We start from the raw sequence: 72,089 nt of genomic DNA on the forward strand, positions 1-72,089 counted from the left end.
AAAATGACAAATCCTACAAAAAATGTTGTAGGAGTGGTTTTCACAAAATTAGTTAAATTTTCGAATAAAAATATTGAAAAAATTCTTCATTGACTCCTACACTGAAAAAAATCTATTTTAAAAATTTTAAAGTCGATTTATAAAAAAAACATTTTTGATTAGGATGAAATTTTGTTCCAAGATAGATAATTATGTTCCCTACCTACCACCAATAATTCAAGTTGGGCACTTTTAAAAATTGTTTGAAAAAAACTTTTTTGTCCACTCTTAATTTTTTTCTTCAGTGTATTTTTATCGAAAACTAAACCAATGAAAGTCATAATCATCTCACAAACCAATAAAACTCAGTTTGTGAGAAGATTTTGTCTAATTTAGCAACTAAGCATATTTTTATTAAGGGGTTAACTATTCATTTTTCATGAAATCGAAATTTTTTTTTATTACTTTATCTGAAAGTACAAATCCTTGAGAATGTTTTCCCAAATTTTTATAAAGATCCGAGAATTAGATCGAAAATTACAGCGCTTCCAAGCGCGCTTCGTCTACCAAGAGCAGTGGTAATTTGAAATTTTAAACTCGATTATCTCGAAATGTCGTTTTACTAAAAATGGTTTTTCCGTGATCACGATTGCCGAAAAACTACTCAATCAATTTTCTTAATTTTTTTTTCAATTGATCGTAATTAATTTTTCTCGTACTTTAATGTTTCCTTTTTATTCATAAATTTTTGTTTCATGGATAAGAATTTTTAATACAATTTTTAGAGCTTAAAACAGCGTTCTCGCATGCAGGAAAAATTATTATTTATTCCACTAATCGTTAAGGTACGAACAGTACTCATATACTAATGGAATTTTTTGAGTTTTGGGATTTTAGATGATCTATTGGTCTCCAATCGTGATCACCGCAAACCTCTTAAATAAAAAAGGGTTGCGGGGGAAAAGCTAATACTCCGCCAATTATCAATTTATTTTTATAAACTTATGCTTGTTTATTTTACTGAAAAATGTGCTATCAAAATATTATAAGTTTAATGCGATCAAATCATTGCTTTATTCCTTTACGTAAATTCAAACTTTCTTGACATTTTTATCATTAAAAGGTATATAACCCCTTAATCAAGAATCCCATTGAAAAGAGTTTATGTCGCTATTTTGTATTATTTCTATACAAGGAAAATATTTTTGGTTCATCTTCTGAATTAGAATACCCTTTCGTCTCTACTTTGCCCCCAGGAATAGGCACAAAACTGTGGAATTTTTGAGCTCCAGATATTGTTTTGGCGTCATTATACAGCTCTTAGAGTTCTTCTGACATTTTGTTGTACTGTTCAGTGAATATGTAGCAGAAAATTAATTTTGTGATATTTTTATCAGTTTGTTCAACTGCCCAGATATATAACTCTCGGTGACTTGTTATGCTATTCCCATAGTCGCGAGCAAGATGAGCTCTTTTTGCCATTTGCTTGAGAGTGCCACCAATAGCCAGTCTTCCCAAATGAACATCGAAGACCATGTTCGCTCTAGTTCTGTGCTCATCCTACATCATCATTTCGTGTGCAAACTCGAACGCGCTAATGCGTACCAAAACATGAGCACATGTTCGTCTGCACAAACGAACCCCATGTACGTACGCAGTGTTCGTACACACAAGTTCTTGATACTAGTTTTCTCTTTCTCACACCCATCATTACTAGTATTGACTCATTCTGTTTTGTGTGCGCCTTTCTTATGTACGCACACGGTGTACGTACACGATATTTAAACCTAAGTTTGCACATCGTTCGCTTGAGTTCGGTGTTGGATGCGAACCTGTACACAAAGGCAAAGCATGTTTGAGTTTGAACGCGTGCACGAAATTTTGTAAACGGGTGCAAACTTGTCGATGTTCATGGGAAGACCGCCAATAGCATCACAGGGTCCTTTTGTATTGTGCTGCTGCTCCATTAGACATGAAATAAATTTTAGAAAAGTTTGTCAATTGTTTCATAAAATTTATCAGTTTTGAGAGGAACAAATGAACTGCAGTCTTCAAGTCTTCCAGTCTTCAAGTCTTCCAATCTTCTTGTCTTCCAGTCTTACAGTCTTCCAGTCTTTTAGTCTTCCAATCTTCCAATCTTCCAGTCTTCATTCAAGTTTGTTATGAATATATACCAAATTCGCTACTGATACTTTTTGCATGCATCAGGTAACTAGCAGCAGGGAAAATGGATTCTTAGATTATTACAACTTCAATCGGTTTAGTTTTCGATAACAATACACTGAAAAAAAAATTGAGTTTGGACAAGGAAAAGTTTTTTTCAACCAACTTTTTTTACTTGAAACTGCCCAACTTGAATTTTCGACGGTAGGTAGGGAACATAATTACCTATCTTGCAACAAAATTTCATCCAAATCAAAAAGGTTTTTTTGTAAATCGACTTTAAATTTTTAAAATATATTTTTTTCAGTGCAGGAGTCAATGAAGAATTTTTTCAATATTTTTATTCAAACTAATTTCGTGAAAATCACTCCTACAACATTTTTTTGTAGGATTTGTCATTTTTAGACTATAGCCATTTGAAAAAATTGATAAAAAAAAGTTTGGCCATTTTCAAAAGACAGTCTAGATCATTTTTGGAAAAACAAAGTATGCAAAGTGGCTTATTGTGACAAAGTTCTCATGTACAGAAAGTTTCATTAAAATCTGAGAGGGTGCTGCCAATATTTGTTCGAGTTGGCGCGAGTCCGCTAAGAAGTCATACCCGATATTATGACTTTATGTAACTTTATATCGGAATCTCGAAACATAAATATAGACATATATATTTGTTTATTATCTCCTTGAGCCTCACACAAAACAGTGCGAATTATTGAAAAATTAGAGACTCATCGATTTTACATTCTTCTAGGGGGGCCTGACGAAAGCGAAATCGTAGTAATATTAATGAGTGCATGGAATATTTAAACCGTTAGATATTCGATTCCGCCAAAAGCTTTGTCCGGGCTCTGCCCCGGTACCGTAAACCTACCCCGTATCGCGTCCCATCACATGCGAAAAGTTTTATTTCTGAAAACATACGGGAAGTTGGGGTAAACGTGGTTTGCAGAGTTACTCTCAACAAAATTTATGGTTCTGAATTTTACCGTAACGAATCTATTTTTGTTTTGTTCCTAAGAATTTTCCACGTTCAACAAGGAACATTTTATGAAAATTAATTGAAGAATAATAGAGATATATGCACGAGAAAACGACGAAATTTAATATGAAGGACAAAAGTTCATATAACCCCAACTTCTCGTTTTCGGACAAAGGTCGAAAAGGCTCCGTTCAATTTCCGAGATTTTTTACATTAAAAAAACTACAAAATATGTATGATTGAGCTACAGCAGACAAATTATTAAAAATAGGGGATTTTAGAGACCCCACTTGTCCGTATTTTTCGAGAAACGGCAGTATCTTCATTCAAATACTAAGCTCCTTTTCCTTTAAAGAGAGTTATGAATTTTAATTTTCTAAGTGCTACTTAAAAAGTTATAGCATTTAATATATTTTTCCTCCATATTTTCCCATAGTACCAATTTCAAAAACTTCAAGCGAAGTGGGCGGAGATCTAAAATTGTCCAAATTATGTGAAATTTGGCATCTGAGCTAACTTTGATATTTGTCATAATATGAAAGGTGGGTACTTATCAGTCGTATGAGCTGCTCATTGTTCAATTTCTTTGAAAAAGTAAAAAAAAAATGTATAATTTTAGTTTTAATAGTGATACAGTGAAAACCCGTTTTTATCAGCCCCCAATTTTGTCAGCTTTTCGACACGATTTCTTCAGCCAGCCAGGGTTATGTGGCTACGTCTACGGAATAATGTTGAATATTTTAACAGCTTCGGTTTATTGAAGGAAATAAAGGGGCTGATAAAAACGGGTCTTTGGTGTATCACGCTAAATCACGATCACGTTTCATCTTTATTATTAAAAAAATGTCATTTAGACCATAAATTCGTGATTAAAGTTAAACCATAGATAGTCGGTTATCTCGAGCTCAAATTTCATATTCCACTCGTTGGAAAATAAAAGAAAGACGTGCGTAATGTAACATCAAACAATTCTCAACAAAGCCTTCTCTATTAACACTACTTTAACGCCATTCTTGTGGAGATACATGAGCACCGTTGGTCCATGGAAGTAACGAATATCGGACTATCATTCCCTATTTTCCTCAGGTGCATAGCACTGTTTGCAGCCGGCGATATTATACAATCGAGTTGAAACGAAATGACATAACAGTTTTCACATAACTTCAAATCACAAGCTGTGAAACATACTTTCAACGAGGAACACACACTAATTTCCAACGGTTGTAGGATTCTGGGAAAAACGGAAACTGAATATAATCAAAAGCTTGAACAATTTCGGGTGAATGACCATTAGGTTAAAACCCACAATAAACAAATTTAAAAAAAAATTGAACGATTTCAAACAAAACCCATAACCACAACCCACCCGAGGTTAACTTAATAGAAATCCGTGGATTTTCAAATTTTCCTATCAGACAGATTTAGGGGTACCATGTGCAAAGTCATACTTATTCTCCTCCTAGACCTGACACCCAATCGAATTTACATAATAAATAAATGTCTGTTGGTTTCGGTGAACTTCGAAGGAAGATACCAGCAAAAAAAACCGTTCGAGACATTCTGCTGATTAGCATGGGCCCTCTGCCTCCGGCTTGTTTGTACACCATACACCGTTGAGTGTCACACAGTCAGCATAAAACAGTAGACAGTATGTACCTAAACCGAGCAAGGATTAAAGCTGAAGAATTTCACCGAGAAGTTTGTTTACTGGAGCACTCATTGTGTATAACAAAATCAGCCATTGAAGAGCATGCGCATGGAATGAACTGAGTGGTTCGTCGTCCCATCTGTAACCCGTGACGAGAACAAGTTCACCATTCTGTCCACGTTTGCCGAACCTCGCGTGACGAGGCAACAAGTGTGCTACACATGAAAGACACCCTACAGTTCATCGAGAACGGTTTACCAGCGCAGACGATGTAGTCCTCGGGGAATCAAGCAGTAACCTTAATTTAGTGCTCACAGAAGGTTATTAATTTTTAATCGGTGTGCTGGACGTCCGGATGTCCTACGGCCATTGAACGAACGGCAAGTGATGTTCTGTTACAATTAAGTTCGCACACGGTATAAAAATGTCGGAAATGACGTTGCACCGGAATTAGATTGCATGTTGTTTGGTGGATGAAAATAAGTTGCGTGCGTGAGTGATGATCATAGCTTGGAAACAGCAGACAGTAGTCGCAAAGCTGAGAGGTAAGCCGCCCGTGTGGAAGCTAGCTACATGACACCATAAATTAGCAGCTGTAAATATAGACTGTTCACGAGGTGCCAACAGTTCGATTCGCAACTAGCAGCACGTTCCTTTGCTGATGTACATACTTAACATATTGCGGTGAATTGGAGTTCGTGTTTCAACGTACAACTGAAAAGCTCATCATGCCGGCTGTTATCTATAATGTGTGAGCGGGTACTTGGTACTGTGTTATTGTGCAACTTCAAAGCGAAACATTAAATTTCACAGAATATTGGGCTGGTCGTGTCGGGGATCGAAATATTTAGATTCATTGCGAGGGTGAAACCTGTCTTTCTAAGGAGATGCAAGAGACACGTTGTGATAGAAAAAGGTGTATATAAACAATTCATAAAAAGTGGCTTTAATTCCACTGGAATTAATTATTTCAAGCTCTGAAACAAAAAGGTGTGAAGAAGGTGTGTTCGTTCTGTGTGAATGCGTAAAAGCTACAAACAATCGCTCCCTGTTCTATTTAAGCGTGGATAAAAACGGTAAGAGAGTGGAAAGTTGAAACGTGAGGTACGATATCATGATTTCCAGGAAATTATACGATAATTATAACACCTAGTAGAAATATTAACATTTCCTCAACTTTCGCGAAAGTATATTTGTTGCTTCTCTGATCATTATTATCATTATCTGATTATGAATATCACCAATTTTTTATTGAACCATCAGGAACTGTAACTACCGCTTTGTTTGTGAATGAAAACATGGTTTTCGATCTCAGTTTAAAATCACCAAACATAAAATATTTTGCGTTATTAGCCAACGTGTCAAAACTGTCTGATTCCGGGATACCAAAAATTTCACAGTTTCGAAAAACACATTGTAGAAGAAATTTATTAGCTGCTATTACTAACATTTTCCTGTACAAGAAACCCGTTAAATTATTGAAATCATGCAAGAATAATTTATGTGCTGCAACAGACTTTATCCGCTAACCTTGCTAGATGTTACTACACCGGAAGATCCAGTGTCCAGTTTTTGAAAAACAATTCTAATTTAGAGATAATTTTCGTCATGCGACACGTCACATCTCCTTGATGATTACTTCGCATTAACAATACACCATCCGATTTGGACAGAATTTCTTATTGATTTCTTGTGGTGCCGACATTACCGATCTCAAATACATTTTACTAACAATTCAAAGTTTTTATAATGAAATTTTACCTTCTTTTCACTCGTCTTCATCGTGATTTCGCTTTCATGAGTAAGATTCATATCGTTGAAAACTTAATTGCATGTGATTTCGTATGCAGGTTAACAGAGCGGCCGAAGGAATGTTCAGGTCAAGGCCGAACTTAATTTTTCCTCAATGCAATACCGTGGCAGCACGACATTATTAGCGGCTACATCATAAGTAGCTAATTGCTTTGGGAGACGATAAATGTACTGCAGTAAAAGGGCACATACATTTGTAATTGTTAGGTCCATGTTCATTAGGCGTGTTGAACGATATCCCCACTGGAACTTTTTGTACCTTTTTAATTTATAGGGATAAGCGAGCGTGATTCCCTATGAATTGAACTTACTAAGAAGTTCAGTAAAGTGAACGGGTGTAATACACTCCACCCGTTTTGATTTCGAACATAAAAAAATTCAAAATGGCAGCTGTCGCAGTCCTTTCATTTGATGGACTTCCGTTAAATTATTCTTTAAGGTGATCACGCTACAGCCCAAAACAGTTATCTGTAACAAATGAAACATTTTTCTTTTTATAGGTGAGCATGCCTAAAATTCGCTAATAAGCATCGAAATTTATTAACAATTTCATGCAACAAAAAGAAATCGGATTTTCACCCTTTTTGCTATTAGCAACTGAAGAATTGTTAAAATAATTAGTTTTTATTGATATCAGAGTTTAAACGCAAGCGGTGAGCTTCATCTAAATTAAATTATTTCAGCTTTATACGTGTAGCGTTTCGTTCGCCATCGTGATTGCCGACTGAAAAAAGTGGTTTCGAGAAAACACGCTCCAAAGTTTTTTCCCGTCACCGCACGAGTGGTGCTACGAGAGGCACCGACGTCACCGCACGAGAGGCGCGGCTCAGCGCGTGCTAGTTCCTGGATGGATACGCCGAAATTATTCTCAGTGCGATTTTCAAACTTCAGGACTATTTTTTTTTTTTGAAATAGAATAGCTATCGAGGTAAAAAAAAGAAAAATCGAAAAAATTGTAAATAGAGTGCTCCCCTTAAGGGAAAAACGTTTGCACGCCCCACGCTGCTTTAGTAACTCGGCAAAATGTTGAATCTTCTAGTTACCCTTGAATTTCATCGTGAATCCTGCTTTATTTAAAAGTTCAGAGTATTGCTTCGTTGCAGATATGTACGAAACAATATGGCGTTTTTAGATTTTCAAACTATCATTTATTTAGTTTAAAATACATACAACTCTTGCCAGGGCCGCCGAGAGGGCAGGGGGAGGGGTGTTTTCCCCCGGGCCCGGAGTCGTAGAAAAGGCCCGGACTTTGAACAGAAAAAAATGATTCTGACAAATATTATTTCAATAAGAATTTATTTGAAATGTAATTAGAGTTTCAATATTGGTATAATTTAGGATAGCTTGCCTAAATTTTTAATTGCAGCATGTTGGAAAACAAATATATGATTTTCTCAATTATAAGATCAAACATTTCATGGTATAATCAATGTTGGTGATTTAGTGAAATATCATGAGATTTTTTTTGATTTCGTAAGAGTTGTGTAAATGTGATGAAAATGTTTTTCTTTAAAGGCACGTATTTTCCTCTGTAGAAAGCATGACGACGTCGTAAGTGGTTATATGGACGATAATAAAAAGAAGGTGTTGCAACTGAACTGTGGTCAAAGGTTCGTTCTGGCAAAATAAAATTAGTAAATATAGTCCAATTTCTATCAATTATAACATAATGTAAAGATGGATTTTTTTTGTATTTCATGCTTTACTATAATTACCTCATGAATTTTGACCGACTATTTAAATATTCTTAAGTGTTTTTAAGTTAGTGGCTCTCAAAAAATTGATTTTGATACGTATTTTTTTAAGTAATTCGAAACTTTGCAATCTGTAGATGGGTTTCAAAAACAGTAGTTTATTTTTTTGCTTAAGCTTACGGTTAAAATACAATTATTAATTTACTTGCGATTTCTTATTCTTTCAGGGAGATACGTTCTATTTCTACTTATATTAAACCGTTGTAACCGCTAAAAGTATCTATTAGAAAGAAGAAGAAAACTTAACAACCTTCTATTAGAGTGCTCAATTGGTCAAATAGGACTCGAGAAACGAATTCTGAATAACTTCACAAATCAAGAAAGGAGATGAAAATCTACGAAGAAAAATAGTAATTTTTCGTGTTAACTTAAAAAATATTATTTAACAGGTAACCACAGTAGAATTTTAAAAAAATGGAAATTTTTTATTGGTCAAAAATGTGTTTTAGAGTCTTGAAAATAATTTGCTAAAAAACCACAGAAGATGATAATTGCTAAATGTGCAAATTTTCAATTCTGCCACAACGCCTTTTATGTATACCCTGAGCGTACTAAAAGCTTTACCCACGTTTTTTTTCGAAACCACATTTTTTGAGCTGGCCGGAAAAGTAACTCGAATAAATGATTTTCGATTGTTTCGAAATTTTTACAGTATATTCAAAAATTATTTCTCCAGCGACGTACGTAAGATTTTATTTTTTATTGGCTATTTTTCTTAATTAGCAATTTTGTGTCGTTTTTATGACATTTTCAGCATTTCTTTTACTAAAAACAGTGCCATTTTACGAAAAATCAAGATTTCAAAAAAAACCTACGTATGACGCTTGCTTGCTATTATAAGGAATCAGTAAAATTATAGTTTTAAACTCTAAAAAAAATTACAGGAAATAGGTTTTCGGCCGTGGACCCTTTCCAAAAAGACGCGTCTACGGGAAAAGGCTGCACGGCCGCCATCTTGTGACAGAATTAGTTGACAAAAATATGTTTTGTGCTTCACAACTAGTCTTATAAATCCCATTTGACGAGATCTAGATTCACCTCTTTATTGCGTCTAGAAAAATTCTGAAATATGCTTATTTTTTCGTGCTTTATGATAATATTTTTCGTCTTCGTCTAAATTTCTCAATTACTCAATTTTTTCCATTTTTTAGCATCGAAGAAATTCTATTCTTCATACAATCCAGAGTTTCTATTCATTCCAATTTTTTCTCTTGTTCTATTGTTTCATGTTTTAATTGTGTTGCGTTTTTTATTGATTCTGGCTTGGATGAATATTTTTTAAGTATTCTTGCTCTACATTTTGTTTTGTATATTTTGCTACATATTTTCCTTTCTATATTTTTATCATTTCGCTGTTTTTTTAAATTCGTCCAATTTTTTATGCTTGCCCTATGTTTTTCGATTCATTTCATCTTTTCATGTTATTTTTTAAATTTTTGCATTTTATCTATCGTGCTATTTGTTTCATGTTTAATTCAATTGATTTCATTAAATTTATTTAATTTATTTCACTAAATTTCAATTCCCAAGATTTTTTTGTGCTTTTTCATATTTTCAAATAAACCTATTTTAGTATTTTCTCCATCTGCATTTTTGCCATATTTTTCCATATTAGGTCTCTTGTACCAAATTTTTTTTTCAGTTTTTTCGTTTTAGTTTTTTTATTTTATTGTGAATTTTAGTTTTCTCCGTTTATCAGTTTTGTCGTTGACCCGTTTTTCATTACTTTAATCATTTGGCAATATTTTTCTATTTCTATATTTTCGATCTAATTTTCTTGGTTTAATTTGGTTATTTCAATTATTCAATCCAAATTTTTTTGCATACTTTTAAACTTTAACTTTTCCATTGACCTAATTATGTTCATTTTCTGTTGTTGCTCCGCTTTGGATTTTTTTTATTTTGGACAGTTTCTGACTATTTGCATGTAACTAAACCTTTTTCATTATTTTATATGTCACTTTTCAGCTTACTCGTTTTGTTCTATTTTATCTATTTGTGATTTTTTCCTCGCTGGTTCTTATTTATTTTTTGATTATCTCTCCTTAAATTCTACCTCCATTAAATGTTCTTTTTACTTGTTTTAAAATTATTGCGTTTGTATTTGGCTACTATTTTTGGAATTTGCACAAGGTTGCAATTGTGAGTTTTTTAATACTATGGTACCAAATATATAAATGAAGGACTCGTAAAAATAAATTTTCCACGAAACCGGAAGAAAGTCAGCTACACTATCGAGCAAATGAGATGATGTATTTTCAGATGCTGTAGTGTTGTAGTGCACCGATTTGGTCTAATCTGTTTTTCTTTAGCGAACTCTAGATAAAGATCCAAACAAATATGAATTATCGGAAAATCTACTCCTTTCAAAACCATTAACAATTTCGTAGTGGTAGGTTTTGTGATTAAAATTTGATCGACTTATGTTTGGCGCATCTCTTTGCACGATGTTCAAAAAATCTGAAAAACATTAATTTTCCTACGTGCAGAAAGATATCTCTTTTTTGATTTTGATATTTGCTCTTCAATTATAAAAGTGTCGTCCAAGCAAGAGGAGCAACATACCGAAATTTAACTTGCGTATCGCCTAAATCTGAACTACTTGCACGCCAATCTAGTGAAACCTTTAAAAGTAACCAAATCAACTGCCTAATGCCAACCGGAAGGGAAAAGTGACCGATATTTTCAAGCATTTGAAGCTGCCGAAATTCACACAGAAATACTTGATTTGGCAGGCTTTCTGTACCTATTGTTTTAAAAGTAACATTTTCATTGAAGTCGAGATCTTCAACCAGGAAATTAACGTGAAAGAGTGCATGAAAAAACTTTGGATACCTTACATGAAGCAACCCGATCGTTCTACGTAATTTTGGCAGGATTTTGAATCCTGCCATGGCGGAAAAAGGACATGTAGTGGTATGCCGCCAACAACGTTCAGGTGGCGCTTAAGGACAAGAACCCTCCCTTACACTAGAGCACGGCCCAATAGAGGACTATTAGTCCATCGTTATTCAGAACCTGAAGAAGACCCAAAACTATTTAAGTAATCTGTCTGTGGAGAACAAAGTTGACGAGGTGGCTGTACAAAATGATGGCAGTAGTTAAAAGACGCTCAACCGAAGGCTGAATATTTTTTTGTATTTTATAATAATTGAATTTATGAAAAAATGCTTTTTCAACAATTTTTTTTTTTATCAATTTACATGCACTCTTGGTTGACCAAATTTTGATCATAGACTGCGCCGGTGGATAAGTGGTAAGCGTGATTGCCACTTAGCCCAGTGGGTCTGGGTTCAATCCCAGCCGAGGTAGGCCAAATCTTCAGAGGTGAAAACTCTGTGTCCTTCGCAAGGGAAGTAGAGCCGTTGGTCCCAGTCCATGTGTTGATGAACCAATATCTGTTTACCTCTCTGGCGTCGATGATAGGCACTCAGTGCGGACAGTGACGGACGGACAAAAAACAAAAAAAAAAGCTTTGGAATGAAAAAATCATTTGAATTTTCACCACTCGGTGTATTCTACTACAGTTCTGCCAGTTTATGTGCACTATACTTAATAGCAGAGAACTATTTTTTTCAATAGATTTCGAACTTAACTGTTTTTTTTTGTTCGAAAAATCTACAATGATGGAGGGAGCCCTTATGCTGGACCGCCAGGGCCCGTAATTGCTCTCTACAGCCCTTACTCTTGCCATTGCATTTGGAAACAACACAACAATGAACACAAACGGTAGCACAGTAAATGTTGTAATTTTTTTATTCAGATTGTTTATTTGATTTGACACGTTTACGTTAGCTTGACGGTGCCAACCAAACCACTGCTTCAAATGTTTTGAAATTTGATTTTTTTTATGTTAATTCAATGGGCACTAGAAATATTGATAATATAAAAAAAACTTATTAATTGCATTTGTTAAGACCCAAGATAATAATTGAGCTTTATTAAGGCTTAGGGAGGCAATTAGGGACATTTATAATGACTTTGAATACATTTTAGCATTGTTAACAAGAGAAATTATTAGATTTTACAATTGAAATTAGCAGAAACACTTTTCGACATTTTATAGGCGTGCAAAATATTCTTTGTAAAGACATTTACATGGAGGATCAATGCTTTGGAAATACATTCACAACGGAATCATTCACAAAGCCGACATTCACAAGGGGGGGGGGGGGGGGGTTAGTAGTAGAGAACGTATTAGGGGCAGAAAAGAGATAGCGGACAACGATGACATGGAGAAGATGAAACTTGCACCATTATGGTCCACGATTTCCAGGTCGTTATTAGCATTCGATATTCTGTTTTGAAGTATTAGATTTTCTGTCAGTCTCGTACTAGAGATCAGAGAATGATTGAAAACTTAACACAATTTTGAATATTCATCACCAGTACATCTCCAGAACCCATAAGAAATCGTTTAGCTGAGATATGGTACCACAATACACGTCGCATGACCAGACAAGATGTTCGATGTTGTGATAATCCATCGCCACAACCTCAAAGACCGCTCTCCACAAGCTTAATATGCCGGGAATTCGCATCCAACGTATAATGATTTGACTTAAGCCGGCGCATCAGCCTAAATAAATCTCAACCCATATCTATACCCTTTTTTATTCAATTCGTTTATTTGATAAGGCATATTTGCGTTAGCTTAAAGGTGTCATTTTTTCATTGTTTACATTTTTAATTTCTTAAAACTAGGGCGTTACACATTTAAATATTATTTTGTTTTTATACAATGAAACTAAAGAAATTTTACAGCTTATACATATACAATAGGGGATAATATAATATTCGCAAGATTAGGGGGGGGGGGTCATTTTGTGTGTTTTTTGTATAGTAATGCACTTTAGGATTTTTGGAGGGGAGATTATTGGAGCAATTAATTATCAACTAAGCGAAGCATTTTACAGATATATTAAAACTATAAATAACTAGAGGGGTGGTTCAATTTTGATTAATATTAGGGGGATTATTTAGGGCTATTTTTAAGTAGTGGTACTGTTGGGTATTTTTAACGAGATTATATATTGATCAACTAAAACTAGAAGACAGGGCGGGCACATAAGTTTTGAGAAGGTATTCAAGGGGAGTGGTGAAATCCTACATCTGTGTATCAGAGACAGAGGAGAGAGGCTTGACAAAGCTGACAAGGGGAGGGGGAAAGATTTTAACTTTCAGTTTCCGGCATCGGGAATCAACGGTAAGGATTACATATTCGGACGGATGCATTATGTATTGGAACGCCGGGCGGTCTTCTTCGAGCCGGCAGGGGTTCCTCCAAGCGTTAAGTTAAATTGTTATGGGAGGATTTTTTTTCGTTCCTTTTAAAAGGAAGGTATAGAAACTTTCAAACGTTGAAAAAAATTCCAATGCCTAGAGGGCTGAGTCTTGTGTCGACTTGACTCAAAAAATTGGGACAATGTCTGTTATCGTGAACAAACACCACCACCTGTTGGCTCATGGTAGTGTCGGATTCTTACAATAGTAGTTTGTAGTAATCCTACCGACTAAACCTAAACCTCTTGTACTTCCCAATCCTTATCTTTCTTGGGCTACCGTTATTTATTACTTCAGAAGGAAGTGTGGATTTGCTATTTTTATTTTGCATCAATAGTTCAAATTTTTTTTCATTGATGTTGTTTCTTGCTTGCTGTCCAACCCTCGTGGTTTAACTGACCTGCTCAGGCCAGCTGCAAACATCATCACCTGCCGAGACGCGAACCCATCCAGAGACGCCGAACATAACGACTTACATCTCTTTACAGCCATCTTCACAGGGTTTGTTATCCTTCCTGGCGATATTCGTTCCTATTTATCTAATAGCTGGTGTTGAGAGTTTCTCGGCGGCGGAATTTCTCCCGATACCGATGCCATTTAGTTCTCAGTCACTCTGGCGCAGAGATCACTTACGGTGAAATTCCTCTAGACAATGATACCAAAATTTTCTCCGAGTTCGTGTTGTTCGTTCGTTATTTTTCCTCAATTAGCTGCTGTTGCTAACTCAATCTACTCGTAACTGTTGTTAATATCGAAACTTGTCCAGACGTGAGCCGACCCAGCGATGCCATCCAACTTGACTTACATACATTTACAACCACCCTGGCAGGGTTTCTTAGATGACTTGTTTCTAGAATGACTGAACTTAAATGACATTGTGTGTGTCAAAACGCCTCGCAGTATATTTTTTTTCTTTATCAGAAAGTTAAGAAATTTTCGAAAGTAACTCAAAACCCTCATGGGAGAGGTTTGAACACACAAAACGGGCCTGGTGGTGTAAGACATTTTAATGCCAAAATGCAGGCATCTTCCGTTCTGACATTCATACAACCCGACACAGGCGATCACCATGGCAGATTCTTTTGTTCTTCGGACAATGTGCACTGCTATTTGTCGGGTTGCTTCGCTCCCTTATATCAATGGTTCCGTCAGCGTTATGTAAAGCAGACTGACAATCATGTACTTTGGCTTAGCAAAGATTACATTTACAGGCAGTATAGAACCATAAAGAGCCAAGCTTTAATGGTAGCAAATTCAAACATGGATATGTAGAGTGCTAAGATTTCTTTTGATCGAGTTGATATATAATTCGATAATCCGTCGCGTACCTCATTTTAGCAGAGGCTGCTATCATAATTGAGAAAAAATTGCAACATATTACAGTAAGATTCCGTTTTTGGTATGTTCCGATTTTGGCATGCTCCCTTTTTGTTCACCTCCGATTTTGGCAACAAATGGGTTCCGTTTTTTGGCAATATTCTTGTTGTACATAATAAGTCTTTTAAGAATGTGCAATTGATATTTTTTTTGTATCAATGGATATCATATTTGACTTTATTTCCAAACATGGGAATTATACTAACCCTCAAAGACACGAAACCTTTTTTTCAAATATTGGGAAAATTGTCTCATAGTTTCAATACATTACTGTGATAATTTTGAGATGTTTTTCGTAATGTTGTTTTAAAATAGAGTTATTCATTTAAGGGTTAACTATATTTTATACTATACGTGTTGTATTTAATGATTACAATAAATGTAGAAATGTATTATTTATGTATAATATAACTGGTTACACTGTAACTAGTGTCTGACGGAATCAATTTTTATAGTAAGACCCAGAGTATGTGCGTGTTAAGAGTCAAGCACAGAGTAACAGTAACATTGCGTGTCTTATGTGTTTGGCAAATTTGTTAGTTTTTTGACGATTTTTTTTCAAATGAATGGTATTAGGGTGATCCTTGTGGTTAGGGTGTTCAAAGTATCGACTGTTTAGATTTGTTAAGTTTACCTGCACAATGCCCTACAATATGTATAAGAACACAAATAAATTGAAGCAAGTTTTCTGAATAAACAAGGCTATCTATATTGGTTAATTTGTTATGATTCTGTTATGGTTTGAGGTAGGGATGCTCTTGAAAAATCGCATTGTTTATATTATCTTTTGATGTGTTAATTTCTTGCAAATGCATTGTTCTAGAGATTTTTGGAACTTTCATTGGAGCACATTTTTACCATAGCACTGATGTTTCTATCCCTTTTGTTGCAAGTGATTTTTACAACACAAATGGTTTTCTTCAAACATTACAATTCGATTTTCAATCTACCAATTCTATTTGAAAGATCAATGATTGGTTAGTTATGGAGAATATTTTTTCCTTTCATCTCATTACATTTCACAAACATTTGAAACATTTTGGAAGTCGTAAATTGAAAATCCGAACTTTAAAAATAAGGTTCCATTTTTGGTACGATACCGGGTTTGGCAACTGAAAAAATAAAAATGTTGCCAAAAATGGAATCCCATGCTTCACACATAGAAAAATCATGTGAATTTACGTCTCCTGACCCTGACATATACGAGCATCAAAAATGACTTAATTTTACGCTTGATTGTAATTTTACATGTGGTCGAATTTCGTAAATCACATAATTTTACTCCACAAATGGCGTTTGTTCTGACTACTATTCAGCGCTATGTAATTTTATGTCATTGCGCATGTAAAAAATATGTTTGATGTAAAATTAAACGGAACACGGTTATGTTTCGTCATTTCGTGAATTACGGTTTGTTAAATTTTGTCATGTTTACAATTACGTCAACTATGAAATTCAGATTTTTTTGGTGTGTTAGTATATGGTTAAAATTTGAATCCAATTTAGTATAAACAGGACCGCAGAGAGAAACGACGGGCCTGAGTACAAAAAAGTCAATGTTTGAAATCCATTGGAGTTCACAGATTTTATGTATAGTACACTGAAATTTTATATCAATGTACCATTTTTTTGCTCTTGTTGTTTGTAGTGCAAATGAAGAAAAAAAAACGTAGAGTTTTTTATACTTAGGGAGTTTTCGATACCACTTCGACAGTTTTGACTTTGAAAAGCGCCATTTTTGTTAATAGTATTTATAAAAGTAAGGAAATGGCAAGATTAAAAATGTAGTATTTACAAAAATTAAAAATATCTAAAGGGCGATCAACGGCAAAAGAAAAAAAAACTAAAAAACTAAATATTAAAAGAATGTACAATATTAACAAAATAACAATAACAACAAAATCAACCAAATAAACAAATTAATGTTAATTGTCAAAAAATGTTTAATCGAGAAAAACCAAAGCAGAACCTATAAAAAATTGACAAAGGAAAACAGGAAACTAGAAAAAACATATTGCGAATATTAAAAAAGTCGAACGTTATTCATGGGTGAAAATAATGAAAAATCGATGGGGAAGTAGGATAAAAATTTAGAATCAATGAAAATGAAAAAAAACTACTAAAAAAATACAAACATTTATATAAAAAATGCATAAAACTGAAAAACTCGATAAATCAAGAATAATAAAATTTATTTAACATTAAAAACAAGACATATTTAAAGCAATAGAAAAATTAAATAAAACGTTAAGAATGCATAAAACTAGAGGAGTATATATGAAAGGGTTGTACGTCATTTCCCGGGATACCATTCCCCGGAATACCACTTCCCGGAAAACTATTTCCCAGAATGTACCATATCCCGGAATATCGTTTCCCGGAATGTACCATTTCCCGGAAAACCAATTTCCGGAATTTATTATTTCCCGGAAAACTGGTTCCCGGAATGTATCATTTCCCGGAAAAACCATTTCGCGGAATGCCATTTCCCGAAAAAAACTCGTACCTCACCGACCAAATTTATTTTTAGAAGACCTGCTATGCAGCTAATTGTGTTGTAGGAGATTTCCCCTACTTTCGAATATGAAAAATTGCCTGAAAATATTTTTAATTTTTTTTATCTTGAGTGGTTATTGTGGTAAAAAACAGGATAGCGACAAAATTGCAAAACTGTCATTTTAAAGATTTAATCTTTTTGATTCTGCGATGTTATGAAAATTTGTTTAAATTGATCATTATATGAACAGCTTACGAACGAATTTTGGTTTTAAACCAAAAAGAAACTTGGGAGGGTTTGAATAAATCGAGTGGGGAATAAAAAGCACCCCAATGGATGGGATACCAATGAGTTAAATGGGTACCAAAATAGTGACAAATACTTTCCAATTTTCCCATCGCAGGTAGTTAGGGGGCAATTTCACAGCATATTCTAAATTATTTTCTCCAGCGACGTACGAAGGATTTAAGTTAATAAATGATGTCTGTATCGATTTTCTTGGCTATTTTCGGGAAATTTAAGACTAAGAGAAACGAAAGCAATGGAATTGAAAGACGGATAGATATTCTATAAATAATGGATGGGGTGTTGATTTTAATGATATTTTCAGCGTTTCGCGTAAAATTAAAATAGCGAAAAAAAATCCTACGTAAGTCACTTGCTATCGTTCTAAAGAATCGAAAAAAAACTTTAGTTTTCGACACTAGGTCAAACATTACAGGAGATAGATTTCGGGCTCGGATTAAAAAAACGTGCTGGCGGGAAAATGCTGAAATTAATAATTTTGTGCTGCATAAGTTGTATTATGAATCCCGTTTTTGGGATCATGATTCATCTAATTACTTCGCAAAGAAAAATATGCTGATACCGTACTCTAGAATGGTGTAAATTCGTAACGATCAATTTAGAACGCCTCGAAATGTGGCCATCTGTGAAATTGAAAAAGCAGTGTTTTCCACATCGTTGGCAACATTTTTATAATAACCAATCACTAGTACTCCAAAAAAGGCCCTGAATACGTTAATTGATTTTCATGAAGATTAGGTAAAAGGTAACGAAAAAATATAAACATTTCATAAAACATACATAGTCATAAATTTTCCTGGAACCTTTGAAATTTTATAGATTGTGAATGTATCTGTCTGAGATGCTGCCATCTTAAAAAATGCATTCTGCCTTGGAATTTTTTGTAGAATGTTATTTTAATCTATATAAAGTTTCTTTGAAAGTACTCTTGGACTTTTATTGATTTTTATTCTCACTACTATCTGTTTACAGTAACAGTGCATTGAAAACGCCTTCAGTTATTTTAAATTTCACGTCGTATTAAAAATTTCTATGTGAATCAGCCTTCTTTGGAACAAGAGCAAATCAATGGAAATAATTTTAGAATTTCGAAACGACATACAATAAATACAATGAAATGGATTTGCCTTCTTTAAAATGTTCGTAGTATATTCTTGAAATGCTATTAATTTTAAATTAAATTACGACCTTCTTTGGTATCGCCTTCTTTTTAGCATAAGATGTTTTCCGGAAATTCGATTGATTGATAATGATTTCAACTAAAATTACATATGCATGAGAATTAGTTTTTTTTAAATTCATTAACATGATCAGCGAGCAAAGATAAGCTGTGAAGGGAACCAAACTAATATTTAAGTAGCAACATAGTTCTAAATGCAAATGTACTCAAAGTAGACAGATTTCAATAGTATAACAAATTGCCAAGAAAGTTCCGGGAAATGGTACATTCCGGGAAACGATATTCCGGGAAATGGGACATTCCAGAAAATGATATTCTGGGAAATGGTACATTCAGGGCAATGGTTTTCCCGGAAATGGCATTCCGGGAAATGGTTTTCTGGGAAATGGTACTCCGGGAAACGACATACAATCATATAGTAAAGACAAGAATAAAATAACCATAGAGAAATTAAAAAAAATGGACGATCCAGACAATTTTGAAAAACTGAAAAATTGAAATGATGAAAAGACGAAAAAGTAATGAAAATTAGAAGTATTGATCAAAAACGTAGCATGCAGATAAAATGGGAAACAAAAAATAATAGGAAAAAGCCAACATGGTACACTATAGAATCACAAAAATGAAGATATTAACACGAAAAAAATGAATAAAATGAGCTATTGATATTATTTAAAGAACAGAAAAAGTACTAGAAATAAAATTTGAAATAAATTCAAACAACGAACTAAATGTAAAATTAAGAAAAAGTGCACATAGTGCCAAGAAAAGATAAATCAAATGTTTTTTTAGGAAAAAATAAAATTCAATGTTAACGTATAGGAAAATGGTCAACTGAAAAAGTTCTTTTAAAATAGGTTAAATGGAAAACATGAAGAAATAACAAATTAAATCTTAAGCAAAAGGTATAAAAAATAAATAAAATTATATTGAATGAACAATGGGAAAAAATAAAACTACGATAAACGGAAAGCTAAAAACTAGAAAATGAGGAAAAAATAGGAGAAAGGTAAAAAATTAAACAATAAGACAAATTGGAATGAACTTGAATAAGTAAAATAATAAGTGCTTTTGGAAATGCGAAAAATATAATAAAAATTGAAATAGAAAAAGGCTATGACAAGAATAAATGTAGTAAATAGACAAATTCTAAAAATTAGATGGAATGATAAAAGAAACAAATAAAAAGCAAGGCATTAAAATATGAAACAATAAGAAAAAACCTGTTTTAATCCACCTAGCGGTGCAATTGTGCCTTTCTCATTTCTCTAAACTATGGCACGGAGGCTTTTTATGTTCAACATAATTGTGGAAATGTCCATTACATTCTTAGTACACTTTGCACTTATACACAATGGCATGCCAGCCACGAACTTGATGAGCTACGTGTCGTCGGTGAAACACTTGAAACAAAAAAATATCATACTCCATTAGCCTAATCAGCATTAGATCAATGTTATCTGCTTGCTAACTGATTTTGTCATGCGGGGGTGGGTATGTGAGGAGGGCGAAAGTCCCATGAACGAACGACTCCCCAGCTTAAATTGGTATGCTTTGTGATATAGTGGTGGTTTAAAGATGATGGGGTTGAAAGGGAGGGGTATGAGGGGTCATTTAAGGAGATTTTTAAAGGAGGGGAGTGAACAGTAGAGGGGGGGGGGGGTGTAACCCCTCTCCGTAAACCATCAACTACGCCCCTGTTAAAATCCAGAAACCTTATGCGAGTCGAAAAAAAATTTGGCCGGGATTAGGTTGACGTTTTTCAGAGTGATTGCATAACCTTTCTATATGAGAAAGGCAAAAATGTGCCAAAATCCAAAAAAGTGAATCGTCGTCAAATTTTTTTTCGAGTTTGCATCAAATCTCGACGTTTCATGCACCTTGAACACATTTAGCATCAAAAATAAAAATTCTATTTTTAATTTTTCCTATAGTTTATATGAGAAATTTCTGTGTGGTCGCACTCTGGAACCCGTAATTCCGGAACCAGAATTCCGATCGATCCAAAATTCAATAGCAGCCGATGGGAAGGTTGCACCAGGTTCCACCAGCCATCTCTGAGAAAAATAAGTGACATTATTTGACACATGCGCACATACATACACACTTACATACACACACATACACACACATACACACACATACACACACATACATACACACATACACACATACATACACACATACACACACATACAGACTTTTTCCGATCTCGACGAACTGAGTCGAATGGGATATGACACTCGGCCCTCCGGGCCGGGATTAAGTTGACTTTTTCAGAGTGATTGCATAACCTTTCTATATGAGAAAGGCAAAAATTAGGAATGCAGAATTTTCTCGAAAAATTGCGAATAAAATTAAATAACAGAGAAAAAACTATAAATTAAAGTAAGTGATAATGTTAGCAATAGAAAAAAAACACGTAAAAAATGCGGATAAAATAAAAGTATGCAAATAGATAAAAAAAGGCAGAATCTTACAATTGTAGATATACAAATACAATACAAATCTATGTAGGAATAAAAAATGGAAAAAAATGAGAAACATGGATCAAATTTCAAATAAGGGTTTTGGTTGGATTTTACGCTATGCTGGTTTCGAAACCATTCATAATCCTATAAAAACATGGATTATTCTTTTATTTGTATTGGTGTGTTAGCACACCTTAAAATATTTTACAAGAAGTTGTAACTGATTTATAGTAAATAGTTCAAAAATAAAAATAAAATTGTTACGTTCAGGAAGCGACGTTCAAAATCTCACACTCACTCCTCCAAAACGAAAAGATTTTGTATGTGGAATTAACTTGCTACATTAGTTAGCTAATCTTGCAAACTAGTTGATTTAGTTTGATAGCAGAGTTAAATTTTCTCTTCGAAATCAATCAAACACAATTTAGCAATTTAGTTGAACGTATGCATCTTAGAATCATTGGCAGCTGCAGGATTGTGAACTGAGAGATCTTCTCTTCATGCTCCATGACATATAAAATTCAAAACAAAACTATTAAAATGTTGGTAGAATTTTCGCTATTCTAGTTACCTCATACACAAGATATTGAATTTTTAATTGTATTCTCAAATAATTTTTTGTCGAAAAAGTATTTGTCAAAATTTAGGTTTCTGTTAAAAATCCGGGCCCCCTTCAAAACTCCGGGCCCGGGGGAAACACCCCGGTCCCCCCCCCCCCCCTCTTGGCGGCCCTGAGTATAAGTCATACGGCCAGTGATATAATAATCTATGTTAAAGATTATTATAATTATTTAATAAATTGAATTATACATCTACTAGGCGGTGATGCATGTAACGCAGCCGAAAGGATGAGAACAAGAAATCTCCCGGCAAACTTCACTGCCGGTAGTACGACTCGTACTGCATTGACGTCATCCTTGTAACATTACCACTGACACAGCATATCTATTTTTGAATCTGCCACTTTCCTCCAGGCGGGTAAATTTTATGGGCACTCAGAACATAAGGAGAGCCACCAACACGAGCCCACTTCACTGTGACAAGAGTTAAAAATAAACTCACCTGTCTACCAAACCTGATAATTCAAAATTCCAGGGATCCCGGCAGCTGCGGGTATCTTTTGGTTCTGTGAACATGAACAACACACCGATATTGCTGTATCATCGACGCTTCAGAGGGGGATCTGTGCTGCAGGGCATATTCGATGTCAACGAAAAAATTAAAGTCTAATACGGGCTAAATATATCAGACTATTGCGTTCATTCCAGATTCTAGTCCGTTCCACAGAATCAAGCTACAATAGCACTAAAAATCCTAAAAGACCAGCCTATTACAGCGTGTGCCCGGACAGAGAAGCATATTTTCTCACTTCACCAAAGCGAATTCAGAAGGGACGCTCGTAGTATTTTTTTTTTTGCTTTGTGACGGGGTGTTGAAAGGGGTTGAAAAGGAAATCATCTAGATGTTTTCTCGCATTGTGACACGAACCTTCTCAACATCACCCTCATAAACATATAGGTCTTGGGAAAGTGAAGAAGAAAAGGTAAGATAATTCAAAACGAGCTCGAGCAAAAATGTTCTCTTCCGAGAATCCCAGTTACTGAAATGGATGCCATCTCGGAATTTCGGAAAAAAAGCGGGCTCATGATGATGAAGTTAGCATGGCAACTGCTGAGACAGAATGATATTCAAATTAAACATGATGTATGGTTGTAGATTAGGTTTGGAAATTTATGGGTATTTCTATGGAAGACGAAGTGAGTTCTTATGTGACTTCCGTGAATTTATCAACATGACTTCCAGCTATCAAATTTTCTTGAGAATTTAGAAAAAAGGACTATTTTAATGTATAAATCAGATTTAGAAAATATTAAATAGACATCATTGGGATTGTAACACTCTATCACGAGCATAATGGCAATACAGTAGACATTTGGTGTACTTTGGAGGATTCAAGCAACAGCATCTGGACACACTTTCGCTTGATGATAGGACCACTTATTTGATCACATCCATGCATCGCTAGTCAGATAAAATGTTTTTGAAGCTTACTTTTAATATATTATGGAATAGTAAACGGCATTCCGAACCATTAAATTGATCAATTAACCCACAATGATTAAAAAACCCAACACGAAAACTATGCGGAAGCAATTTGATTGCACCATAAACCCACTTCCGTACGCGATTCGAACCTTCGTAAGCGTTTATGTTTCACTGGGACCGGTCAGCGCTCGAATTCATGTTTTACGTCATACTTTCCCGCAAAATACCTCGCCTCCTTTATGAATCTCCTCTACCACACAATGGAACAATACGACGGGATGGTGTCAGGCAAACCGTCGAGATGATGAACAACTACATAAAAGTCACTTGAAATTTTTCGCTCCACAGCATGTAGCATTCCAAGGCTTTTCAAGCCACCCACAGGCGGAGCATGATGAGCGTTTCAGCACGGATAAAGTTAAAGTGTTTGCCGAAGTACATTACACCACTGCTGGTAGCAGAGGGTAGAAAAGGGATCAATTTCGGAGCTTGCTGCTATATTGTGGCATCCAAATGTAAGCTGGCTAGCTTAAGAGGGTTTCAGCCGAACATGCTATTGTCCCAAAATTCGCTGTCAGAGCTGCAAAAAAGTTTTATCAAAATGTTTTGAAATTACAGTATTTACTAAACTGCAGCTCTAAATTCGATTCAGTCCGTACACAGCAAATAGAAAATCGTCAGAATTTATTGAATAGCGACAGAATTCGTTTTTACCGCACTTATAATATTTTCTACCATCTTTATTATACTTCCTTTTTTACTGCTCCTCTGGAATGTTCAATTTACATGTATTATTCATGGCCCCCGCAGTGACAAGCTCACTATTATGGTCGCCTCGCTGGCACGGAAATTGTGAGAGCAGAAATTTGAAGAATAAATTTATCATACCATCACCTGAATTCGCATTTTAAAAATTAATCACTCTCAAAACCATTTGATAGTTGGACTCATAAAGCCGCACAATTACAGAGTAATTGATACCTACTGTGCTGGTTCAGCATTGTAGTACAATAGTAAACAAAGTCATTTGCAATATTTTCAATTGTGATCTTTCCGTGCAGCCAAACGAACCATTTGTGCCCATGCGGAGAAAATTCCAATTAGACGAGGAAAACATTTTCTCACATTCACATTTCATTTTCTTTCCATAATAAGCGTTCAGCCGGTAACCGAACTGTAGACTGTGACTAGCTACGTAGGAAGTTGTGTGGTACACGGGACACATTGAGCACGCGGATTGTGTGAATCCGAGATTTGACATGGCTGCTGTTAATGGTGCTTTGTCACATGTGTAATGCTACTGCCCGGTGGTTATAAAATAAAGAAAAGTGACGGATGGAGAATGTCTGAACATATCCGGAGAGACGTTGTTCTGAATGTTCAAAAGAATTATTCAAGAACTACTTCTTTAACATAGTTTAAAGGTTGCGGAAAGAGATATTTTTATTGTGTTCATCCATCCAAATTTGGTTTTGTCCGTTTTTAACGAGGTACAAGATCGATCCGCTTCAGAGCACAAAAAATTGAGATCCTCGTATGAGCCTGAAAGAGAAATAAAATTCAATTCATGCTCGCCGCGCTGAATGGAATGCTTTGTTTGTTTGCCTCGTCATTTATTCGTTCAGTGCAGCGAATTCATTGAGGTATTTTTGGTTTAAATTCAACTTTCGTAACAAACTTAATTTTGTTTCTATGATGGCTCGAAGAGGAATTATCGAGTAAAGATGTACCAGACATAGATAGGGCAGTTGGCTTATCCTCAAAAAAGAAAAAGATGCAATCTCCTGTCATCAATTTGTCTGCATGAATGTATTGGTTGACCTCTGCACTGAAGCATTCAATTCTGTGTGAAACATCAGCTAGTTTGGAAGTGAATGAATGAGGGAGGCGTTGAAACTGAATATATGGTACTAGCTAATACCCATCGCGCGTTGCTGCGACTTTCAACGAAATAGAAGAAAAACACAATTTGCTCCGAAGCGCCATCTGGTGGGCAGATAATCCCTGTCCAATAGCACACAAACACGCTCCAGAACATATGCCTACAATGTACAAATTTTTACGGCAATCGGTTAAGCCGTTTGGGACTCCATAGATCATATACATACAAACATTGACTTTTATATATATAGATAGATAGATAGATAGATAGACTAGCTAATACCAATCGCGCGTTGCTGCGACACTCTGCGAAATAGGAGGAAAACACAATTTGTTCCAAAGCGCCATTTGGCGAGCAGATAATCTCCAACTAATAGCACACAAACACGTTCCATACCAAATACCTACTGTGTGCAAATTTTTACGGAAATCGATTAAGCCGTTTGGGAGTCTATAAATCATATACATACAAACTTTGACTTTTATATATATAGATAGATAGATATAAAAATATAGGTAGATAGATAGATAGATAGATAATAGATATAGATAGATAGATAGATAGATAGAAGATAGATAGATAGATGTGCGCCGATGAAAAATATCGTTATCGGCGGCGTTGGTGCCAATTTGACCGGCGGCAGCGGCGCACATTGTCGCCTAGACGGACAAAACCTCAAAATTCTACTTTGAGCTTTCCATGATTTTACATTTTACTCTGTTTGTAAACAGGTTGAATAGAATATTAAATCTTGAGGACTTTTGTTTACAGAACTTCAAAGGTGAAATAGATCATCAGTTCTGGAAAAAATTGTATTCAAACCTATGTTATCCAAATGAATATATCTTTTTAGTTAAGATTCCGATTAGCGTCGAACTTGTTTCATTTGAAAGGTTACTCACTGAACTTATACTTGCCATACGATTTAATCGATACAAGCCTTTCTTCTCGCTCAGATATGAAGAAGAAATTGAGGTAAAATTATAATGGTCAAAGTGGCTGTACTTTTTTACATATCTTATGATTTTTTCCGAGGCCCGGAGGGCCGAGTCGTATATACCAATCGACTCAGTTCGACGATGTCTGTGTGTGCGTGTGTCTGTGTGTGTATGTAACGGACAAACTCTCATTCGTGTTTCTCAGCAATGGCTGAACCGATCTTTTCCAAACCAATTTTAAATGAAAGGCTTATCACCCAGACAGAACGCTATTAATTGGTTTTTGATTCTGATGTTTAATTTCCAAGATATGAATATTTGAAGGGGCAAAAATCGCGTTTATTGCAGTTTTTTAAATTTTCTGCCGAAATAAGACCCAAAACATTCAATGTATTATTAGCGCCAAAACGGATAATTTTAGGTCAATAGTATCTTCGGAGAATTAAAAGCATACAGTATGCCCTTTCTTCTGGTGTTGTAATTTTACTGATTAATTCCCCTAAGAGTTAGATATTTTCAAGAATTTTCTTGGAAGCGATTATATTGGAATAATGCCTTCAGTATATTTGCAGCTCTTACTTTTGCGAATAACTTTACTGACGACATCAAATACATATTTCGAATACTTTAAAAGTTATGGCTTGTTGTTTGTGGATTTCCCTTTGTCGCCTATTTATTGTTCAATATAGTAATAATCCATTTAAATGATCTAAATATTATTTCGGTAAAACTGATTTCGTATTTCATTTTTCTATCTACAACCGCTAGAAATAATCACCGAACATTATCGGCAAACTTCAGAATGCTATGTTGATGATGGATCATCGTCTTAACAGAATATGCTAACGGAACCATCGTTGCACAGTCTTACGTCCAGCTGCCCAATGCACCCCCCGCTACTACGCCACTGCCTTAATATTTCATTTCTCCCCAACATCAGCAGAGCCGGGTGCTCGATATGTCTTACTTCTCGTTAGAGCATTAACGATACCAGAATAGCAAATAAAATCGTGCCGACTATTCTCCACATTCATCTCCGTTCATGAAGTTTCTTTTTATTGGCGATGCTTCGCAATAATAGATATTTATGGCTTTTATGTGAACACATGCATCGCTACGCTGAAGCTAACACTCCACCCCGCATCAAAAATGTCTTTTCGAACTGCGCTAGAAACTGACTAACTTTTCAACTAATTCTAACCTAGTTTACCGCCAATGAATTGATACTCGTGTTGGGTTCGATGTTGAAAAACAGATCAAGTTCGCTGACGCTCACACTACCAGTATTTCCAACAACCTGCTCTCGATGGAGGGTTTTCCAACACTATCGGATGTTCCTTTTTCCATTCTTTGCAACGTCTCGTAAAAGTGCCATGAGAAAACCTCTTCACGGAGCATTAGGTGCATGATAACATCGCTCAGGCTATCGATGTGGAAGCGTAGCCAAACATTTGCACTAGGGGGTTTGGTTCAAATTTGTGGTGTGGAAAAAAAATATATCCATTAACATATCGCAGAAAAGTCACAAATTATTTGAATGTTTCGTGTTCCACTTGTCAGTAACTGACATCATCATGCTGTTAGTTAGACGATATATTTCTTAGAAAAAAATATAGGTTGCATACTCAGAGGCGTTTGGCTCTAATGCCAAATGACAAGAGTTCGTTTTCATATACTCGTCAGCGATCCAGAGCATCTGTGCTTACTTCACCGAGACATGCCCCGAAACCAGCCAGTTGCTTTAGGCGTCCACACATGTTGTGTGAGCTGTTTGGATTTAATGTCTATCTGGTGCCAATTTGGTGCTAGCTTGGATACATCGTCTATCTAGCAGTAAGTTGATGTCAGTTACTGACGAGTGGAACACGAAACATTCAAATTCAACTTCTCTGAGTTAGGTGTTGTGCCCTTTTGCGCAAAATTGATACATCCATTTTTTTAAGAAATAATAAAGGTTGCCTACATAAATTATTGCAAATTTTTTTTAAAAAAATGATTCTTATAACATTTTCAGTTCTTTTGACATCTCGACAAATTTCAATTATCTTTTACTCAAGATTCGTTGTATTTGGCAAATAAAATATGACATAATCTAGTGATGATTTGCAGGTACTTAGTGTTTATGTTTAACCATAAATTTCTACCGTTTTCTAGTGAACAGGAAGGCTTAACTCGCACCGGAAATGCTTCTCGTTCCCGTGCTTCATTATACCACCAAATATTTCCTCCTAGTAACGCCTCTGTGTCTATGACTATCGATATGGATTATCATGCATAGTTGATGTGATTATATTCAGCGTACTAAAAGGCACACCATTAAAAATGCACACCTTTGTTCCATTAAGCTTCCGTTTACCGATTTAACACATGTTTTCTTTATCTTACATTTCATCTCTTTCCAGATAAGAAATTATTCAGAGCAACCACGCTCATGGCGTCAAAAAATAAAGGAAATACAAATATATCTCCCCAGATAAAACCCACACTTTGATCAAAGGTTACTTGAATTTATCACCGAGACGACATTTCCCAGCTTCCTCAAGTTTCAAATAGTCGAAAAAAGAACATCAAACGGCCATAAATAAACATGAAATCATCGCTGGACAATATATTCGCCCATCAGGGCGAAGAGCCGGTAACGTCGGTGCAGGTTATCATTTATGCTGCCACATCGTTTCTGATAGTGTCACTGCTGGGACTGCTCATCTATATCACCTGCTCCAAGCGTTACCGACTGAACTGGTTCGAGAAAAATCTGCTAGAAACGGAGAAGGAGCGACAAGCGAGGGGGCTAAGGTAAGCGTAGGTTGGATGCGATAATAGCTATCAATACGTATTAGTCCTGGATTTATTTAAAAGACCCTTTACTGGAGTGTGTGCTCCATTAGATTGCAATTTGTCTTATATGAATATTCATTTGGCTCCTTGCTTATGCTTATTAAATTGTTCTAGTACAGTGATTCTCAACCTGGTATGTGCGAACCTCTAGGGAGCCGTGAATAGATTTTTAGGGGTCCGCGAACATGAATATTTTTTTCGAACGGATATCGAAATTTTAAATTTTTCCACGACAAACGGAAAATATAAAGTGTTAAAAAATAAAATCAATCTACACAAACAGTATTATATCGTCACCTCCGAAAGCGCAGTGAAATGATCCAGTCACAGATAAAATTACCTGTACGGCGTGAAAATATAATTTCAATTGACTTGAACCCAACTCGTTTTAGACCATGACGTGGAACTATTACTAAAAATAAAACAAACCTTAAGCGGCATATATACAGTTACACCATGTGAGAAACTGATTTATTGATAACATTTAAAAGTTTAACACAAGCAGAAAACTAAATGACGAAGAACAAAATGCAAAACGTTGTCGAATGTGACAATGATAAAACTAAGATCCCTTATATATGGATGACGATAAAATTGAAGTGCGTCTAGAAGACCTAGCGCTCAGTTATGTTAACGCGCTCTGTCATATCAGGTGTATCAAAAATTAATATAAAAATCTATTTTAAACCGTGGGCGTCCGCATCTACCCAAGATAGTTTCAAAGGGGGCGTCATACGAAAAGGTTGAGAATCGCTGTTCCAGTAGGATGAATTTAAAATCATTATCAACTATCGTACAGCGACAATAATGTAATAATGAACCATTCCATTAATCCGTCACCGTACGTTTCAACTTCCAGACAAGTTGGCCAAGTCAGCTGCCCCATCCCGTACAATGTCGACGCAGTGGCAGGAACATCTCGTTATCTGAACCGAAACAATGGCAGTCCACTTGCAAAAGCAGATGATCCGCCCTTCTGGGCATCCGAGGGGTTGTATAAAGCAACCAGCAGGAATGGCCAACTCATGGACTCATCTGATGGTCAGTTTCTATTTCAATTTATCGAATTCTGGCTGAAATTTTTAAATGTTTTCAGAGGAAGTCCCGGAAGATAGTGCCGATTCGTCCAGTAGCTGTAAGTCCGTAATAGTGGTAGGCTCGGTTCCCATTGCTGGAACCGACAAACACGTGGTACTTAGTGCTACTAATCCGGCAAAACCTACCACGTCTACGGTAAAAGCCAAAAACGCACAGAGCAGTGATGCCCCAGAAGAAGATATAGTGGATTCTACCACCATTGAGAGTACCCCCACCAAACTAGATCTAGGCGACGACTCACGAGGCGCTATTCATTTGACGCTCAGCTATGATCCCAGTGCTGGGATTTTGAACGTGAAACTTATTGAGGTGACTGACGTCGGCCCGTGGGGGAGAATAACTTTTCATACAAAACAATTCGCTCGCGTTTTTTTTTCTTTCAGGCTCAGGACCTGCAACCACGAGATTTCAGTGGAACGGCAGATCCGTATGCGAAAATAAGACTGCTTCCTGATCGGAACAACATGTGGCAAACTAGGATACACAAGAAAACGTTAAACCCAGGTAAGACATTCAGAGATGGTGGTGCGGATGAGTAATCCTCTTAATATCTCTAGATGATGAATATTGAATTAAAGTCCGAGAAACTGCTAATTTAAAGACCATCCAGAAATCCAGCTTAGTCGATGGTTTAAGCAAAACGTTTTGCTCTGTCATGCAAAATGTGTTAATTCAAAAAGTTGCATAAGAAAACATACGTTGATAAGACGGTCAATTTCCGCTTGGTATGTAGTGTGCAAGAAACGAACGCACAAGTAGAACCAGCTGGCATGCAATAAATTTTCATTGCCACCAATAGATGCTCGCAATCGCATCATAGGTCGTGACCGGCTAACATACTTTTGCATATAAAAAATAAAAAAGCCGTGGAAAAATGGAAAACGATCAATAAAAAGAGCTTTCATGTTCTAAAGAATGGAACTGAACTAAAAGGGAGCTTCTGTGCTGACTTCCCGAGACATCACTTGGGGTTAGCCTGTTGTTTCAGGCGTTCACATATGTTGCGTGATCTGTTTGAATTCAGTTTCTAGCTTGCGCTAATTTGTGGTGTGGTGCCAGCGCACAGTGGCCCAAAACAGCGTTTTGAGGTACTTAATTCATTAGAGTCAAAACTGTCCATATTTTCGATTTTATATGTTCTACAATGTTTGTGTGTGTATACAATCCATTTCCCGCTGTCCTGCAGTGCTTTTATGGAAGAAACTTGTCTGCATCTATATAATGATATATTTGTTTTCATCGATAGATGTACACATGTTTGACCCTGGAAATGAAAGGCGATAGTTCTAGTGTACATCTGACGAACCATTTCAAGAATGCCTGTACATTCTGAGGCCGCCTTCATATACAATAAGCCAAGCGCGAATACAATCACGTATCAATTGGATATTTGCAGTATACTCGCACTTCCAAAATGAAAAATATTTTGACATTAAAAATGTCTTACTCCACTATCTGGGGCTAGGTGTCATTCTAAAATCTAAACTATCTCCCATGTAACGAAACTATGTAAGGTTTGCACGCTTATAACTCCGATATTACTAGATGGATTTTAATCATTCATACACCAACCGATTCAGAAACACCTAACTTAAATATTGGTAATAATTTAATATCTCCCCAATAAAAGTAGACTTTTGGAAATTGGTAAAATTAAAAAGTTCACAAAAAACGGGAAAAATACCATTCGTGAGGCAGATTTCTCAGACACAGCCGTCAAAAGAGGGCAGCTTAGTTGCTCAATGAAACACGAAAAGTCATAAATAGAAGCAACGCATGTCCGTTTAAATCAGTTGTTGCTCTGATCCCATATGAGCAACACCGTCTCCGGGCGATGCAATAAGCGCTATCGATTTTCGGTAACGTTGGCATTTCACACACTCGCGCCTAAGTGACTAAACCATATACGGTTAGTTTATAAATAGAGGTGACGCGTACTCGTTTGAATCAGTTTTTGTTCTTATGTCGAACGGGTAAGATCATGGCTGCAGCGTCTGGGCACTACAATAAGCGGTAGACGCTATGCATTTTCGGCAGCGGTGGCCGTGTGCGGATTTGTCGGGTACCAGCATGGTGTCACAGAATGATTTGCAAAGTGGGTGGGCGGGGTGGTTTGGATTTAATTCAATACGGTGTGTGCTGCTTAAGAGTGTTGCGTTTGAAAAAAAATATATTTATTTTTATGCATGCGTGTGCGTTGTAACTTGTTAATCCATGTTTACGGCGCTTTGTAGCTGCGTAGGGTAAAGAGCCAATTGGTTTTCATGTTTCATATTTCGGTTATATGTTTTTTATCAGTAAGGCATCTGACTACGTGCTTCTGTAGTTATTGCACTGTTCAGCAGCGTAGTATTTTATATAGGAGAGTACACTCAGGTTTTTTACGCGGATTTTGAAATTTACGCGGTTTTCATTAACGCGTTTTTTTAAATTTACGCGGTTTTCCTTTACACGGCCTGTATTCCCTGCGTGAAAAATCTGAGTGTAATTGCATCGGAAACAATCACATTCCCAGCAGAACTTTTTGTTTTCTAATTTCAAACACTTTTGTTTCGTACTGGACACAACGGAAAATTTTAAAACAGAACTTACCGTCCCAGCCAGGGTTGTTAATGCGATACATTTTTCACGATAATTTATCGGCGTTACTCGTTAACGATAATGTATCGTCATCGGAAACTCAGTTAACGATAATTTATCGTCGCCTTCATCGTCATCGTCGATAATTGTATCGTCGCTTTCATCGTCATCGTCGGTTCATCGGTTATCGCGATACATTTTGCGTTACTTTCCCGTTTATTGCAGTTGAAGTTGATGCGGTTAACTTTCAATTGTTTAGAATTAAATACCTATTGAAGGACATGTTGTTGGCAGTTGAAAATCAATAGTTTTGGACATTTTCTATGCACAGCGGGGTCTGACGATGCGTCAAAATGAAATTATTTCAACTTTTCGGGAAAATGTATTATGTTGAAGGGAAAGTTGTTGGCAATTGAAAATCAATAATTCATGATGGACATTTCAATAGGCAGAAGGGTCCGACGATGTGTCAAAATTGAATTTTTTTCAACTTTTCGAGTAAGTTGGTGCACAGAAGAGTCCCAGGTGCACAGTGTTTCCAAGCGGCAAAAAGGTGACCAAAATTGTTTTGACCATGAAGAAAACAAATTTTGAGCTATTGTGCAATTAGTAATTTTTAGCACGCAAAAACATATATTGAAAAAACTACTAAACCACTATTATGAGGCCATTCACAAATTACACTACACATTTAAGTCTGTGGTGATTAACAAATTTTATTATAATTTTAATTTAAACCAGAAGATTTCGGATTTTAAAAAGGAGAATATACATACATATTTCCAACGTTTGATTTCCTTTTCTAGTTAGGAAGCTTTTAGCCCCCTCCTCCGTTTCTTCTCTCCACTATGTAACAAGATGCTTCATGCTTCCTTTGTTTACCCTTAATTATGTAGTGTAATTTATGTACGGCCACATAATAGAGTTTTATTCGTTTTTTGAATACAGTGAAGGCCTGTTTTTATCAGCCCCTTGGCGAATTATAGGCTGTTAAAATGATGACATTGACAAAATCGGCACATATTCTTTCTGGTTCTGAAGAGACGGAAGTCGAAACGCAAACACCTGGACTAACATTTTTTTCTTTCTTTTTAATAAACCGGAGCGGTTAAAATATTTTTCTTTAGTTCCTCGACAAAGCCTCATAACCCGTTCTTATCATTTAGTGAAAAATTCCTTTGAGGAGGTCTTACAGTACAGTATTATTATTTTTGTATATTTTGCATCTCTAAGATAAGAAAAATATGCTAAAGAAGGAATTTACTCGAATTTGACTTGAACGTAAGCTAGAGCCCACCAAACGATTTTGATAGTGTTTGTTTTACAGATTCGTATTGGTATTCGTCTGCGGAAATTTGTGGCTTCCGTACCAAAATATTGCTTTTTGGACACTAAAACTTCGATAACTTGTAAGAGATACAAATAAACTTACATTACAAAAATTCTGTATTTTCTTATGCTGAACAACATCTTGGCACATTTTGAAATGCTACAAAATTACCAGAAAAAGTATTTTGAAAAAAGCAATTTTCAGGGGTATATCAAAGAAATCTCCACAAATGTAAATTAAATTCGATAGATGGACACATAGTCTCTTCAGCGAAGTTAATACTTAAGATATTCTCAACAACTTTGCCAAAGAAAGTTTTTTTAATTTTCATAAACATAAGCAAAAACTTTCTTCTCAGCTTTAGAGGGATTAATCACCCAACCAATACTTTTTAAATGCAAAAAAATATAAATAAACTTTGCTGAAGATACTATAACTAAAAATGTTTTTCGTGGATCAAAGAATTTCTTTTACCTTTTTGCCAATTTGGATCCTCGTGTGAATTGAAAATGTCAAAAACTATCAATTTTCAACTGCCAACAACCTGCCCTTCAATATAAAAAGTTCGCGAAAAGTTGAAAAAAATTCTATTTTGATGCACCGACGGTACATTGAAAATGCCCAAAACTATTGATTTTCACTTACCAATAACTTCTTCAATATAACAAACTTTCCTTAAAAGTTGAAAAGATCCATTTTGACACATAGTCGAACCCCCTGTGTATTGAAAATGTCCGAAACTATTGATTGTCAACTGCCAATAACTTTCCCTTCAATATAAAACTCTCCCGAAAAGTTGACAAAAAATTCCATTTTGACACATCGTCGGAACACCCCCCCCCCCCCCCCCCCGGAGCATAGAAAATGTCCAAAACTATTGATTTTCGACTGCCAACATGTCCTTCAATAGGTATTTATTTCGAAACAATTGAAAGTTAACCGCATCAACTTCAACCCCAATAAACGGGAAAGTAACGCAAAATGTATCGCGATAACCGATGAACCGACGATGACGATGAAAACGAAGATACAATTATCGACGATGACGATGAAGGCGACGATACATTATCGTTAACGGAGTTTCCGATGACGTTGACGGGTGGTTAACGTTATCGACGATGACGATTAATTATCGATTAACAACCCTGGTCCCAGCAGCAGTTGAAGCGGGTGTTCTTTTTCGATTCAAATTCAAGCCATGTCTTAAGCGTTACTGGACTTAAAATTGTTTTCCCAGTTTAACCAGTCAGAATATCTGTCCTACCCTATGTATTTAAAACACAGTTCTAATTGCGTTTTAAGGTATACAACAAATACGGTTGGGTAAACTAATTTAAATTTTAAAATAAATCTGTTTTAAATTATGAAACAAACCGCTGTACTGAAGATATAATTATGTCAGTCCTATTACCACATAAAACACCTGTATAACATAAAACGCTGCAGAATTGGTTTAATAATACAATGTTTACACTACAGAGTTATAACACGTTTTAATAATTAGCAACAAGAAAAATGTCACCAAGATAGCATAAAAACCCATTTTAACTGGTAGTGCGAACGTTGCATAACAATGTAATTTATCAAATAATTTCATTTTTCCACCACTAATCGATCAAGAAATACATACACTTAAGATTGTTTACTTAAGTTCATTAGTACATTATTGAAAATTTAAATGGAAAATGAAATTTCATATTTTATGGAGAATCTGTATATTTCCGTTGGCGGGCGTGGGTTTCCTCATCACAGCTCTCAATATGGAACTTTTCTTTTGAATATATTTTCTGGACAGACCAGCCTATTTTTACTAGATGGATCAGCCAAATAATGCCAATCACCTAGTGAGATACTTGATTAATTAATAGATTACCGTTAAAAGACCTTCAATAAATTATGTTTTAATGGGGAGGGTATATAGCAAATTGTAACATATGAAAACAGGCGAGTGAACAAGAACGTGTGTCGATATGTCGTCGCTGTTGTGCTATCTTATGACAAGCGCCATTTAGCACATTTCGAGAAAAACGATTTTTAAAGTTTGAGATTGAATATCTTGAAACTTATAAATGGTATAAACATTCCAAAGAAGATAATTAATGCTTCTATCTATTCTTCATCAATCTCTCAAATATTACGAAGATCGCTTGACTATGTTGCGAGTTTTTACTATGAATGTAAACAAAAGTCGCACTCACACGTGTCATAGGCGTGTATTGATGACAAAATTTGTATAACGTGTCATAATCGTGCATGAAAAATTTTCCATAGAAAAAAATCATCAATTTTTAACTTTTATTCATATCTTTGCGTTCATATGGGCTATAAACAATCGGTGAAATGCATTTTGAAGGGAATGAGTCAGGGCATCTAGAAAAAATAGTTATTTTTAGTTACAGTGTTGCCAAATATCCTTTATTTCCAATTTAAAACTAAAACTGTGTTTTTCTCACAACTCGTGTAATTTTCTTTTGAAAATGTTTATGTCATTGTGTTCCTCAGACATTTTCACGCATAAAAACATCTAAAACTTCAATATAACTTGAGCAAATCCCTAGATACAGTGATTTTAAGCAAAAAACTCACAATTTCTCATGACGTTTCTCGCAATGTCTAAGCAACCAAGTAGAATTTCAAAATTCCGAAAACGCCACTTTGTAGAGATTTTTCAAACAAGTAATGTGGCATATCTAACTCAGTTTCCCCCAAAATGGCGTTTGTCATAAGATAGCACAACAGCGACGATGTGTGATAGATAAAAAAGCTATATTTTTAATGTCACCGTGGTCGTGTCCTGTACACAACCCTTTAATTTTTTTTTTGTGAATCCATTATCATGAAGCGCAAGGTCAAAAATTGCGGTCGTAGTAAAGCGAAAAATCCGGAGATGACTTTTCACCATTTTCCGGTGAATCCCGATTTGTGAAAACAGTGGGAGAAGTTCACAAGATTTGACGATCTCGAAATTAATGAAAGCACTATCATCTCCACTATCATTATTGATCTAATGATTAATTTATTGAAACATTTGAAAAAAAAAGTTAGCATTTACTTAATTTCAAATAGAATACTCCCTATATTAATCACTCTGAGGACAGCCGGTTCAATCTGACATTTGCGTGCTGGATCAATTTGACACGCGTTTTTTTTTTCTTTCCGCAGGTCCCGTCCCAGGGGAGAACGAATGACGATGGAAACGAATCAAAAATTTCATTCATCGCAGTGGGCATGAATTGAATTTCGTTTTCTTTCAAGTTCATGCAGCGATGTCAATTTTTTAAGCGCTGGAGCAGGGATACCAGGTGATATTTTGCAAAATCTGTGCGCGGCCCATTTAAAAATATGTGTCTATCTATGTCACGGAAATCTTACAAATTTCGCTGAAAACAAGATGTGGTGACCTTTTTTTTATTTTTGCGCGTGTCAAAAATTAAGCGCAAGGTAAAAAATTGAGAAATCTGTGCTAATCTGTGGAAATCTGTGCGTTAAAACAGAAAACTATGGAAATCTGTGCAGTTCTTGCTATCTGTGCAACATATTGAAAATCTGTGACACACAGATAAATCTGTGCACATGGCATCCCTGCTCTGTACAGTACAGCCCGGTCAGCGTGACAAGCAGAAAGTTAGCAAAAGTTGAGCAAAGCGAAATTGATGCTGGCAGAGTTTCTGCGAGCATTTTGGGCTAATTGTCCCTAGGAACAAATGCAATTTGCGAATACGATTTAAAGGCAATTTCAACACTTAACCCATTTTCTGGCGGCTGAAATAAACTTGGTAGTTTTTTGCGTTATTCAAACATGGCGGTTCATGTTTGGCTTAAGCTTAAAATTGTTTTTTTAAACAATTGGCGTGTTCTCGCTTGTATTTTGTTTGTCTAGTGCACTTCATTTAGCCAACGAATGTGGGAAATTGTGGAATCGTGTGTAAGGATAGTGGAACAAGATCTCTGACCTAAAGTAGTTTGGTGGTGATTACCTAGTGTACTGATAAGTTTATGTGAGTAGATAATGAATCCGAAAATAAGTATTATTTGTAATTTTCATATTAGGCAATTAAGGGCGATTAAATGGCGCATTCCCTGGGCGATTTGAGGAAGATTTAAGGGCGGGTAGGACGGCCAAAAAATGACGGCGGCAAATCGCCCAAATGCTGCATTTAAAATAGTCCCCTATTTGCCAGCAATTTGCTGGCAAATTGAAGGGCAATTAGCGCATCCGAGTTGGCAAATAGCCCCCGTTAGCCAGCAGCTTGCCCTTTTGACTGAGATGCTTTGCACGGGATTCCTCTTGTACTTCCCCTCTTAAAACCCTCATGCTCGTTTGGCTGCACCTTTTGACAGTCCGTTTGGCTGCAATTTTTGACACTTCGCTAGTCTGTGTATAAAGTGTCTGTAGCGGAGAGTACTTTTATAAATTTTGCAGAAGACATGTAGTCTCTGCAGAGCCGTGGCGTGATCTTTTGGTGCCCTTGGCGGAAGCTCAGTTATGCGTACCATGCGTCATGTGTATGTGTATATCTGTTTACCGAGCTGACGAATATTTAGGGAATTCGATCCGCCTCTGCGGTTCAACCCTTCAATAACAGCTATATTTCTTTCCGATGATTGAAAGCTTGTAAAATCCCGAATGATTCGACCGAAGTTCGTTCGTGTTTGACACGCGCCGCATTTTATGTGAGCATCTATTTAGGAGACTGTATATTAGGGTGCCAATGGCACGTATGGGATGAAGGTAATTTAAAAAAAAAGTCTGTATGCAAAACTTTAGCTCAACCAGACTTGATAAAAGAATCGGCCTTAGCGGTCAATTCTACGAAAATTTTTTGAAAGAACTCTGAATATTCAAAAAAATTCGTAATTTTGATGCGAAATGGCTTAGATGGTGAAGATTTAGCATCATCTTGAATTTTTTTTGTGGATATCCTTTATGGGACTTAGAAAATATTGGAGTTTGGAAAATATTGGAGTTTCCTTTAGGGGACTTGGCAAATATTGGAGGAAAATATTGGAGAATTTAATGTCACAGAAATGCACTTTTTTGAGATTACTCCAGACCTCGATATTTCACGACATTATAGGACATTTTTTCAAATGATAGTGACTTTTTTCGATGTACTATACTGCCGCTAGAAGCATAACTGTCCCATGTGCTATGGGAATTCCTATACACATGGGACAATTATGCTTCTAGCGGCAGTATATCTGTATATCAAAACCAATAAATAATAAAGGAGAGTATTTTTAGGAACTGTGCCCTTGTTTGTGAATTACTCATTACGGTGCATATCATTACATTTGAATCATCAGTCCAAGTGCCATCACGACATTCTGGTTATGTCCCAGATATCCACTCATCTTCTTGCGCATGCAAGTAAAACAAAGCTACGACTTATGCAGCGGTAACAGATATTTTGCCCAGATATGCTCAGAATTGTGATATTCTGTCTTTTATGAAGGACTACCACGTCTACATGCCCGCTCACAAAGTTGAAATAGACAGTCACTGATTCGAGTTTATCATGCGTGTCTCTGCTGAAGCACGGGGTTGTGTCAAACACCTCTTACTGCAGTGAGTAAATATTTTGAATAGAAATTGCACTGGACGGGACAAACTGATGTGTCCTCTCAAAATTCGTGTCAGGTAACCTTTGGCAGGAGAGTCCATATAACCATTCCCGCGTATGAAAAGCGTCCGACAAATGTGAAGCATTCAAGCTCTAAGCCCAACTAACAATTGTGGTTTCAAGGCACTCTTAAAGAGCCTCTTAAAACATAGATTGCTTTTTTAGCATGCTATAAAATTTTAAATGCTATTTGGGAGGAGCGTGACTCTGATTATCTCCCTGTGTGGGCAGATTTTACTGTTCCGAAAACTATAGACAGGTGAGTTTACTTATTAAGGTTTAAATATTTCTCTTGAGAGGCCGTCAAATATACCAGCGCGAGGAAGCTCTGATACAAAGTCTCTGGGATAAAACAAGGAATTTCCAACGCTTCTAGGAACTGCAAAAGTCTCATGTCATTTCAACCAGAGATTCGAATTCGTGCAAAACTCGTTGACCACTGGCAACTTTGTGATATTGCAGAGCTCTTTCTGGCATCGGGAAGACTTAATCTTTTAGCGCCTTTGGTGGGGTCTCAGTTGTGCACTAAAGACGCTGAATCCCTCTGGATAAAGACTCGACACGTCAGTTGTTTGTTTAGCATTCATTTGTCAGTGTCGTTCCAATCGAACACGAGACCTGTCAATGGCTCTCGTTCCAGAAGGATTCGAAGCGATTTTCTTCGGATTGAGGGCTTTTGACAGATCTCGTGCTCGATTGGAATGACACTTACTGATAAATAATAAGAATAAGATAGAGTTGGCGAGTCTTTATCCAGAGGGATTCAGCGTCTTTATTGTGCACTACTTCGGTGTTTACATTGGCTTTCTTTTTCAGTTCAATTAATAAGTTAGTGTGTGCTTGGAAATAGCACTCCTCTCATGATCTTATGATTTAACCTTATTTTACTTATTTTATAAAATAGAGCACGATTATAGCGCCTCCCTAAGCTTGGTGCCCTTGGCGGGAGCCAACCCGACCGACTGCACGCTACGGCTCTGAGTCTCTGTCACTCACAGTAACCGAGTTATGAGATGTTTTCTATAATAAACTCTAAATTCTTATTTTTGTTCATAAAGTTTTTGTTTCTGATTTTTCGCGTTGATTAATTTCGAAGGTAATGTTTATCATTACCAAACCTGCAACTTTCCCGAAAAGATTAAATACCTGTGAATACTTTATAAAAAGTTTTGGCTGATGTTGATTTTGTTTTAGCCTAGCCCGTGTAACTTCACTATGGGCAAATATTGTAATTATGTTATGAATTATTTTGATAGGACCTACAAATGACACAAGAGTGCAATGATGATGTTTTCACTTTCATATGTCAAAACCTATCGAAAAGAAAAATTTTAATTTTATGAACTTTATCAATATTCTAATTATATGTCTGCGTCTATATTTTCGCAAATTATGTTGGTTGCTGGTAAGGATAGCTGCAATTTGTATGTCAGTGTGGTCGTTTTTTGTACGCAACCCTTTAATTTATTTGTGTGGTAAAGTCCTTGGTAAAAGTACGGACATTACATTACATGTTCGACAGATGAGTTCTGGGTGTTTATGGTGAAAAATAAAGAGAAACTATATTTCATTCTCAAAAAGTCAATGCCCCAAGTTAGCTTATGTATTTATACCCGTATTTTTGCAGTATTCGATGAGGACTTCGTTTTCGAAGTACGTCCCGCCACCGTCGGCCGCCGCACACTCGAGGTGCTTCTATTCGATTTTGATGCCTACTCACGACACGTGATCATTGGCGGTTCCCAGCTCGCACTGGCACATGTTGATTTCTCGGACCGAATAGACCTCTGGCGCCCACTAGGGCCATGTACTGAAACGGTAAGATTTGTAGCTTTCACCTTTGACATTTAATCTAATGTGAATCTGTTACTTTCAGGATACAAAACAAGATCTAGGCGACCTCATGGTTTCACTTTCATATCTTCCATCAGCCGAAAGACTTACCGTCGTAGTAATCAAAGCCAGAAACCTCCGGGTCATAGACGAAACGCGGAACTCATCGGATCCGTACGTTAAAGTGTCACTGTACAACATCGACGGAAAGAGACTTAAAAAGCGGAAGACAACCGTATCGCGGAACACGGTAACTCCGGTGTACAATGAAGCACTCTCGTTCGACATCGCCAAAGATGCACTGAAAAACTGCTCAATCGAGCTACAGGTCCTCCACGACAGTCTTCTGGGAAAGAACGAAGTTCTGGGGAAGGCAATCATCGGCAGCGGACCTGATGCGAGACCAGAAGATCGCGCCTTTTTCGATGAACTCTTTCGGAATCGATCAGCCACTGCTCAATGGATTGCTCTCTCGGACTGGAAGACATCAAAACCGCCAACTGGGAAATAAATCAACAAAACACATATGACTTGCACTTCTAACCCCCAGCTAGGAGAGCGAACGTAAGTTGTAGGGAAACGTCCAGTGTACCTTAATCTACATATTGCTGTTTGTTAACTCGCAGATAACTATCAAAATTGTTAATAGATGTTCTCAATGTAACTATTTACGTATCAACGTGAAGAAAGTGCAAACGGTTTTACAGCGATTAGTTTTGGAATGTAATCAAGAGGCTATTTACTGTAGTTTAGATTTCTATAGACATGTATACTTCAATCAATAGGCTTGTTTAGGGGTACTATTTTCAAACATCTATCTGTTTTCTATTAAGTTTGAAACGTTTATGAATGATATGACTGCTGAGAGGTTTATCTATATATACACAATGGTATCAATATACTTATATACATACTCACACCACAGATTACAAAATGGGAATGAAGTATTTTCAAAAAACTGATGTACAGTTTCTGTCGATCAGAACATGCGAAAATAAGCCCTTATACATTCATAAAACAACAATGTAATTCTTAAAATTTATTCAGTGTTACTGATATATAAATAAATGAAAAATCTGGTATAAAATGTTGCACATTCATGTTTTCAAAAACGTTGACTCGCCAGACTCCATTACTGCCGCTATAAGCATAACTGTCCCATGTGCTATGGAATTCTTTATTATTTTAATTATTTTACAGTTTAAATCGTCGCTGTTGTGCTATCTTATGAAAAACGCCATTTTGGAGTAAACTGAGTTAGATATGCTACATCACTTGTCAAAAAAATTTCTACAAAGTGGCGTTTTCAGAATTTCGACATTCTGCTTGGTTACTGAGATATAGCGTAGACGTAAAACGTGAGAATTTTTTTAATTTTTGCTTCAAATGACTGTGTCTGGGGATTGACTCAAGTTATCTTGATGTATAAGATGTTTTTATATGTAAAACTATCTGAGAACAACAATGGCATAATCATTTTCAAAAGAAAAATACAGAAAATTGTGAGAAAAATACCTTGGACACATGTAGTAACTTAGGGTTATCTTTAAACTGAAGAGCATTTGGGCGTTTCTGTTTAAATCTGATTAGGGATAATACGATTTTGATGCAATCTTGGGTAAACCGAAAAGTGAAAAGGCATGGATTTTGCTGTTCGAATGAAAAAAAAAAAAGTTTGTAAACGGAGGATTGAGGATGCGAACACCACGTTCAAATATTAGATTCTTGGATGATGTTAGGAACGTGATGGGAAGCCGATATGCTTCCATATTGTGAAGGGAAAGGGCCAGTTTCTACAAAACAAATCCTTGATTAGATGCTCCTTTCGTCTAGTTCATAAAGCTGCAGTGACGTCGTGATTGACCAATTCGTATGAATTGGAAACTATCATCGCGTTAAGTCGACATCCATTTAAAAAACCTACCTCTTTCCAAGTTAATCGAGATGCCATCTTCAATCGCTTCCATTTTTCAAATTCTTGTAAGTGATATATATCAATACAATCAGTACTTTAATTGTTTTCGTTAACCATTTGTCCAAAAGTTAATTCTGTTTGCTTGAAACCACTTAAAATCCATATGAAGAAAAAATGCTAATATTATCACGCGCAAACATACCTTCTATGCGTCAACTGTATAAACTATGTATGTGCACACATAGGTTATTTGTGCGTATTGTTATAGAATCGGGTTTTATGTACCTTATAGTTATGAAATGTGAATGAATGATTAATATGTCTTGTAAATACACACATTAGGTTTATGTGCCAGCAAATAGTGTCTATCTGCCTCTGCTAATTGCAAAAATCTATGTGTAAAATCAATCGGCATAACGTTTATATTTTTTGAGTGTATGTAAATGTTTGAGTATCAAACCGAAATACAATCGTTAGACCCCTCAGTAGAACATAAATCCGGTACGTTTTGGTAAATCGGAACTGAATTTGGGAGCCTCAAAAGTCTGCCGTTTTCTATATAGATTATCGTAGTTGAAATGGAGCTGGAAATATTATCAGCTATACATAAAATGGTTGCAAAGTAAGGAAAATGTCATACCACAGAGAACAGACGTCCATCTTCAGCATTCAACTTTTGTAAAATCTCTAACGGTTTCGAAGGTAGTTGGGATATCCAAACCAGGTGCGCTACTGTCGTCATGTTTTTTTTGTGGCTGAGTTCGACAGAATTGACAGCGGATATTCCTCTACCCAGTCAAACTAGTCCGGAACCGGTTCAGATTTCCAGTATGAATTCCAGCTCAAATGCATCAACCGATAGAGTCGGAATCGGTTGTTTTCTTTTAGCAAGATTCCATACTGAATCCATTCAGGATTTCGAACCGGTTCCGGAATGGATTTGACGGATAGTTGGGATAGGTTGGTGTGGCGGCGCTAGTGTTTATCCTATATTAATTCAAATGTTTTCACATGTTTTTTAAGTATTTTCGTTAGATCATGGATGTCTGTTCTCTGTGGTCATACACTGCAAATTCAGAAATTATCGGTAACGATGTATTTATCCAGGAGCTTGCAGAAAATAATTCACTTCAGCCTTAAAATTTAAGGTATGGTACGGTTGGATGCATTACAAGGTAACCCTTGATAAGGATTTAATCCTTTTTCGCCGGAAAACGAAAAAAAACTTATGAATTGGTTTCTACAAAATCTCGCGACGCACTTTATTTTAATTTTCACCGAAAACAAATAATTAACGACATGACGTGACACTACGCGAATTCAAAATAAAATTGGAGTCATTTAAAATTATAGCTGGGAAAGCGGTTGCCAAACATTATGCGTTAAAAACATAATCAATGGGGCTGGTTCTCACCTGAGACGAGACATACAGATAGCAAAAAATCGAACGTCAAAAGCAGTTATGGGGTACTGTTAATGCTGCCAGTCAATTTAAATTATAAGAGGCTATGTGAGACGAACGATAGAATGAACAGAACAACAAGAAAAAGAAAACATCTATCCGCAAGTACCATCCCAGGTTCTCACTCTTCGCCTCTCTGTTTATTCTCTCTGGTCCTACCCAAAGACGATGTTTTAAGGTTGAACCCTAAAACAAGACGTGACAATAGGAGGGGGGGGGCGTTTTTGTTCCAATTTTACGTCAGAATGGTCCAGCTCCTGATTGGTTGATTTTGATTTTTTGAGCCGTACCTTATGTTACTGCAGGGATATCGAAATGATGTTTGGCAGTGTTGCTATATTTATAGGAAAAGATTGTCATTACTTCTGACAAATAAAATCATTATTGTTAAACAAGTACAAATGACTAAATTGAACTGAAATTGTGCGGCAAAGTGAAACAAGTATTTAACATGCATTTACCGTATACGTGGTTGATTAACTTAAACAAAAATAAGACAGAAACCACAACATAATCTAAAATTATTCAGAAAATGGCTTCATCAAACCTTACTTAACACCTATGACATGGAAAAATGGTGCCCTTCATCAATATAGTGGATTCAAGATACAAAATATTGTCGGCATAAAATAAATTAACAAGACTCCCTTTTTAATAAATAAAAATAGCAACACTGTTCGGAAGATATATCGGCAGGGTGAAAATGAGCAAAAAGAAGAATGCCGAAGGAAAAATAAGAAGCCTATTGTCGCGTCTTGTCTTAGGGTTGAACCTAAGACAAGAGGAGACAAGACGTGACAATCGGCTGCATATTTTTCATTCAACATTCTTCTTTTCGCACATTTTCACCCTGCCGAAATCTTCCGAACAGTGTTACTATTTTTATTAATGAAAAGGAGTCTTGTTAATTTATTTAATGCCAGAAATGTTTTGTATCTTGAATCCACTATATTGATGAAGGGACCGATTTTCCATGTCATGGGTGTTTAGTAAGGTTTGATGAAGCCATTTTCTGAATAATTTTAGATTATAGTGTGGTTTCTGTCGTATTTTTATTAAAGTTAATTTACCACGTATATGGTAAATGCATGATAATCATTTGTTTCGCTTTGTCGCACAATTTCAGTTCAATTTAGTCATTTTAACTTTTTTAACGATAATAATTTTATTTGTCAAAAGTAATGAAAATCTTTACCTATAAATATAGCAACACTGCCAAACATCATTTCGGTATCCCTGCAGTAACATTGCGTATGGTGCAAAAAGTCAGAATCAATCAATCAGGAGCTGGACCATTCTGACGTAAAATTGGAACAAAAACGGCCCCTCCTATTGTCACGTCTTGTCTTAGGATCTGATAAGGCAACCTATAGAGTCGTGCAAGTCGCATTGGTTTGGATGTGTTATTGTCCTAGAAGCTTAGCTTAGTTGACCGCCCGTGAGTTTCCCGTGATTGATCAAAGCCTGTTGAAATTGCATATTGAACCAATTGGATGATACTTGGGAGTAGTTGGTCATACTCAACGTGCAATCTAAAGAGACTAAGATTATAGTATGATCAATAACGTAGATGGCAACGCCCATGCAGGTCAATTTTGGGATGGGAAGAAATGTTAGTTCAACACTTATGACTATTATAACCGAGGAATTCTCTGCATCATCCACAAGTGTCACAGGATAGGATTGGTGTTAGTAGGTAGGGAGATGAGTCAGGATATATATTGGTAGATATTGTGATTTAGCTAAGTACTCACGCGCTTTGTCTTTTCATTTTAGATCAAAGGTTTAAGGTATGCCACCTCCAGTAGAAATATGAATCCATTCAAATAGGCATTTTAAAAATTATTCTTCTGTGGGGCGTAAGGAAACGATAAAGCCGCGTGGAATATGATAGAGGTCTATTCATCTACAGACAATATGATTTTAGCAATATGTACGAAGTCGCTCGCGATCAATTTCCGAGAATTCGAAACGAACTATTTGAACTCCGAACAGCCGGCCATCGGGAGTAATGCTTCTTATGAACACTTCAATAATCGTTTTCAAAGTTTGCAGTACAAAGAAAGCGTACAAATGTAGTAAAGATATCCCAAATGAATGTGAAAAAATTCACAGCGAAATGTTAATGACAAGTTGGTATCTCCACTCTCCCTATCAGACACGTTCCCATAATTGGGTTAAATACCAATTGCAAACGACATGTTTATTATGAGTAACAAATATAATAAACACTACGACAGGGGATCCCTCGATGACCAAGAAGAAGAAGAATGGATGGGAGAACAGCAATACTAGCAAATACCGACTACCATATGAGCGGTGCAAATTCGAACGAGTGACGTAGAACTGCACTGGATGATTTTGAAGGAAGGACCAGGAGTGCGATTTTACAAAGTTTTAGCTTCCGATGGCCCTACATTTTCTGACAAAGTGTAGTTCTGGAATGTTGAGATTTTGATCACTGTTTAGGAAAGCAAAAGTATCATAAAGCTAGTGTCAGGCTTTCATGAGACCTCAAGAATTTACTTTTGGAGGTATTCGTAAATGTAGATTTGTCGGTAGACGGTTCCAGATTTAATAAAAAAAAACCTAATTTAACACATCTACAGATCGCTTGCAACATAAAAAACTTTTTGAGCGATTCGACAGCTCCATCCTAGACCAATTCAAAAAATTTCCTACATGAAAGTTTACTTTTTTAAAAAACAGTTTTTAAACCAAAGCTTTGGAAGTAAAACTTTGGCGTGGCAGAGCCGGTATATTAATATATGCTGTTACTTAGCGTAGAATTAGATTTCGTCCTTTACTGCTAATATACAACCGCCAGAAGAAACTTAAAACGTTGGTACACAATCGAGAATAGCGAATCAGAAATGGTGACTATATGTCAGTGATTCACTAAATACAGAATGGATAAAGGTTACGATGTGAAACCTTAAGGTCCGTCCAGGTTAAGTCTTCGGTACGGAGCAATACCTCGACCTAGGAACTCCTAGCATGTTGTCAGTCGCCTCTTACGACATGGGAGCAGTTCCCAGAGGTTCTATTCTTGGCTGAAATAGTGCAAAAAGATTTCAGTCCGCCGGACACCACATGGCTTTTGGATGTGTTATTTTCCTAAAAGGAAACAAACTAAAAAATGTTTTTTTCAGCAGTTTCGGGCCTAAAAATTGAAAAAGAACTGAGGTATTAACTCACGGTACTAATCTGCATCAGAATATGCCTTAACCCGCACACCCCTAAAGATCCCTATTTCACCATTGATTCTTCGTATAGTTTGGTAGCGATTACCTAGTATACTGTTAAGTTTATGTGAATCCAAAAATGAGTATTATTTGTAATTTTACATAATATTAGGCAATTTAGGGCGATTAAATGGCGCGTTCCGTTGGCGGTTTAAGGGCGAGTATAGAGCGGCCAAATAATGAAGGCGGCAAATCGCCCAAATGTTGCATTTGAAATAACCCCTAGCAATTTGCTAGAAAATTGAAGGGCAATTAGCGCATCCGAGCTGGCAAATAGCTCCCAGTTAGCTAACAACTTGCCCTTTTTGACTTGTGGATTCTGTCTTCGCGCATCTCTATAAAAGCAGCATCTCTGGTCCTACCCTAAGTGCATATTGTACTAAAATTGTCGGCTAAGAAGATTCTTGTTGTTGTTTCCAACAAAAACAAACTGCTTCTCCTTGGCAACATTTGGAATCAAGTTTCGAATAGCAACACGTTCACCACGTAATTGTAATTGAAATTGTATCGCTTTGATGGCCTCAAAACAAACTGTTATTCACTGGTTTCGGAAAGGACTCCGTGTACATGACAATCCAGCCCTTGCAACCGCCGTCCAACGCATTTCCGATGCCCCAGCAGACCTAGTGCTTCGACCAGTATTTATTCTCGATCCAGCTATCCGCAAGTGGCTCAGAATAGGCGCAAACCGATGGCGATTCTTGCAGCAATCACTAGAGGATTTAGATAAAAGTCTCCGGAAGATTAATAGCAGGTGAGTGCAAAAATTGAACCCCCGTTTTTTATATTTACAGTTTCGTCTCAGATTGTACGTTGTCAGAGGAGATCCTACCAAAGTTTTTCCACTACTATTCCAAGAGTGGAACGCTTGTTTGCTTACCTACGAGTATGATATAGAACCCTATGCAGTTAAGCGAGATGCGATGGTACAGAAATTCGCAAATGAATATCACGTTGAAGTGTTGGTAGAAAAATCTCATACCATTTTTGACCCAAACGAAATTCTGAGCAAAAACGGAGGAAAAGTGCCATTGACCTACCAGAAATACGGTAGCCTAGCATCAACGTGTAAACAGCCGAACCCAGTGAACGTTCCTTGCAAATTGCCCGGCGGATGCCACCCAAAACAGGATAAATCGGAAAGAAAAGATTCACAATGCTATGATGTTCCAGATCTGGAAGCGTTGGGTGTACAACAGAGCGAATTGGGTGAATGTAAGTTTCCCGGTGGAGAGACGGAAGGTCTTAGGCGTCTTCGAGAGTATATGAAACGGAAAACATGGGTTTGCTCGTTTGAGAAACCGAAAACTTCTCCCAACTCTCTCGAACCAAGCACAACGGTACTTAGTCCGTATTTAAAATTTGGCTGCCTAAGTTCCAGACTATTCATGAGCGAGCTGAACAAAGTTTTGAAAGGCCAAAAGCATTCTCAACCGCCGGTGTCACTGGTAGGACAGTTGATGTGGCGTGAATTTTACTATTGTGCTGCAGCAGCCGAACCAAATTTTGACAAAATGGTCGGAAATAAAATTTGCCTTCAAATTCCTTGGATAACCAACAAAGTTCACTTGGAAGCTTGGACCTATGGGCGGACAGGTTATCCTTTTATCGATGCTATAATGCGTCAACTGCGTCAAGAAGGATGGATCCATCATCTGGCCCGCCACGCAGTGGCTTGCTTTCTGACGCGGGGAGACTTGTGGATTTCTTGGGAGGAAGGGCAACGAGTTTTTGAAGAACTTTTACTAGATGCCGATTGGGCTTTGAACGCCGGTAATTGGATGTGGCTTTCGGCGTCCGCCTTTTTCCATCAGTATTTTCGTGTGTACAGTCCGGTGGCGTTCGGCAAAAAGACCGACCCGGAGGGTCGATATATTAGGAAGTACGTTCCCGAGTTAGCTAAATTTCCTCCAGGAATTATTTACGAACCCTGGAAGGCAAGCCCGGAAACACAAGCAAAGCTGCGATGTGTTATCGGAAAAGATTACCCGAATCGAATAGTAATTCACGAAGAGATTTCCAAGCAAAATATTCGGAAAATGACGGAGGCGTATCGGCGCGGTAAGGAAGTAACAGGTAATGACGAAAAAGAAGCAAAACCATCCACAAGCAAGCGTCAACCAGACAAATCACCAGAATTGCCTCCGAAAAAAATGAAACGTGAAAACACAATAGACAGATTTTTGAAAAGGTAGTACTGATCCAAAATTATCAGTTAATTGTTGTTTGTTGATATGTTCCACAATAAAATGTTGATGTTTCACATTATAATGAATTTACGGGGTATTTAATCGTAAATATTCCTAGAACTTTTATTCATTTAACTCATGATACAAAAACTTACTCAGGCTTGGCCGCCGGCTTTTTCGGATCCCAAGCTTCAACCTTTGGACGAGTTGTCGAATAGGGCATGTAAGCTTCTGTAATAATCAACGTGTTATAACCCATTAAGATTATCAATACAAGCATTCTGCTTTACACCGGATCATTTTTCGAACGAATTGTTTGGTAGTTTGATGTTACCATCGTTCTAGAACAGTGATTTTCAACACCAACCTCTACGAAGAAAATCTTGTTCGTATGCGTACTGCGTATCAAGTTTCATGCATAACAGACTGAAAATAATATAATGTAGGAATAAAAAATCGATGTTAAACTATAAGGGTTCTAAACTGCCCATAGTTGTAAGTCAGTCCCATGTTCTATGGCACTGTTCTAGAACGATTCCATATCCACATGGGACTGATTTCCGATTATAGGCGGTAAACAATTTTTAACAATTTCAAAGGCAAGAAAAATGTTATACATCAGTTTCGTTCGAAAAAGAGATCTGCTATAATGCAGAATACGGAAATATTTTACTTTTTGTTCCAGAAAGATTTGCGCTGTGGTCCGTCATCCAGGCATAATGAACGCGCGATCCATCGCGGTTTGGGGGAAGATCCGACTAAAAATACATATCCACCATGAACATGATTTTATTATACAGCAGGAAAATTATCAAGTGTTACCTTGTAATGCATCCAACCGTACCAGTCTGCCGGAATCTGGGAAGCATCGTATTCCATGTAAAAATGGGGTGCATATTCAACCCATCGATTCCTGCCATAGAACTGCGATGGATCTTCAAAATACTTGTTACCATATTTGTCCTGTCCCACCAATCTGCCGGTTTTCATCTCATCCATTCTGTGGCCAAGACGTATATTATTTAGTTTGGCACGAAGTTACATAAGCAAATTCGACTCATACCTGTACAATTTACTCAAACTCGCAAAGATTCCACCATTTTCTCGGATGTACGTGAATAACTTACCCAGTTTGTTTAGTCCAACATAGTTCGACATCCTGTCGATTACCGAAATAGAGAAAAAATAATAGTTTGATTCAGAAAATCACTAATCAAACCTGATTGTGTTTTAACCCAGTATCAGCATTGGAAAATTAGCACAGAGATGCCAGGTACTTTTTTCAAATGTCTGCGATAATAATTTTAAAAGTCTGGGAAGAACAAAAAATGTCAGGAAACCTAGTGTAACCAAAAGCCTTTATATCCAAAAATCTGCAAATATCTGCAACCAAACTAAAAAATCTGCAAATATCTGCAACCAAACTAAAAAATCTGCAAATATCTGCATCATCGAAAAAATCTGCAGCTTAAATTAAAAGTCTGCCAATTTGCAGACTTGTCTGCAAACCTGGCATCTCTGAATTAGCATACTGTCACATTTCAAAACAAATCGGTAAAGAAGATAGAAGTACTAAAATCAAAAGTCAAAATTAAAAAATGTCAAATTGAGAGCTATGTGAACGTAGCCCAGCAACGAGGGCCAAAGCCCAAGACAGCCTACTCCACACTCAGAATTTTATTTATGCATCGATAGCATACTTTTCTATCTGCCTCTCGCTTGTTCTGCTGTAAATTTTATGCATTGAACATTCATTCCCCAAAGCCGACTAAACTTCATCCCATTAATTTTGAGTAAAAAAATCAATCCCTCTCCCTTTTTTCCGGCAGTGAATTCAATAGTTCGAATGTTAAACAAAAAATATCTGATATGGTTTCGCTAGTGGACAAAACAGTAAATAGACATTATGTGGGATTGTCGAAATATATTATAATGTACTAGGACCTCCTCTCCTGTAAATATTTAGAACATAAAGCTTATTATTTCTGTTGCTATCTTTAACATAAGGTTTGTCGAAATATTTTTGCAAATTAAATGAATTACCTATTACTTGGGATTGTACTCTTATCTGATATTGTATATAGAGTACTTATTCAAATTGTAGCAATAGAAATAACACAGATAACAGACGTTTAGGCTAGAACAAAATTTCTTCAAAAACCTGTGTAAACTTTCAAATTGATAAACGTTGGAAATCCGTGTTTCACTATTGCCATCTGCGTAACTGTTTGCTATACGTGTTTGACAGCTGCACTCTAACTGCATTGCATCGATCATTGCGCCATCTACAAACGTTTGCCAAACGTGTTTTAGACGTCTGATTTATTCGGAATCTCAGTTGCGGGTATTTACACACGATTCAAATCGAGCCTAAACGTCTGTTATCTGTGGAAATAATAAATTTATGTTCTAAATATTTACAAGAGAGGAGGTTCTAGTACAATATAATATACTTCGACAATTCTATTGTCTATTTACTGTTTTGTTTACTAGCGAAACCATATCAGATATTGTTTGTTTAACATTCGAACCATTAAATGGTCATCAACATGTACAATATCACATATGGTTACAGTACTGAATTTTGTTTCACTATACTATAGTTTAACCTTTCCATTCGTCGTTACTATTGGGGATATTGTAGAACTATTGTTATATTCATTGAATAAAATCTAAGTTCATATTGTCGGAACAATACAAAAACATCATCTCTAATGGTTACTATATCCCATAACATAGGTTTATTGTTCGAACTATGTCACAAATGGTTTTAACCTGAGTGCATATAAGGAGAGTGACGACACTGTCAAAATTGGAACAATGATTATTTGTCAGTGTCATTCCAAACGAGTCAAATCCATGTATTTTGAGAGGTCGTTTGTTCGTTTGGAATATTACTGACAGATAATCATGACAATTGTCTTCACTCTCCTTACATACACTATGGTTTTAACTATGCGGGGAGGCAGTAGATACCGAACACTAGATTAGGATTGTCGCTGGCATCAGTGGTAGGAACATCATTGTTTTGATTCCGGGATATACCTGTAAAATGGGCCAAATAAAAAAAGCAAAAAAATAATCCTCTATCGTCGTTTCATAGCGACTAATCATTTTTGTTTCTATTAGCCAGCAAAACAATGGCTATTCTTGGCTTATGTGTTTTCACTAATTAGAATGCATAAATTGTCTAAACTTGTACTGAATTTTGATAAATTTTCATTTCCTTGTGCGGTATAACAAACTCTTTCATTTCATAACAATAACAGTCGAAAATTTACACCGAGAAAATTCGTTATATTGAATATATTGATTTTACACATATTTTTTTTGCAATTTGTAGTGGCAGATAAAAATTACTTGTTACGCATAGATATCATGTGAAAATTAATGAAATTATAATAGTATTCCACATAGAAATTTGTTACATAGCAGATATCGCATCATTTTTCTGTTTGCCTCTCGTTTATTCTGTTGCAAATTTTATGTATTGGACGTTTTCGGTCTTGAATGCATAAAAATCCCAGCAGAATAAACGAGACTGAAATGAAAAATAGGCAAACTCAATTTGAAGTTCAACTAAACGGTTTGTGGTTAAAAGCAGGCCATATTTTTCTGCGTGTACCAAAAGCGCGTACCAAAGACTTTTACTAGAGAGACTTTCGATACTTTGACAGATATATACCGGAAGCAAAACAAACATGTTCCGAGGCGAAAACAATGGGAACACCAGCGACAATCCTAATCTAGTGTTCTGTATCTCCTGGGGAGGCAGGTAGAAAAGTATGCTATCGATGCGTAAAAAAAATTCTGCCTGTATGGCATCCCTGGTTTGAGCGGTGAATTTCACACCTGTGAACGGACTCTTTATTGGCAGCCTGATGAGTGTTATTGTTTTTCCTTCATTATTTTGATGTTGATTTCTTGTGTCAGAGCCGTTGCAGTCATAGCCAGATTTTTATTTTGAATTGGAAGTTTTTATTGTTTTTCACGGTTTTTATCGCAAAATATAGCTCTAAATTTCAGGTGAATAAACACGTAATCGTGATTATTCATCCAAACTTTAGAAATGGCTTCGCCAGGTAAGTTCGACAAAATTTAATATAGGTAGTTTCATCGCTGTAATACCAAATTTTATCGTCAGATGGGTCACCGAAATTCGCCTACAAACTTCCGGAGAAACTAATTAAAAATGCAATGGATATGGCTAGGTGGGAGCAGTCAGAGGCCTATTACGATCTTTTGGGTTTCATCAGCACCATGTGTGTGGCTCTGCAGGCCACTAAGCAAAGCCAATCGGTGGAAATAAATCCAGTTATACAGAAGTTAATAGATGCATTAAAGCGGCTGGAACAATTAGCAATTGAAACCCCACCGGTAGATCAACCAGCAAGGTTTGGCAATGTCGCCTACAAGACCTGGTTCCAGAAGATGCAAAACGAGAGTTTGAATCTCATCACTGGTGCCCTGCCGGATAATCTCAAGGATGCCGCTCCGGAGCTCAATTTATACTTTGTGGAGTCATTTGGCAATGCAACCAGGATTGATTACGGGACTGGGCACGAACTTTCGTTCTTAATGTTTCTGATGTGTCTTTTTAAAATTGAGGCCATTGATCGAAAGGATGAAGTCGCCGTTGGTTTGCGCCTATTTCATCAGTACCTGAATTTCGTGCGAAAGTTACAGGTAACATACCGAATGGAACCAGCTGGAAGTCATGGCGTGTGGAGTCTCGATGATTTTCAGTTCGTCCCATTCATTTGGGGTAGTGCTCAGCTAGCCGTCAATAGTCCCATCGATCCAGCGAAGTTTGTCGAAGACGAAACAATTGATGAGTATCGGAAGGAGTTTCTTTTCATTGGATGTATTGACTACATCAGGCAGGTCAAAACTGGACATTTTGCTGAACACTCGAATCAGCTGTGGAGCATAAGTGCTGTACCGTCGTGGGCAAAAATTAGCACTGGGCTTATTAAGATGTACCAAAAGGAGGTACTCTCAAAGTTTCCTGTTATTCAGCACGTTTATTTTGGTTCGATTCTTACCTTGAATCCTGTGAAGCCAGGTACGAAGCTACCGAATCCTCGGTTGGGCCAGTTACCGCGGCAAATGGGACCACCGGCTCCGCCCAAGTTTGCACCGGAATAAAGCAAGTGAGATTGATAGTAGTGTGATCATATTATAAATTAAACGCGCTGAATAAATTATTCAATAAAAGTTTCAACGATGCAGGTAGTTTGATCAGAAATGGTTATTGCCATTGCTCTATTTTTTCTATTTTTTATTACTATTTAACAACAGCGAGTCTAGTTATGTAAGGTATGCAAACTAGGCTCGATGGAACTATCCAACTCAGTCTTGGATATCACATACATTTGGAGTAACATCAGATGTGGCTTCAAGCTGTTTTCAACCCCTATTCGGCAGTTTTCCCGCCGCCACCCGCGTTATGGCTTGGTAAGGCCAAACTTGTAGCACTAGCAAAACTCTTAATTTCAGTCAGGGCAGACGGGGACCTCCGCGTGCCCGAACCTGTGTACTGTCGGAAGCAGCCATGGTCTGACAGGAATTGTGTCAGATGCAAGTGAACCTCCCCATGGGATCTGCCCACCCAGCTCGATATGTTAGGTATCAGCCGGTGGGTCCACATACCTTTCGAGAAGTTATCCCACTCACGCTGCCATCTGGCGACCGAAGCCACCCTGGTGCGCTCGCGGGCTCCTCTATTTCCACGTAGCTCGAAGCATTCCTCATCTTCCCGGATGACCAGCCCGACTGGCATCATGCTCGCTATCACGCAGGATGCATCGTGTGATACCGTGCGGTAGGCAGAGATCACTCTGACGCACATCACGCGGTAGGTGCTCTCCAGTTTCTGTAGGTAACTGGTTACCCTCAGTGTTCTTGACCATGACGGGCCGCCGTACCTGAGGATAGATACGGCAACGTCTTCCAGTAGCCTACGTCTACTGGCGCACACCTTTGAGCTATTGGACATCATCCTCGATAATGCCGCAACAGCAGTCGACGCTCTCTTGCATGTATAGTCGACATGGCTGCCGAAGGTCAGGCCTCTCGTGCTCCTCCATTTCTCCACCATGTTGATCGCGTGTTCTGCGGTTAGTTCTACCTCAGGGATTGACTCCACATAGACCTCCAAGGTTACGTCGTCGGCAAAGCCGACGATCTTGACCCCAGGAGGGAACTTCAGTCTCAGAACCCCGTCATACATGAGGTTCCATAGCACCGGGCCTAGGATCGAGCCCAGCGGGACTCCGGCGGTAATCGGAACCCTTTTCTGACCGGCATCGGTCTCGTATATCAGTACGCGGTTTTGGAAGTAGCTTTCCAGGATCCGGTACAGACCCACCGGTAGGCTAAGCCGGTGTAACGAGAGCGCGATGGCATCCCAGCTTGCGCTGTTGAGTGCGTTCTTCACGTCAAGTGTCACTAACGCACAGTATCGAATACCTCGCCTTTTCCGTTGGATCGCTATCTCGGCAGTATTTATCACTGAGTTGAGAGCGTCCACTGTGGACTTACCCTTCCGAAATCCAAACTGGTTGCTTGACAGACGGTCCGTACCTTCCGCGTGCGGGGTTAGCCTGTTGAAGATGATGCTCTCAAGCAATTTGCCAGTCGTGTCGATCAGACAGATTGGTCTGTACGCTGATGGGTCGCCTGGTGGCTTCCCGGGCTTCGGCAACAGCACCAATTTCTGCCTTTTCCATCTATCGGGGAAACTGCACTCGTCAAGGCATCTCTGCATAGCTAGCCTGAACATGTTCGGGTTCGCTATGATCGCTGCCTTGAGTGCGTTGTTTGGAACTCCATCCGGCCCTGGAGCTTTGTCCATTGCTAGGGATTTAGCCACTGCGAGTAGTTCTTCATTCGTCACTGGAGCCACCATTTCGGCCGTGCCCGCACTGTCTCGTAGTGCAGGTGGCCAGGGGCTTGTGGCTCGAGACGGAAAGAGTACTTCGATAATCGTTGCCAACCGGTCCGGAGACCGTTCTGGGGGTGAGGAGCCCCCTTTGGTCTTGGCCATCACAATCCTGTAGGCGTCACCCCACGGATTCGCGTTGGCACTCTCACACAGGTTGTCGAAACACGCTCTCTTGCTGCTTTTAATGGTCTTGTTAACCCAATCATGCCCATGTTCTTTGTGGACAACAACGTTTTTAAACAGCGATAACTTTTGGTTGAGGTAAGATATGCTCATAAAAACAAGTAAGGCTAATAAATGTGACTATTGGCTTTCATTTGAGTATTAACAGTTACAAGGATCAGCTCTAGAACTGAAATTATTGCAATTAGTCTGATTGAATTCCGATGGAGCAGTGCTGCCAGGGACAGTTTACGTTGACGACGGAAAATGAATTTTTCATATAACTTCGTTATGATGCAATATTAGTAAAAACTGATAAAACTTACCAATTTAGATTATTTTTAGCTACAATTTCCACGCCATTGGACTATTGTGAACATTCTAGGAGAATTGTAGTGAGCATTGGAAGGTAAAAATTTCGCAGCTTCTAGCACTGCAAGAGAAGCACCTACCTTTATGAAAAAAGTTTTTTCGAGTTTCTTGACCCCACCGTTTTCAAGAAAAAATAGATGCACTAGACAAAAGTTGGGCATGAAAGGGTTAAGGGCCAATTTCGCAGCTCGAAACACTTCACGGCGGTTCTCTCTTGCATCCTCGGTGCGAGCTCTTTGCATCCTACGTCTAGCTCTGAGGCAGGCTGACCGTAGAGCTGCAATCTCGGCACTCCACCAGTATACCGGGCATCTGCCGTTTCTTGGCAGTGTTTTTCTCGGCATAGTCGTCGCACGCGCGTGATAGAACAGCTACCAGCGCATCCCCGCTTAGAATGTCGGTGTTGGCCTCCAGTCCCAGGGCCGCGGTGAAAGCTTCGCTGTCGAAGTGATTGGACTTCCACCCGCGTACCTGACAGGGATCTCCCACCCTCGGATGCTGCACACCATAGTTGATCCTAAAGCGGATTGCTAGATGATTCCATGCCTGGAGCCAGACTCGGGCTGGCAAATGTTACATCAATCCACGCCTCTATTCCGTTTCTACGGAATGTACTAGCGGAGCCATTATTAGCTAGCATAGTATCGAGTTTCGCAAGTGCCTCCATTAGCGCTTGACCCCTGCTATTTGTACAGCGGCTGCCCCACTCCACTGCCCAAGCGTTAAAGTCTCCAGCTATGATTACCGGTTTTCGGCCCACTAGGTCCAACGAGAGCCTATCGATCATCTAGTTGCACTGTTCTATTGGCCACCTTGGTGGGGCGTAGCAGCTGCAATAGAACACACCATTGATCTTGGCAATCGCCACACCCTCGGCGGAGGAGGTGTATTACCTCTTGAACCGGGAACCGACCCGTTGTACAGATTGCCACCATTCCAGACCCGTCCGACACCCAATTGCCGTTACCGGCAGGGATGCGGTACGGGTCTGATAAAAGGGCGACATCTGTACTCGACTCCGAGACCGATTGCCACAGCAGCTGTTGGGCTGCTGCACAATGGTCCACTGAAGGCGGCTGGGGTATGCTAACTGGACATACTGACCAGCCGATCTTCAGTTTTCCTATCACAGTAACCTTTTTTGCTTCCGCTTTCAGTAGCCTGAGTTAGGTTACTTGCGTGCCGGAGGGTCCCGCTCAATTACTGCACCACATTGTTCTTTGACGGCAGCGACGACATCATCTGCAGTCGTGAACTCGTCCAGTTGTTTACACTGGAGAGTCATTTCCGCCCCTAACGATCTCACCTGGGTGCCTTCACCCAGGACCTCTTGGGCCAAGGCCTTGTAGATTGTGCGCCTCGCTTCAGCACCAAGAGCATTTCGCCTCTTGCCCGAGGGCCGAGAGGCTTTCGGCCGCCCGCATTGACTTTAGGACGTCGGCATATTTGTCCTTGTCGATCTTTAACAACAAGGCCTCGCCTCTGTCCTTGGCCTTCTTTGCGGGTCGGGGTGCGTCCGGTGTCGGCTTCCTCCTAGTGACCAGCTTCCATGGGTTTTCGCCCCCTGTCCCGGTTGCGCTGGGTTGCTGGCGCCTATTTTCTGCCCGGCGGGGTCATTTGCGCCCCGGTTTACCTCGACCAAACAGCGTTTGGCCGTCACGATTACACGCCGTTTGGTATTGCTTTTTGCACCCTCGCCTGGTGACTTCCTAGGATGCTTCAAGTTCGACGCCGTCTTGCGCTTGCCCCTGACCTTCGAGGGGAACTCAGCCGCCGCTTCGAGCGACTTGGCTGCTCCATAGAAGGGGAAGGCCCCTGTCTGGGTGCCTATGTCGGCCTTCTCTCTTCCCTCTACCCTCATGGAGGCCACTGTTTGGGTTCCTCTGTAGGCCTTCTCTCGACCTTCTACCCTCTTGGTGGAAGCCTGCTGTTCCTGTCTTGCGACTCGAACAGCTTTTCGGAGCACCAGCAGGCTCTGTTTTAGATCCTTGCTGATGTTTTGTTTCGCATATGTGAACTCTACGATACTATCGAGTTGCTCCACAACTTTACGCATCGCGGTTAGTGGCCCTTCCAGCGGGTAGGTAGGGCTATTTTCTACAACTGCAGGGGGGGTTACTGGTGCTGTCGGATGCAGCCCCCGTCGCTCCACTACCCTCCCCACTGGGGGGAGACCTCATCAAACCACCTTTGGCAAAGGGGTTCGGTACCTCCGTCGGTTTATTTTTGTTTTTATTCACTTCGCTCATTAATCCCACGAGTAGCGCGAGAAAGAAAAAGCATCTGAGAATTTCATAAGTCTCGGCATATAAACCAGCCTTCTAACGATGCCATTGAACGCTTTAGAATGTCATAGGCATGCTTATGAATTCATTTATCTTTATTCGTGCACTCCATAAACGTATAATAATGTATTTCATAAAACAGTCTTATGACTTCGTTCCAATATATGCGTTTAAGAATTTCATAAGTTTTTCTAATGAAACCCATATGAGATCTGTTATTGATTCTATAAAATTATATTTTGTTTTTCATAAACGTCACTTTTGTGAAAAGTTCATAATTGTTTCTTATGAATTCAGTACTGGTTAGGTCTAATAGTTTCAGGTCAGCACTTTTTTATATTACCGCTGTTTGAAACAAAAGAAATGAGATTTTCAGTCAAATTGCAACAAAAATTTAAATAATTGTTTTTTTTTATGTTATCAATAAATTACTGTGAGCATTAAATCAATTTACAGTTGTCAAATCAAGTTTCCCAGTTGTCTAAGCCTAGTTTCCCAGGAAATATTGACGAAGCGTTGCTCATTATGCACAAATTTTAATATTTAATGAGAGTTTTCTCTTCAATCTTCTGAAGGGATCTACACTTGGCGGTTAATTTGTCCCGAATTGAGTTGTACAAGATGACCACACGAATGAACTCATGATGAATGACGTTCATGTTTGACAATTCTCGGTGGTTTGTTTACTTTGTCAGTTGCGTGAGTTTGAGTGAAACGGTGCCCATCTGTTACATTCAAACTCACGTACACGGCTTACATATACTAGGCTAGCTCGTTAGATTGTAAACATTTGACGAGCCGTGCTCACGTAACTCCCATGTAAACAAACCACCAAGAATTGTCAAAGGAAGTTCATCCGGCTCATTTTGTGGGGTTAAGTCGGTTGGTGTAAAACCAAACAACCTCTCAAGGCTGATTATTACTGTTGATATTTTGTTTTTTTTTTACATTTTAACGACATTGAATTAGCTAGGGGTTACTGGATAGGGAAAGTTATAAAAATTAGAGCCATAGTACTCAAGTGAGAGCAAGGATGTGAAGTAAACAGATCGGAAAACTAGAAGTGGCAGGGTCATTAGAACAGGCTTAATATCGTGCGGGCTTAATCTTTGTCTTCTGTTAAAGAGGGTCGAGCTTAGGCAGTATAACTACGAATCACCCGAGTTCACTAACATGTGTCCCGGTAATGATAGACGTGTCCATCTTTACCGTGACAACCGACCTAAGCTCGACCCCTAGGGGCAGATCACTCTAGAAATGTATAACAAATTTGCATCAAATTAGAAAAAATGCATTTAATTTCCATTTTTGCATCAACTTTGCACTCCCTCGTTTGTTTAACAAACGTCCTACGCTGATTCACGTTGTTCGACGTTTTGTTGAATGTAGGGCTAATTTTTTGTAGGGTTTTGACATCTTACACGCAACGCAAAATACATTGCACGCAACGAAAAATACATTACGAATTTGTATTTTGATGGAAAGAAATGCATTTAATTTAGCTGATTTTTAAAAATGCACCACAAGTGATATGCCCCTAGCTCGACCCTCAATTACAGAAGACAAAGATTAAGCCCGCACGATATTAAGCCTGTTCTAATGACCCTGCCACTTCTAGTTTTCCGATCTGTTTACTTCACATCCTTGCTCTCACTTGAGTACTATGGCTCTAACTTTCATAACTTTCCCTACTCAGTAATCTCTGGCTAATTGAATGTCGTTAAAATGTAAAAAAGAAAGTGTGACTAACGTAGTCGAAATAAAAAAGTTGATATTTTGTCTACTAAAAATGCTCGAAAAATGTCATCCCTGTTTTATTTTTATATAAATGCACAATAATATCCATGAATAAAAAGCTTATGGAATTCATTCCAACATTGTGATGAATTTCATAAGACTATTCTATGGAAATCATTTTTTCTACTATGTTTTCTCCTTATAAATATCAGGAATTTTCATAAATGGGCACCTATGGCGTTCATTCGGACATTTTCATAAATTTCACAAGACTGTCTCATGAAAATTATAAGAGATGGGTTTGCAAAATTTCCCCTCCAAATCATAAGACAGACTTATAAAATCCATTTAAAATCCTTATGTCTGAAAGTCATAAGACGTTTTTATGGAAATTCAATGTAAATTTTGCTCGGTGTATGTATGGTTGCAAGGTTACATAAGATTTATTTAAAAAAAATCGTTTTTGCGTATTACAACGATTTTTTTTAAAATAATGTTATATTATGTATATTGGACCTAAAATTTATCGAATGGAACGAAAACTACATATAGCTTAATGACCCAATTGCTGCATTAACCGGCTGATTATTTTCAAATATTTCATATCGTGGTGAATGCTCATAATTTTATGCATCTTAGGCTGTGAACCATTTGGTGAAATTTTTAACTTTTAGTTAAAATCTGACACTTCGAAAGTTATTTGCAAAATAACCCTACTCTGGAGCATGGTTAAAATTGACAGAGCGATAGTTAAATTTGACTGCTCGATGGTTAAAATTTTGCCCATGATGCAGAATAAAAAGGTGGAAACATTTTCTGTACCTAATTGAGGTTGTCAATATTTTTCAATGCAAAATTAAGGGATAAAGATGGAAACGATAACGTGTTGTGTAAATATTTGTTTGGGTTATTTCATGATGTGGATGTTTACTTTTCGAGGCTATGACTGACATTCTTAACGTAATAAGAAAAAAAACTAATTTTAAAATATCGACAAATGTTCACACCTCCACCAATTTGTGGTCATCGCAGCTGTCAATTCTAATTAACTATCCATATGTCAACTATTGAAATGGTTCGCTCTCTCGGTTAAATGTTTCCATTCAAGAGAAAATAACTTTCGAACTGTCAAATTTTAACTAAAGGTTAAAAAACGCCAAATGGTTCACAGCCTTAGTCTTTATCCTGAAGCTAACATTCATACGATAATCTGGACGGAGATGAAATTTTACATCACCCGGTAGAAAATCATTCAATATCGGTGTCAACTTTATGTATCACTTATAGGTAAATTAATCACTGAATAATATATTCCTGTGGATGCGCAATCATAAAGCCAAGAACTTCTTCGAACGAACTATACTCCTAAAATAAACGGTTTAGACGCTTTTAATTTTGAGCACGAAAACGACGTTTAAAAACATTGTGCAATGTTGTTTCCGAAACAATAACAATTTGCGGCGAGCACAAATTTAAACTGACTTTATTGCTATAGAACAAAGTGTCGCCTTTAAGGCTCAAGTTACCTCAAGGCTTGGTAGTATGCGTAAGAAAAATTGTGTTCAGCTTTGCCACCAGATTATCTATTTAAACCTTTTCAAAACTCTAAAAGAAGAATATCAGTCGATTTATTAGATCATCACGATTCAATTCATGCAAAATACCTGCTGGAAAAACCATCGGCTTAGCTGGATGGTGCTTTTGAAAAAGTGGCTGTGATTTTTTATCACACTACCACACCGAGCTGGGGTACGCACCTCAACTGCGCAATGAAAAAACCACAGCCACTTTTTCAAAAGCACCGTTTAGCTAAGCCGATGGTTTTTCCAGCAGGTATTTTGCATGAATTGAATCGTGATGATCTAATAAATCGACTGATATTCTTCTTTTAGAGTTTTAAAAAGGTTTAAATGGATAATCCGGTGGCAAAGCTGAACACAAATTTTCCTACCCACACTACCAAGCGTTCAATTCTAACACATGCTTAAAAAAGGTAACTTGAACCTTAAAACACTTTATGAAAATGGAAACGCACAATTATTGATCAAAGCGATGAGAATACATAGGGGAAGATGGGGTAAAACGCACCCCCGGGGCAAAATGCACCCCTTGGTTATATCGAAAACAGCTGAAAATTTCTAGAAAAGAGTAACACCAGTCGGAAGTCCGCCATAGTAAACATACACTGTCAAAGTTTGATAACCGTACATCAATAGTAGCTCGAGAAATAAATAAAAAACAATAACGTGCTCTTCTCATGTAATTATTGTGGCTCGTGCAACAAGGAATTTCCGCTCTTATAAATACTGTTTCACTATTATATTTGAGCATTCTAGTTTTATTTATATCGTTGTTCATTATTCTGTCGCACTACATATGAAAAATCTACAAATTAATACACTTTTTGCTAAATTTATATCTCTGCTCTATCGGAGGCAAAATGCCCTCTTCTCTGATTTTGCTGATTTTTAAACGAAAGCAGAAAAATCGTTCTGAAAACCTACCAATTGCATAACCTAAGGCTATTTAATGGCACACTTTTGTGAAATCTCGCCAGAAAACAAAACTACTTGCTTGTTCGCCGAGCATTATGCCCCATTGTTGCGGTGCATTATGCCCCGTTGTTGTGGTGCATTTTGCCCCCGCACAGGAGCGTTTTGCCCCGCTTATTTTTCAAAAGGTGGTTTTTATTGATTTTGAAGAATTGAATTTTTTTCAAATTTTTGAATAGTTTGGAAAATGTTGGCTAAACGATATCATTAATTAAATTCTCCCAATTGATGTTCTATAGCTTAGTTATGACTCATGGCATTTCACCCTAGTGATGCACTGGCGCGTAAGTGTGATGCCTACACAGAGGATACAATGATCACACACCACAGAAAAAAGCAGAACGCTCTTTCTTTCGGAGCTGTATAGACCGATTTCAAGTGTGCGCTGGTGTTGAGGTAGTTGGGTGCGAGATAACCGTGCTCTCTTGCTCTTTAAATTCTCTGTGGCGCGCTCAGATAAAGTCACCACCGCGCGCGCCCCAGTGTCGCTGTGGTGTATTCACTGGCGTGGTTTCACTGGCGTGTATTCACTGGCGTGTGATCTTTGGTTTGTTTTCGTCTTACAAGCGACATTGCGAGTGAGATTGATTTGATTTGCACAGGTTGTTGCGTTGTATTGTGTGGATGGTATTGGTTTATTTCAAGCTTATATTATTTTCTACTGAAGATTTCATACAAGTTGCTTGGTAAATCGAACGAGTTTATAAAATATTGTTACACTACCTGCAAAACTAAAAGTACTCGGTCCTCGGAGCTTGGGAAAACTTTTTACGTATCATCGTTTAGAGAGTTTTATAATGACCAGAGGCACCTGATATGCAAACTCGTGTTATAAGTATTAATAGTTTTATTATAACTTAATCCTACAAGTTTAAACGAAATCTTAGATTTCGTCGACAGGCTTGACATATTCAGTAAAATTAGGTATACGATAATTAATTTACATACAACATCACAATTACACCGTTATGCATTTGTTTATTTGTCTATTATTTTACGTGGAAATCGTTTAAACAGCAGGCGAAAGCGAATGTTTCAAGAGCATGGGAGCTAGGACCGGGATTCTGCGCGTCAATGAGCGAAATAAATTGGCTCAGTTTCGGGGTCAAGAAAAAAGGCCACTAGTGTTCACGCTTATTTTAAATGAACAATGAATCTTGTGTTCCATAAAAGTATGTTATAAATGGGTCAGCAGCAACAATGTTTATTATACGTATTCTAGATTTTTGCGTCAGTTAGTATTTTAGACCGTAATTATAATGCACGGATTCATTGCACGTAATATCAACAGCAAAACAAAATATTAGGTATCTGGTAGTATCTTTCGGAATCTCTGTCAATCTCTATGAAATTTTCGTATTTTCAAGTAACAAGTAAGGTGTTTCCTCAAGTTTAAACAAGCGATTTTTGTGTGATAAATTATTCCTCATTATAACTTTCTTGAATGAGGTGTTTTATCAAAAAGGTAGTGTTGGGAAAATATCAAAATATCAATGTACACAACAGAATCTTTTCATCGCCGATTTTCTAATAAAAAGTTCACTGATATAAAATATCGCTACGGAAAAAATCGTCAGTGAACTTCAAGAGTGCCGATGTTTGGGAACATTATTCGGTTCAAGAAAATATCGGAAGAAGAAAAGATCGCTTGCGAACTTTTATATCAACGAAAATATAGAAAAAAATTCGCCTTATGAAAACATCTTGCACGATCTTCGAACAGGGGATTTCCGAGGGATTTTCAAAGATTCCAAAAACCTGTAGATTAACATGATATAAAAAACTACGTTCTATAATATTACGGCGATAGCTCAATAGGATAAAGCGTCAGGCTACTTTAGTGTCAACGAAGCTTTCTTCAGAAGCCATCGTATAAAAAAAAATTCATCAATCGACAGAATTAAAATGGGAAAGAATTAAAATGGTGCTTGAATGGTATGTTGTCAAAATATATACATGGAAAAAAGCAGATTCTGGTATGGTGGCCGGTTCTTAACAACCCGTTGTTTGTATGACCGACTATGAAAGTTATATATAGTTGAGCTAATGTATCTATAGTTGCATGTCCCATAGGAGCCGTAATTAGCAATGGCTATATTAATGATACATGGTAGTGGTAATGGTACAAGAAGTTTCACATACATAAATTGGTTAATAAACAATCTTAACATTTTTTATCATGTTTGGGATTAAACGTTTAATATATTGACATCGCCCATAGAACTTTTCATCGATTTTTTAGCAGAATTTTCACTCAAATATTCTAGTTCTTTGCACACATACCAAAGATACGTTGAACGATTTCCCATATTTGCAATTAAAATTCTAGGGCAGTTCATAAGACACGTAGAACAACTTTCAACATTCTGCTTTTATTGCACTATATTATTAGTCTAACTAATGCTATCGTTGTAATGCAGTACAAGTGTAGATTTTCAAAAAATTTATATTAGAATTAGAACGAAATATTTTTTTGTATCTCTACGTCGCTCGAGAATAGCCAAAAAAGCGTAAAATATTTGGCTTTTACTGACCCAAGCATGACTAAAATGCGACTTACAGCTTAAGTGCGGAACTATTAAACTAATATGTATTTACTTTGTTAGCATTACTAGAGCATTCGAAATTGATAAATTTTGAGAAGAATATGGAATATGTTGAGGATAATTAGTATTGTCTGATATAATATTACTAAATATCCATAAAAACTTATTTCATCAGGAATCAAATCCTATATTTCTGCTTATCATAAAATTTTAATCACCTAATTGGACTAAGAATAAATATCACGGAAGTGTACTCGATTCGAAGTGTATGTATGAATACTTACAGGTGAATTGATTAATATATGTATAGAATACGAAGTTTACGTTAATTTTTGGGATAAACGTAGATCGTATTCCTTTTTCGGATCGAAATGAAAACAAAAGCACATCCTCATGTCACGAAATCAACTATAGGTTCAAGGTTTACACAAGAAGATTTTTATTCGGTGGGGTCATAAACATCCTCTGATACATAAACTTAATATTATAAGTTTTACAAATTATAAAATCACGGCAAACAGATAAACGTTCTTTGGAACAATTTAGTATGTACTGCAAAGACGGTGGATTTGCCATTTTGAACTTCTTTGCTATACTCGTACCCGAACATGTTAGGTTTCAATTTTAATTCTCTCTCTTATTATACCATCGCATGGAAATTCGAGAGAAAACCAGCTAATTTAATTAAATGATGGCACAGAAGAAAAATGCCGTCAAATGATTCCAGAACTAATTATTGAGGGGTTACACTACTATAGAGCACGAAAAATAGGCATATTTCGGGAATTTATCTTGACGCAATAATGAGATGAATCGAGATCTTGTTTAACTTTCCGGCAGTGCACGCTGCTCTGAAAATCTAGCGAACCCGTCTTAAAGCATCAGCGGCTGCTCGTTCAGTGGGCCATAAGCGCGACTTCCAGAGGGTTAATGAGATATATAACATTACTTTATTGCAAAAAAATGATTTATTCGAGTAATTTCGTCACAAGATGGCGGCTGTGCAGCACTTTCCCGTCGGGGATTTTTTTTTGGAAAGGGTCCACGGCCGGAGCTCCATGTCCCGTAATTTTTGATCCAGAGCCAAAAACCAAAGCATTTTAAACTTCTTAGAACGACAGCAAACAGCATACGTAAGATTTTTTCTATGTCTTGATTTTTCGCGAAATGGCACATTTTTAGTCGAAAAACGCTAAAAATGTGTTAAAAGTGTCGATTTTTAAAATTTGCATGTTAAGAAATTATGCAATGAAAAAATTAAAACCCACGTACATCGCTGGAGAAAGTAATCTTGAACATGCTGTAAAAATTTTAGGCTGATCAAAAATCATTTGTTCGAGTTACATTTCCGGCCAGATTAAAAAAAATTATTTCGAGGAAAACACGGTTAACGTTTTCAGTATACTCGAGGTATACATAAGAGGCGTTGCGAAAAATTTGAATATTTATTTATTGTTTTCGCGATCCATTTTTTGGAATATCATTTTCAGCATCCTGAAGCACCAGTAAACAAAATTCAACTAATAAATAAAAATTAAATGCTTTAAAAAATCTACAGTGCTGTAACCCCTTGAAAGCAATGTACCGGTCAAATAGAAGCGCTTCTAAATTGGCACGTCATTATTTTTAATAACGCGCTACAGAAAAAAACGCTTTTAATCCACCTAACAGTGTGATGAGACATTTCTTATAACTCTTATCACTCGCTTCGGATATTATATCGTTTGAGAACATTTAGAACTTGATGCTTCGCGATGTTTTTGATAACACATACTACATGGGATAGTGGCAGGACTCAGAGAATCGCTCAAATCAGCATAGGACAACATCAGTGCTAGAAATCTCAAACCAAATCAATAGGAAAGCGAAAAAATGGCCCATAAAATAGACATACCATCGAATTATTGTTAATGCTCTGTTAATAAAATATCTATATTTTGGTGGGAAACTGAATTTTCCTAAAGGGATTATTTATTAATCATTCGCATGTATGTAAAAAGCCTTATGTTTACATTTGTGAGTATCGCCCTTTTCACAAAAAAGCGTTGAAATGAAATCGCAGCTCCTGATATCACGCTATCTCTGAAGTGCATGCCTGCATAGTTCCAAATTTTACTTCGACATCGACTTTTTCTAAAGGTGACTTCCCAGTAGTATCCTTGATTTGAATTATTATCGTTAATCCTAATGCCAAAGAACAAATAAAAACCTCTCGAAAACGAACCGTTTGGGGAAATCATCATCATTACTGGAATTTTCATTTTCACGAAACTTTTCGATAGCCTTCCGTCACTTGCGTTAATGCACTGGGTGCACAGTGCTCCGAAAATCTAGCGAAATCGTCTTAGGGCACCAGCGGGTCTAATTCAGAGCTATCTGCGCGGCGAGTTAAATCTGTAAAGAACACTAAAAATTAATTTCTATTATTAATTTTCAGTTCAGCAATTCGAGAGATCGTGCTCACCGCAATCCATGAAAAATAGACTACGTTGTGAAGCGATGGTCACTATTTATTAAAAAATCACGGTTAAATAAAAAATTAAAGTATTAAAAAATTTCAAATAGTTTATAATTTTCACAAACTTATTAGGAAAAATTGTTTAATAAGCTTTCGTAATATTGTGTAGGAAAAAAGCTGAAAATTTCAGTATTTTCTCTATCTGCAACATATAAACCCATAAGTATTCCAATTAATTGGTATACGAATTGGAATAGGTTCGCCAAATTTTGGAAGAAGTCTATAAAATAACCCCTTGAAAGCTACCTAAAAATTGTTGTAGTTCGATGCAATAAAAAAATCATATTTGGCAATTCATATTTGGCTGATAAAATTGGGGTGTCAATGTATTATAATAGATATTCAGCATTCGAAGAAGTTTCTTGTGACCGAGTGTAGAACGACTTTGTTTCTACTTACTTAAAGTCAGCGGCGTAGCCAGAAATTCGGTTTGGTGAAAATCGATCTTACTGTCCAAACGGCATAATTCCGAAACCATAATTTTTAAAGTTTTAAAATTATGCAGAATTATTTTCCAGAAAATAGTAACAAGGTTCGTGTCTTTAGAGAACTTGTTGAGACTTTATTGTTGTCATGAATATTAACCTGAGAAAATTCACCATAAATACTTCTTGGACGATATACCGTCAAAATTATTTTATCAAATGATGCGCTGTTTAACGTTTGTAAAACTCATTGAAGATACTAAACTTCCGAAATTGACGGTTTCAAAATGATGCTATCTTGACCTTAAATTACTGTTTTTAAACATTTGAATTATACTTATAATTGGTCATACAACAAAAATCAAATGCTCATCAAAATTGATCAGAACCTGCTAGAGTCGAATGGAAATCGTCATTTTTCATAAATTTCTCTCTACATTCGGAAAGTGTTATCCTCGTTATTAATCATATTACGTTTTCGTCTCAACTCGACGCATTCCCAAAATAAAAACCTGTTTTAATCCACCTAGTGGTGCAATTGTGCTTTTCTCATTTGTCCAAACTACGATTCCATGGCTGGTTATGTTCAATACAATGGTGGAAATGAATATTACATGTTCAGTACGATTTGCACATACATACAATGGATCGACAGCCACGATCTTGAGATACTATGTGATACTGAAACATCGCTTGAAACCAGCGGCGGATCATGGAGAAAGATCCGGGAGGTCCAGGTCCTGCCGAAAATTTTCAACTTGTTAAGAAATTTTAAACTAGTTTTAATTTTAAAGTAGCAACCCCTCACTGCATACTCCCTCCGGGCTGGTATGATTGACGATTTTTAGAGTAATTGCATAACTTTTCTATATGAGAAAGGCAAAACTGTACTAAAGTCCAAAAAAGTCCATTTTTGCCAAACTTCTCAATGTTTCATGAATTTTAAAGGCTTTTGGAATCAAAAATACAACTTTGATTTGAAAATTTTTCATTTCAGTTTATATGGGAATTTGCTATGTGATTGCACTCTTCAACTCGTAACTCCGGAACCGGAAGTCCAATCAATAAAAAATTCAATAGCAGCCGATGGGAAGGTTGTACCTTTCATTTGAGACTAACTTTGTGCAAATCGGTCCAGCCATCTCTGAGAAACAGAGGTCACATTTTTCTCCACATACACACATACATACACACACAGACATTTTCCGATCTCGACGAACTCAGTCGATTGGCAAATGACACTCGGCCCTCCGGGACGGGATTGGATTGACGAATTTTAGAGTGAATGAGAAAGGCAAAAACATTTTTAGAAAATGTTGAAAGTTATGCATTTTTTTGGTGAGCAGTACTATGTTTCATTAAATCAATTTTAACTTCGCTTCCTATTAAATAAAGACCCTTATTATAGTACATCTCTACAAAAACGAGCTCAATTTGAAAATTAATCTGAGGATTATGATTGATTACAGAACTCTGGAATTTTCTATTGGAATGTTTTCAGGCAGGAATTTGATATTGATGCCATTAGACAACTGTGAAATCAAGACCAATAGATCAGTTACATATCAGGACCCCATTCCGACAATTTATCAAAAGTCCTCATGATGTTTACAACAACAGGTTATCAATCTACGGATCAGATAATTGTTATTGTAATATTGAATTAAATCAGTCAGCATCAATAAATTTTCAACTTCAATCCAATTTTTTTTGTTGGGTGTGGTGGGGGGGGGGGGGGGGTGTTGTATGGTGGTAAACCCCAAAACTTTCTCTTGGCTATGCCGTTGCTTGTAGCTGTTTATTTCGCTTTTTATTTTCCGATATTTTTCAGATCGATCCGATGGTTATAAGTTAGAAAAATTGCAGTCAGAAGGTTCGTACAAATGAACATTTTTGCACTGATAAGTTATCAAGTTCCTTCCAGACAACTTGGAAGTGTTCGGTGATTATTTCTAGCGGTTGTAGATAGAAAAATGAAATACAAAATTTGTTTTATTGAAATAATGTTTGGCTTAGTTCAATGGATTATTACTATATTGAACAATAAATAGGCGACAAAGAGTAATCCACAAACAACAAGCCATAACTTTCAAAGTATTCAAAATAGATATTTGAAGTCT

At 37.2% G+C, this 72,089-nt stretch overlaps 4 protein-coding genes across 5 annotated transcripts; 3 read left to right on the top strand and 1 right to left on the bottom strand.

Moving 5' to 3' along the window:
* The first annotated feature begins 4,994 nt into the window (after positions 1–4,994).
* LOC131696125 (synaptotagmin-5-like) lies at positions 4,995–42,702 on the top strand. 2 transcript variants are annotated; one of them, XR_009306726.1, is made up of 8 exons: positions 4,995–5,311; positions 28,715–29,108; positions 30,010–30,191; positions 30,247–30,557; positions 30,632–30,752; positions 41,410–41,600; positions 41,659–42,179; positions 42,242–42,702. XR_009306726.1 is itself a non-coding variant. In XM_058984669.1 (7 exons), the coding sequence occupies exons 2-7, from the start codon at positions 28,900–28,902 to the stop codon at positions 42,124–42,126; spliced, it is 1,482 nt and encodes a 493-aa protein (XP_058840652.1). In that variant the 5' UTR covers positions 4,995–5,311; positions 28,715–28,899; the 3' UTR covers positions 42,127–42,702. The 2 variants fall into 2 exon arrangements, 1 of the variants encoding a protein (XP_058840652.1); XM_058984669.1 differs by having other exon boundaries at positions 41,659–42,702.
* A 5,946-nt stretch (positions 42,703–48,648) lies between these two features.
* LOC131696127 (cryptochrome-1-like) lies at positions 48,649–50,512 on the top strand. Its single transcript, XM_058984672.1, has 2 exons — positions 48,649–48,991; positions 49,043–50,512. The coding sequence occupies exons 1-2, from the start codon at positions 48,753–48,755 to the stop codon at positions 50,430–50,432; spliced, it is 1,629 nt and encodes a 542-aa protein (XP_058840655.1). The 5' UTR covers positions 48,649–48,752; the 3' UTR covers positions 50,433–50,512.
* An 11-nt stretch (positions 50,513–50,523) lies between these two features.
* Positions 50,524–51,687, bottom strand: LOC131696128 (probable NADH dehydrogenase [ubiquinone] 1 alpha subcomplex subunit 12). Its single transcript, XM_058984673.1, has 5 exons — positions 51,646–51,687; positions 51,490–51,585; positions 51,249–51,426; positions 51,100–51,184; positions 50,524–50,657 (listed from the first exon to the last, which is right to left on the bottom strand). Exons 2-5 carry the CDS (start codon positions 51,582–51,584, stop codon positions 50,578–50,580), a joined length of 438 nt encoding a protein of 145 aa, XP_058840656.1. The 5' UTR covers position 51,585; positions 51,646–51,687; the 3' UTR covers positions 50,524–50,577.
* Positions 51,688–54,371: 2,684 nt separating this feature from the next.
* LOC131696130 (serine/threonine-protein phosphatase 2A activator-like) lies at positions 54,372–55,674 on the top strand. The gene is made up of 2 exons (XM_058984675.1): positions 54,372–54,508; positions 54,571–55,674. Exons 1-2 carry the CDS (start codon positions 54,496–54,498, stop codon positions 55,572–55,574), a joined length of 1,017 nt encoding a protein of 338 aa, XP_058840658.1. The 5' UTR covers positions 54,372–54,495; the 3' UTR covers positions 55,575–55,674.
* Positions 55,675–72,089: the final 16,415 nt, after the last annotated feature.

Source organism: Topomyia yanbarensis, unplaced genomic scaffold (assembly GCF_030247195.1).
Source record: "Topomyia yanbarensis strain Yona2022 unplaced genomic scaffold, ASM3024719v1 HiC_scaffold_76, whole genome shotgun sequence".
In the NCBI taxonomy this organism is placed as follows: Eukaryota; Metazoa; Arthropoda; class Insecta; order Diptera; family Culicidae; genus Topomyia; species Topomyia yanbarensis.

Bases quoted from the DNA above. Each gene is read 5' to 3' on its own strand.
- LOC131696125 (XM_058984669.1), top strand. From the start codon at position 28,900: ATGAAATCATCGCTGGACAATATATTCGCCCATCAGGGCGAAGAGCCG. The intron at 30,753-41,409 runs GTAAGACATTCA...GTATTTTTGCAG, and splicing joins CAAGAAAACGTTAAACCCAG to TATTCGATGAGGACTTCGTT. The intron at 41,601-41,658 runs GTAAGATTTGTA...TGTTACTTTCAG, and splicing joins TAGGGCCATGTACTGAAACG to GATACAAAACAAGATCTAGG.
- LOC131696127 (XM_058984672.1), top strand. From the start codon at position 48,753: ATGGCCTCAAAACAAACTGTTATTCACTGGTTTCGGAAAGGACTCCGT. The intron at 48,992-49,042 runs GTGAGTGCAAAA...GTTTCGTCTCAG, and splicing joins CTCCGGAAGATTAATAGCAG to ATTGTACGTTGTCAGAGGAG.
- LOC131696128 (XM_058984673.1), bottom strand. From the start codon at position 51,584: ATGTCGAACTATGTTGGACTAAACAAACTGGGTAAGTTATTCACGTAC. The intron at 51,427-51,489 runs GTATGAGTCGAA...TCTTGGCCACAG, and splicing joins AGTTTGAGTAAATTGTACAG to AATGGATGAGATGAAAACCG. The intron at 50,658-51,099 runs GTAAAATATTTC...TGATTATTACAG, and splicing joins AAATCTTTCTGGAACAAAAA to AAGCTTACATGCCCTATTCG.